The sequence below is a fragment of the Spermophilus citellus genome (genome assembly GCF_964194105.1).
Source record: "Spermophilus citellus genome assembly, chromosome: 6".
In the NCBI taxonomy this organism is placed as follows: Eukaryota; Metazoa; Chordata; class Mammalia; order Rodentia; family Sciuridae; genus Spermophilus; species Spermophilus citellus.
In genome coordinates this window covers 93,469,298-93,541,386 of record NC_138187.1, presented here as the reverse complement: position 1 = coordinate 93,541,386, position 72,089 = coordinate 93,469,298, and positions in this window count along the sequence as shown.

Sequence of the window (72,089 nt, the reverse complement as noted above, 5' to 3'; positions counted from 1 at the left end):
ATGAAAAGAAAAAGAAATCAAAGAAAAGGTAGGAGACAGAGTACTCCTAAGTTCCATCCTTACTACCACCAAGAAAGAAAGAAAGAAAGAACCCATACAATTTTTCCATCTATATGATCTCAGATAAAAGTAGCAGATAGAAGAATGCCTAATAATTTTACCTCTAACCAGAGTAAATGTTCACCTAATGGCACAGAAGTATTTTCAAAAAAATCATTTCTGTGACTCATCAAAATCACTTGTCTCTGAGCTGGGGTTGTGCGTCAGTGGTAGAGTGTTTGTATAGCATGTGTGAAGCACTGGGTTCAATCCTTGGCACAACATAATAAATAAATAAATAAACAAACAAACAAACAAACAAACAAACAAATAAATAAATAAATAAAATAAAGATATTGCATCTATCTACAGCTACAAAAATACTTTAAAAAATTATTAATTTCTTGAATCTATTGATCTCCCCTGGCCACCAACTCCAGAAGCCTGCTATTTAAGCCTCATTGTACTGACTATGCTCTGGGAGAGAACACATCTTCTGTGATAACTATCCCTGATAGTCCCTTTTCTATTTCTTCTCCTTCTTTCTCCTCCTCGTCTTTGTCTTCTTCCCCTTCCTCCTTCTCCTCCTACACCTTTTTGTTCCTCCTCCTCATTTTAGAGCCTTGATATTGAAATTTTATTTTCTCTTTTTAAAAATTTTCCTAAAAATTATTGTTGTTAAGAAAAATATTTTCCTTAAGGCATTTTTAGCTTCAACTCATGTGTTTGATTTCTTCCATATTCGTGTTTTTCTGGCTAGATATATTGTAATTTTTTCCACTGTGAATTTCCAAACATTTGTTTATTTTCCAGTTATCTGTCTATTATGCTTGATAGCTCAGTGTATAGTCAGTTTCCAGGTGTGCATAATGAGAATGTGTATTTCTCAGTTGTTCATGATTTCCATATGTACTCCAATACACTGACCTGTCTGTTTCATTAACAATTACATTTGTTAACACACCTGGTATGATTATGCATGTGCCTAGGTCTTGCAGTTTTGACATTGTTTGCTTTATATACTCAAAGCCTTATTATTAGCTATATCTAGGTTTAAGAGTATGATACCACCTGGTGTATCATCTCTTATCATTATGAAACATCTCTCTTTGAGTAGTACTTCCTTGCTTGAAGTATTCTCCATATGTTCTTCTTGTAGGTAACTGAGACTTGGAGGCCAAGTGAAGAAAAGCTGAGATAGAAGTACATCAACCCCAAGTCAAACATCAGCCAGCAGTTAGATGAGGCAAGGAATAATTCTCTTCCAGAGATAGAGAAAGTCTAGTAGCTTGATTTGGATTTCTGACCTCAAGATCTATAAGAGAATAAATATATATTATTCTAAACCAACAGGTTTCATTCTATTCATGTGGTATATTACAATTATTTGCTTGCCTATGTTGAACCTTCTTTGCATGCCAGAGAGAACTCTATTTATGGGTCCTTAACTCAGTTTGCATGTTGAATTACAGATATTGATTTGTGTATGTTGAACCCATCTTGCATCTCTGAGATGAAGCCCACTAGAACATGGTGCACTATCTTCTCAATGTGTGTTTGAATATGGTTTAGCAATATTTTATTAAGAATTTTTCCATCTATGTTCATCAAGGATATTGGTCTGAAGTGTTCTTTCCTTGAGGTATCTTTGTCTGGTTTTAGTATCAGGGTGACACTGGCTTCACAGAATGAATTTGGCAGTATTTCCTCCTTTGTTTTTCATTCAATAAGTTGGGGAGGATTGATATTAATTTTTTCTTTAATGGTATAGTAGAACTTGGCTGAGAATCTATCTGGTCCTCTCCTTTTCTTTGCTGGAAGGCTTATTAATAGCAGCTTCAATGTCATTACCTGATATCCATCTAAGTTTTTTATATGCTTATGGTTCAATTTGGATAGGTAGTATGTCTGTAGGAATTTTAATTTTTCCATCCTGCTCAACTGTTCCTCTCCTATTTCTTTGGTCAGGAACAGTCAACTTTCTTTGGCTTTTTTTTTCTGAAATTTTCTCTGTTTATATCTCTATGTACAGTAGGTTGAGGGAAATCCCAGAAACACTGTCATGTTATTCTCTGAGTTCAAATTCCCTTTCCCATGATTGTTTTATGTATAATATTGTGAGTTGTTTGCTACAGTGATTGGAAAGAATATGAAGACTGTGTATTCTCCATTTTTTTTCTGGAATGAAAAGCCTCCCTTTTATTACAGTTTATAATCAAGCACTTGTCGTTTATAGAAAATCTCCTAATTTTGTAGATTTTTCCAAGTCAATCATTTTATAGCACTCATATAGTTCATGTAGTTTTTCAGTTTGATAGATTTCTTAGCTAAAGAGTAATATAAATATAATTTTAATTTTAATATCACTTTACTAGTATTTATAAATACATTATTATTCATGATATTGATAGGAACTCAGAACAATTTTAAATATTTTCTTATCTGTATATGTCTTTTAGTCTTATATGACCTCCATTATTTCTGAAACAGTATCAAGATAAGAATATAAAGTATAAGCTTACATTTATAAGCATAAGTTTATGGTATGTTAAAAATAAAGTGCTTTCTATCCATTTTTTAAGTCCTACCCCCATTATCACTTTCAAAAAGTTTTGTGTGATTTTGATTTTACTGAAATTTGTCTTCCTCTGCCCATAATCAAGCTTTTGATAGCATGATTCTTATCATATGGATTGACATTTATTTATATTTACATTATTTTCTGATTTCATGGTTTAATTTTCTTCGACTGCTAAAAATTAGTTAGGCTTTTCCCCAAGCATATTTCTGGATAATAGGTAATAAGCTTAGCTGATCTCTTTGTGTCCTTTATAGCACTCACCAGTAACCTGAGTGCAGAGCAGTTGCTGGTTATGTGTATTTAGAATCTATAGATAGTTTCCACATCAGGTTCCTGCAGCTATTTAGCTCCTCGGCCATCTCACACAGTATCAGGGAAGGATTTTAGTTTACTTATTTATTCTTTTAGCATAGATTACTCCCAATATTATAACGTCCTTAATATTAGACTTGTTCTATAAGCATACATGATTCTTCTCTTAGGATTGAGGTTGGAATATGTTCAATTTTATATACATAAAGGTGAGAGATTGCCTTACTATGGTCAAAAAAATAGAAGCAAACTAACGATTGGGCAAGAACTCCAAGGGTAGCCTCCATGCAAAGCTTTCCTCCTATAAATCCATCAGTATGTGATGATTTTTTTCAATATTTTCCCCTTTCCCTTGATAGAGGTAGTCCCACTACCATTTTGTGTTTCAAGTTTCTGAAACTTTTGGAAAAAAGTATAAGAAAGAATTCAGTCAGAGAAGAAAATACTCTAAAGAACTCAAAGGGCAGATTAAGATTATATATTTAATGCATATATTTTTATTTTATTTATATTCTTGACCTGTCAATTTTAAGAAAACAGCAAGTACAGAAAAGCAGTCAAGAGTTAAATTATATGGAAATTCACTTAAGATGATTTCCTAGTTTTAAGCTCTTGCACCTCACTCTGGATGAGCATGAGAAAGAGGGTGTGGAAATTAGCTTTTGGATGCCATGGGATTGAAGAAGATCAGCTTAGTGAGCAAAGCTCTGAAAAGCAAACTTCTGTCTGCCGGAACATTCACATTGAGGGATACAGCCTTTCCTAATCCTTTATCCTGGGTGGGTAATAATGCAACACCCACCAGGAAATTAAAGCTTTAAAATGACAGTTATAAATTATATTGATGGATTGTAAAGAAGATGATGAAAAATTGCAATTCTGAAAATTATTTTGCGAAGTCTCTTGATCAGGTTCTATGAAAGATGATTTGTGCATGGCAGTTACTATTGGAAGAATGCAGTGGTTCCTTGCTTTGGGTCTGTTATTAGATACAAGCAAAGCATTTAGCAAATTAAAGATACCCACATAGGAGCTGCTGGAACTGAAAAAAAAAACTTCAAGGTTTGACATTTTAAGACCAAATGAATATATTCAAATTATTGGACGACATTATAAAAAAAACTCAGTGTGGATGGGGTAGTCAAAATTAAAATTGCATAAAGTTGCCATGTTTGGGGAGATAACAAAATAATTTAATCAGTCTCTAAAAATGCAATATAAATAAAATGAAAAGTAAGGCAGAGTATGAAAGACAGCATACGGTTCACATCTTCACACTTTCCTCAATTTGTTACAGCCTGAAGGGAAATTAATGTTAGGAAGCAAGAAATTTTAATGATTGGTCTTCAGACCGATTATTAAGTAGGACTTTGAATACTTTGAAAATTCATAAAGCCAGTAATATTAGAATCATTTTTAATAAGGTGAATACATTGTGACCTTCTCTAATTATATAAAAATTATAACTCTGATAGACATGTTGAAAAATCAACTATATTAAACATCACTACTCCTTGACTTTTAATAGACAATAAGCTATTAGCTCTTCTTAATCCAGCAGCTTGACATTATAGTTTAATAAAATCATACATGTAGTTTGTCATTTTTGAAATAAAGCTTTGGTTGTCAGAGTGCATTTTTCCTGTTTCCCCCATTTCCAATCCCACTGGATATATGAATTGAATGTATTCTCCATTCTAGCTACTGCCCTGCTGCCAAAATAAAATCTCTATGAATGGGTACCATAGTTTTCTGGCTGAAGTTATTAGAAATCACACAACCAAGGTGATTATTTATTTTGAAATAATAAGTTAATAAAATTGTTTTTGTAATATATTATATATATATATATATATATATATATATATATATACAAACACACACACACATATATATGTATATACACATTTTCATAAAATTTATATTCTTAAATACAATAAAATTTATACATATACTACATATAGAAAAAATCATCTATCTCATTCAATGGTATTAAGATTTCATAATTAACTACAATGTGGTCAGTTAGTGAATATTTTACTGTGCTTCTTTAATCCATAGCATCATAAGAATAAAATAAATTTATATTTATAGTTCTGAACTTCAAATTATAAATCATAGTAAGATCATATAACTGGCTGAATATCCCCTTGTGTCTCTTGGGTTTTAAATTCATTCTTCAATATCTCCATGCAAATAAGTATTTCCTCTTTAGAAGCTTTATGACAGCTAATAAAAAACGAAGCTAAATTTATTTGCCAGTGTTTTGCTTTGGCTGCTTAAGTTCCCACTGCTTTCTCTCATGACACACCCATGTGTTTTGGCTATTATTCATTCCATTGGATTAAAAGTCATTGGAGGATTGTGTCTGTATTCTGTCTCTTTTTGCTGTCAGTACTTGCCATAGTGTTTTGTGCTTCATGTGAATTCAGCAAAATAGCAGAATATAACATCAATATACAAAAATCAACAGCTTTCCCATACTTCAATAATGAATCTGCTGTGAAAAATCAGGAAAACAATTCCATTCACAATAGCATCAAAAAAAATTGGGAGAATAAATCTAACCAAGGAAGTGAAAGACCTACACAATTAAAATTATACCACAGAGGAAAGAAATTGATAAAGACCTTAGAATTTAGAAAGACCTCTCATGTTCTTGAATAGGCAGAATTATTATTGCTAAAATGATCATATTACCAAAAGTGATTCACAAATTTCAATACAATCCCCATCAAAATACCAAGACATTCTTCAAAGAACTATAAAAAACACTCCTAAACTTCATGGAAAGAAATAAAAGATATGAATGACCAAAAAATTATTGATAAAGAACAATGCTGGAGGTATCACAATAACTGATCTCAACTATATTACAGAGATATAATAACAAAACAGTATGGCAATAGCATCAAAACTGCCATGAAGACAAATGAAGTGTAATAGAAGACACAGAGACATATCTATATAGATATAGTCATCTGATCCCTGCAAAAGTGTCAAAATTATTTGTTGGAGAAAAGATAGCCTTTTAAACAAATAGCTAATGGAAAACTGGATATCCATACACAGAAGAATGAAATTAGTTCTCTTTCACCTTGCATAAAAATCAAATTAAATGGAATCAAAGACCTAAGAATTAGACCAGAAACTTTGCACCTGCTAGAAGAAAACATAGGGTCAATACTTCAACATATTCATGGAGGTGTTGAATTCCTTAACAAGACCCCTAAAGCTCAATAAATAAAACCAAAAAGCAGTAAGTAAGGTTCTATCAAATTAAAAAAAATTATCACAGCAAGGAAACAATTAAGAGCATGAAGAGAGAGCTTACAAGCCTACAAAATGTGGGAAAATCTTTGCCAGTTACTCTTCTGATAGGGGACTAATATCCATAATATATAAATAACTCAAACTTACCACCAAAAACAAAACAAAAAGAAAAAAATAACAAATAACCCCATCAATAAATGGGAACATTACCTAAAGAGATATTTCTCAAAAACTAAATGGAAATGGACAACAAACATGAAAAAATGTTCAAAACACCCATAAATGGACTTACAATGAAAGCAAAATCTCCGTGTTTTCAATTACCCTATCTAAGTGAAGACTTGATATATGCAGGCCTTTTATCCTTTTAATATAAATGTCTTTTTAAACCAGTCAGATGACAATGCACTTTTAAAATATTTTATTTTTTTTTGTATGAGTCAAGAACAGTCCAAAGTTTCTTGATAACCACATATCAGATTTTACAAATCACCAAGATTCTTGTTACCTTGGTATCATTTAAAACATAAGTTATGAATCAATTCTGCCACTTCCACAAGGAGTGGGCATCTTGAGCCAAGACAATCACCCTGTGATCTTACATGTAATCCATTTTTATTTCTCTCACCAGAAAGCCAAGATATTTTTATCTGTTGATGCATGATTGAATGTGTTTGAAGACCAAAGCTTTATAAGATCACCCAAGGTCATTTAAGTACCAACTGCCATACTTTTTGTGGTACTTAATCTAAACAATTCCAATTTTTAAAAAATGTGGCCTCATAACCCATTTCACTTTTGTTTATACATACACTGTATAAATCTTTATTTAGTTTTAAATACATGGTTTGGATTGTTGGTGTCATTGATGTTGACTTAGTGGTCTGGTGAAAATATTCTTCTAGTGAAAGGCACAGCTCTACATAGGCAAAGACAGCATGGGACTTCCCAATACTCAAAGCACTTTCAGCATGGCAGAATTTCCACCTCAGCAGATGTCTGAGGTACACAGGTTCCTGGAGGTTAACAGCAGAGGAGATCTGAGGATTCCATCTCTCAGTGCTTCATCATCAGGCAATCATCTGAGCTTGCAGGAGGGTTGTAGGGAAGCAACTACCACTATCCTTAGTATTGTAAAGCCATGTATTTTCAACAGGTAGAATCAAAGAAGAGATACAAAGGAGACAGTGATGTTTCTGAGTGTCATATAAATGCTACCAAATTTAATACTGAAGAAGTACTCAAGTTGTAAAGTCAAAGGAAAAGGAAGAGAGGATTTCAATTCAGGGGACACACACCTGACTATTTTAAAAAGTCAGGAATCAAAAGATAGCCTCCACATTTGATGAATGAAAGTAAAAGAAGTAGATTAATCACATAGCCTTAAAGTCCCCAAGGAAATCTACGTGTGTCAAACCACATCAAAAGGGTGAAAAGAATAGCCACATGGTGATGGGAAGTGTAAACAGGTAAACAGATAATGTTTTAAACTGTATTAATTTAACTAATTATTTTGACTCTTCCTTGAGAAATATGTAGGCAACTTGCACAATAAATTAAAATAGAGTTACAAATATCAAACATTTTAAAACAGTGTGTGTGTGTGTGTGTGTGTGTGTGTGCGCGCGCTATACTGTGGGTAGGAAGACTTTAGGTTAGCCAAAGTTTATTAATGAATAACCTTCAATGCAATTTGATTTGGAAATTATAAATTATTTCAAAACTAAGTTAATGAACCAATTAAACGAAATATTAGTGAAGGTCTGATTTTTACTTTTGCAGATAAGGATATTGAGACATACAACACATGGCTGGTTTTTCCTAAGATCTGGGCAATGATAGAGAAGCACTTTGTGCAGCAATTCTTGGTCTAGTAACTTTGTTACAAAACAGGAAAAGGAAACTATAATCTGGAGTCTCACGAAGGCCACTGACTGCTTTAAACATCAATGAGGATGTTCTGGGAAAACTTCAAGGAGTAGAAAAATAATGGCCAATCATCTGACATTGACCATACCAGAGATTAGGCTGGACAATTGCTAGTTCACATACTAGTCCACATGATTTCCTTGACAAGTGGAAGGAAAGGGGATTGTTCCCATTTAAAAAATTCTTTTGCCTTTATACTAAGAAATGAAAAAGTTATTGTTTATTTCCTGGTAGCATGGAGGAATAATGGGCCCTGGACAAGTGTCTACTATTCATTTTAAGTACTCAATGGAAGTCCTGTGTATACTTGAAGTGCCAGCCATAGGAGAGGAAATTAGAAACCTAGGAAATACTTGAACACTGGTTCAAATATTCAAACTACTATTGGAAATAAAATACTAACAACTTTTATTACTAGTGAGACTGAAGATATGGTTAGACTTCCTTTGTGAGCAAGCACTACATCTCCCAGAAACTGCTAATTTTATTTCAGAAAAAGAATCTTTACTTTATCACCCATAGTCTACATGACTACAGGACTCAGTTGTTGGAATAATGAAGTATTGTGACTTATTGAAATCAAGTCTGCATGCAATTTTCTCTGTAAAATAATTTTAAGTTTCCCTTGTATTGAAGGAAATGCTTTATGATAAAGAAAATGTTAAATTTCTATGTTAAATCCGGAAAAATTTGAATAAATTCTAAAATTCTCTTGATTGTTAACAATCTAATATTGAAAACTTTGTGAGAATTTGTTGAAGTGATGTGAAATTAATCACTACTTCCTAATCTATTAGCATAATACTTATAAAATTAGTACTAATGGGGGAGGCACTTCAGCAACATTGTGATTTATCTGTTGGTTACTTTTCTGCATATCTTTAAAAAAAACATACAACGATCAGAAAAGAGTAATGATCGTAAATGTGCACACCAGTAGACCTCGATCCACTTTTTCAAACTACTGGCTATGAAGCCTATAATCATAAATTTCAATATATAAAATTGAAGATGGATTCTAAGATGATGGAATATAAGTAAATTGCTTCATCTTTTTAAATTAAAGAGTATTAGAGATCCCTTTGTACAAAAGCAAACAAAAGCTAAATGCATTATTCAGAGTAAGAGGAAGCAGATCAAGCTATCTGTTCAGAATGTACCAGTGGATTAAAGATATTATTATCATCTTTATTATTTTTACTATTACAAAAGTTACACAGTTTTGATAAAACATAGTTCACTCTTCTCCTTACCATGAGTTAATCACTGAGATCAGTCTGCTTTATAATTTTCCAGGTATTTTTTCTTTATTACCATAGAATATATTATACATCTATTTCCAGTGTAAGTTTGTATCGTGAGATGAGCATTCTCACTTATGAATGTTGTGTACTGTAGGCATTTTTCCAAGTGCCCTCTCAATGCACATTGCCATCTGGAAATCTTAACTGCTTTCAGAATGAGCAACATCTTTCTCATACTTAAGGGGAGTTTTTAACAATAATGTATATACTACTATTATGTTGTATAAAATACAATACAGTCTATTTAAAGGTGGCTTCAGTCTTGGGTATCATGGGTAAAGTGGACATGGATAACATATTAAGGACAAGCTAACAAGTCCCATGACAAGATTGCCATATTCAAGTTCTATTCCTGCTACACTGTTAGTATCTCTATATTTAAAAACACAATCTAACTACTTTCTTTATTAAAATATCTCATATGTTAGCCACTATGGATCATGTATAAGTACCAGTATGCATTAATGGAATTTTAATGTATAATTGTGTATTTTTAGGATTATCTGGAACCCCATCCTTCTTATGCTGCCTAATGAGCTGAGGTGTTGGGGAAGGGTGAGCCTAAATTATAAATTATGACATTCCATCTGATATTTAATCATTACATGTTTCTCAGGGTCTACCCTTTAATCACACAGAAGTCAATAAGTACTTTAATAACAATGTATGGGAAGACTATTTGGATTGAGCATAATGTTAATAACCACGTTTCCCAGTTATCTTTCCCATAGCTATAATTGATGGATCATTCACTTTATTTGAATCAATATGTTTCTATTTAGTAAATAAAGGGTAGAAACTATTGACTGCTCATCATTCTCTTCTCCAGAGCAACCAGAATGGAATGACACATTATTTGTTGAATTAACTTAGAAATGAAAAGGAGTACAAGTTGAAGGTCCTGGTGATTGGATGCTTGGCAGTATTTCTACAATGGAAAATATACACTGGAATGGATGTGGTCTTGGAAAGATAAAGGTCAGGCAAAGGCATGTGGTGCATAGGTGTCGAAGGGGATAGCTATGAAGGAAGATTGAAGGTAGGAAAGTAGAGTGTGGGAAAAGAGTACATGGATAACATATTAAGGACAGGATAACATATTACAGAAAGGAAGAGGCGCCACTACAAATGACTCATCTTCTTAGCATTCAGCCCAAAAAGATGCTGAGCCAAAACTGTCCACATATTGAGCACCAATAGTTACTTCCTGTACTCATTCTCTCCATTAACAAACAACCATTGAATGTTTTCTATAAACCAGACCCCATTACCGGCTTTTTGGACATATTAACATATTATTGGACAACATCTGCACATCCCATGAATTAATTATGTTTAATGTCAGAACGTGACAATGCCATGAAATATAAGGGTGAGAGAAAGCAGGGGAAAGGCAATGATGGAGGCATCATGATAGTATATGGAGTCCTGTTTGGCGTTTTTGAATTTTTGTTACTGGAACAAAGTTGGAAGAAGATAAGTGTGTGAGCCAACATGAAGGGCGGCCTCCAGGTAGAGGAAGCTGGTAGAGGAGGAAGAGCATGCTGGGGTGTTTAAGGACAGTCCTGAGGCCAGGGCCCTGGAGCCGAGGGCAGTAGAGAGGAAGGTCAGGAAGAAGGAGCTTGGGGGCTTTCAAGTCATTGTATGAACTTGGGTTTTCCTGGCAAATCATTGACAAATGCTTTTGTACATAACAAGACATGGGTGTGACAGGGAAGGCCAGGCATGAATCTTATCCCGGGGAAAATTCATGTGGCATCACCTGAAAAAGGGGAAGAGAGAGAGAGAGAGAGAGAGTAATTCCTTTGTGAGAGGTTTATATATGTAGTTGTGTATTTGGATTTGAACTTCTAAAGATGTATCTTTATCTAGCCCACATCTATTCCAATTCATTTATGTTCAGCATATAAATGTTGTTTAGAGCCTTGAGATATGATGTGGCCATCAATACAGTGAGTATGGACAGGAAAGATAAAGATAAGAAGACCAAGTTCTGGTCTTCTGAGACATTCCAAGACCAGCAAAGAGAACAATGAGCAGGTAGAAGGAATCACCAGGGAGAGGTGGTCAGAAAACAAAACCACAGGAGAAAGTATGGAGTGTGAAGTTTACTATAGGGCTTGAAACCTAATAACTGTGGGCGCTGGTTAAATAGTTCATGTATGCTCTTGCCACCGTGTCTTCGCTGAACCTATCCTCGGAGTTAGAGGTGCTCAAGAACACCAGGCAGGAGGAGGAGAAACTGAAGACTTGGAGGAGCCCCATCTCACACAGTTAGCCAGCAGGTCAGGTTCAGCAGGGCCTATGTCCCACACCGACCTTCTATGTGAGCAAAGGGCATGACTCTGCTTTATCACTCCATCCAAATCTCATGAAGAATATCTCGTATGGCCCAAAGGGACAGTGTTGTGAAGGGTCACTTATTTCAGAAGACATGGCACCAACTTAGCTAAATTAACCCTATAATTCATCACCAAGAAAGCAAAGAATTGGCGGTGATCTGGAAGGGAAGTCAACAAAGTGATTTAAGGAAAAGAAAATGACCAACTATGCTATTCTCTGCTGATAAGTGAGAAGTTATCATGTGGTTTAGTAGAGGCCACTGGTAAATACAACAGGAAAAAGGTTCAATGGGATTAGGGAGGAGCAGGATATAGAGTAAAGTGGATTTAAGAGAGAATAGGAATGGAGAAAAATCTAGATACAAGTACAGACAACATTGTGCAGAAGTTGTGCTGAGAGACAGAACATAAGGAGAAGAACTAACAGTTAGCCAGGGAAATGGAAGAAGAAATAACAACAGATGAAAAGTTGGTGGAAATCATTAAAAATAAATATGTTAACTTTATTGAAAAAGTTGATGAGATGGGAGAAAGAGCAAGGGTGTTTCTGGGTCATGGCCTCTGGCAGACAAGAAGGGTTGTGATCTGGGGGTCAAGTGATGGGGTCTGCCTTATGCACAAACAGAGCTTGCTCCCCATCCGGATTGGGAAGGCAGAGTAGAGGGTGTGGTGAGGACTGCGGAATGGAAGCACTCTTGATTGAGCAACATTTCGGCTGATTGCTTCAAATTGTTTCAGATTAAAGCAGGGAAACATCAGTGAAGAACCAGGATGAGGTAGGAATTGGGGGTTGGGGGAGCGTGTATGGAGAGAAGACTACTAGTGAAGATATCTAGAAATGGGAGAGTGAGTGGAGCCAGGATTTCAACACCATTTCCCTACAACCTTACCCACTTGGGGTTCATGGCTACAGTCCATGAAATAAATAGCTGTTAATTATCCCCATGTCCTCCCCGTGTTTAATTATGGAGAAATGTAATAGTACTTTGTATCACATTTGCATTTTTTCCAAAAGTCCATCAGCAGCAAAATGTCATGCTAGGTAGTAGACAGAGACCATATCCCTTGGAAGTTATTTACATTGAGCTCTGTGTAGCAGTAGTTCAAATTTAATAATGTGCTCATAATAAAACTCATAAGCTAAATTTGAAATCCTTTCAAAAGCACTTAGTAAGGTGAAAGTAGAACTGTAGTTCTAATTATAAACTGTAGGGAGTGAGGTTGAGATTAACGTACCTCATCAAAAAAAAATTAAAGAGTAAGTGCAAAGCAGAATTTTAGGCCACTGACTGGCCTTGACCACTGTATTGCTGACCCTGGGCTTGCATGGCTGTGGGTGTCTGTATTCATTAAGTAGCCTGTGAAGAGCAGCATTTCAACATGCAGAGAGTACATTGAGATGACTCAGTTATTGGCACCAACCTCTGCAGCCATATGCAGCTGGTTTAGATTTTTTCATGTTCCTCCAGGCCACCTACTAAGATTTTATTCTTTTCGCAAGCTGTGTCCTGTGCTTGGTTTGGAAACATAGCACAATATTGCACTTCTGTGTTCACACTTAAAATACAGTAGAATAACATTGATTTGTGATATTTCTTCATTTGAGATTCTATGTTTAAGGACCAATGAGTTTAAAATGGGAACAGGAGGGAAAGAAAGACATAACAAATTACTCAAATGGGTTGGTTCAAGTCCACAATATTTGAAGAGATGGAGAATGCACACTTCTAAAAGACATCTTTTATTTTCCAGAGTTAAGCTTCTATTCCCATGTAAAGTCCCTGTATTCTTGGATGTAGAACACTTTTCTTTTCATCATCTCTGGTAGAGATCCAGACAGCAATTAGTGCTTTCAGTCTTGATATTTTTGACATTTGGACAGGTATGTGGTTTTTCTGTGACTGTGGATATGATTTGCATTTTCCTGAGGGCTGATGACTTTGAGTGCCCTTAAAAATGCCCATTTGCTACTTGGAAATAGGAGTATGTTTGAATAGGAGTATATGTGTGTGTGTTTGTGTGTGTGTGTGTGTGTGTGTGTGTGTGTTTGTATGAAGTACTGTTTAAGACTTCCCATACTCTTTACTGTGCTCTTTTTTCATTATTTTCAAAGATACTTTGTATATTTGGGATAGTTTTATTTATTTATTTATTTATTTATTTATTATTTATTTGTCTATCTATTTATTTATTTTTGTTGATTTTAGGTTTTGGAAAATTTTCCTCAGGTCTATGGTTTGCCTTTTTAGTCTCTTAAAATTTGTCCTCTTAAGAGTATTTACCTTCCAACAGGCAGAAATGCTTAACTTTAATGTATTCCAATTTATCAACATTTTATTTAACAATTTATTACATTTATGTTTATGTGCCCTGGGTTCTGCTTATAAATTTTATATCCTATGATGCCATAGATATATTTTCTTTTGGCGGCTTTATTAATGTTCACTTGTAGCTATGGAGATTATTATTTTTTTTGTTCTTGTTATCTTCTGGGTCCAAAGTAAAAATATTTTTATGTCTTATGAAAGCCTGATATTAGTTATTTATTGCTAAAATAATGATGAATAAAAAAGTACCACAAACTCAAAGCTTAGCTGAGGAAGAGTTCACTTAGCGCTTGAGGTTGAGTCAGCAAGGCAGGGGTAACAGCCTGAGCATTTCTTCCAGCAGCTGGTTGTGGGTCCACTGGCTCTAGCCCACACATCTTCTCTTCCTCTCTGTCTCTATGGAGCTCTTTTGATCTTGTATAGCCATTGTGTTGCCAAGGAAAATCTAACTTGGACTTAATGTGTTATCCTTCTTTTTTCACTTTTGAATTAGATTTGTGTGAGAATTAATTTTACGTGTCAATTTGGCTAGGCTGTGGTGTCCAGGTGTTTGGTTAAGTCTAACTATAGCTTTGAAGGTGTTTTTTAGATGTTATTAACACTTAAATCAGTAGACTCGGTGTCAAGCTGATCAGTCTCCATAATGCAAGTGAACATTATCTCAGCAGCTGGAGACCTTAAAAGACAAAACTGAGCTCTCCTGAAAAAGAAGGATTTTCTCTGTCTCCCTGTCTCCATGTGTGTGTGTTTGTGTGTACATGAGCGTGTACATGGCTTATGAGAATTATTTTTCACGTGGAATATACTATTCTTTTTAATTTTTAAAAAATTTCTGCTCATATCAAATATTTGTGTTGCAAATAAATAAGAGTTGGAAGTGACTACCCATGGATATACATTCATTATCAAAATATTAATGTATGTTTTTTAAAAGAAACTCTCCATGTTTCTCCTGTTTTTTGCATCTGAGCTCGTGGCCTTGTTCACTTTACAACACAGAATGTACAACATATGGCAGCGCCATAGCAGACCCTCACCTTTGTTAGTTCTTTTACCTCCACAGAGAGTGATTGAAGCACGTACCTTCAAAGTAATAATTTCCTCAAAACTATCCATGAGAGTGCTTGCTGACCACTGGATAAAAGCCATCATGGAGCGAGTAACACAGAATATGACATCTTTCCCTTCTGAAGTCCAACATCTTCATGGAGCTAGGGTGCAATAAAAGGACCCATCGCAAACATAAACAAGCCCCTCTCCATGGGCAGAGCTGAAAAACCAGAAGTACATGAAATGGTAAATTCTGAGACAAGCAGAGAATGAACTGAGACCCGATGAGAACAGCAAGTGCATGCAAAGGGAATTAAAGTTCTTATTATTACAACTTTAGACCTACAAAAAAAAAAAAAGGAAACACTTTTCTCCTGTCCAGTCATAATTTATTGGTGTGAAGGATTCGCCACTTTATTGTTTATATATATAAATAGAATTTAGTTCCTTTAATTGGCAGTCACATTTTCTCTATAGTTTTAATGATTATCAAGGGAAGGGCCATGATCCAGGGTCTCCCTAAGGAATGCGAACATTATCTGAGGGACATTATATAGCCACATCTAGGAAAGCAAGATGATTTTCATGACGAAAAGACACTGATGGTAGTTTGTTTTTCTTTTTTTTTTGGTACTGGGGATTGAACTCAGGAGAATTCAACCACTGAGCCACATGCCCAGGCCTATTTTGTATTTTATTTAGAGACGGGGTATCACTGAATTAGCACCTCACATTTTTTGCTGAGGCTGGTTTTGAACTCACAACTCTTCCTGCCTCAGCCTCCCGAACAACTGGGATTCCAGGCGTGCGCCACCATACCTGGATTAATGGTAGATTTTTGATATTGTAATTATCCACATAAAGTTACCATCCTCAATTCTGCCCCATGCAGGCCTAGGCACTGAGTGTTATATATGCCTTCATAATTGGCTAGGCATCAAAGAATATAAAAAGGGTCTCGTCAGCAGTACACAGAAGCATCCTGTGGTGTTTATGTTCAAGATCAACTTAAGTTTACCATGTACCTGTGCTTCTGGCAAAATAAGATCAAGGAAAATGTTAATTAATCAAAGGTGATAAAGGTGATAAGAAGCCAATATGGGTATGATTAATGATTCCAACATCATCCTCTCAGGCCTCTGGCCCAGTTCCCTAGGCTCTCATTGATTTTCTAAATTCTCCCTATGACATGAGGATCTTTGAGGCAGGAAGGTCTCATGGAAAAGGTTTAGTTTTAGCTGAGGCCTCAGACTTTTAACAGATGAGCTGACCCCAAGTTAAAAAGACTAATATTTAAAAATTGTGAGCTTATCATAAACTGAAGGAATGTGACTTATGAACATAGCTTTTGTAGAAGTCATTTACACTGATCTTTAGAATTCACAGTAATCTGTCATTTTGTAAATTAAAGGGGTCTCTCATTAAATATTTGTGTGGGCATAAATCTGAATGAGGTGCTAATAGTCTTCTGCCTATTGTCCAAATGCAGTTATACCCATGTAAATAATATGTTTTTTATGTCACCAAGAATAACAAATGATGAAATTTCTGCCTCAGGGGTAACCTAGTTTAATCAGCTTTACAAAGTTTAGTGTGTGAACTGATTGGTATTTTATATAGAAAAGAGAAAGATACATTGAAGAGAATGGACAAGCCCTAGGTCCTAGAAAAGTTCTAAAATTTATCCTAGCTCTTTCAAAGGACTTGTTTTGATAGCTTCAAACTGACATCAAAGAGAAGCCAACAAATATTTGGGGTGTAGACAGAGTATCTCATGCCTCACCCACGAATGAATACTAATATGTGGTTGCTTTATGTTCTCAATTATGTTACTATTTGAAATTTCACTCTTCCTGAGTTGCTTCTCACCTGATGCAGGTGCAGTCATTTGCTAGTATTTTATTCAGAATGAATTCCCGTGAGCATCTTTTGCATGCATGTGACCAGTTGCCTCTTGTTTAGAAAAACACAAAGTTCACCAATTCTTATTCAAGAGTTCTGATGCTGGACCCTAGAGAAAGTTCCTGTCACATCCTTGCCACCAGCAATTCCAAGATTTACTTTTATCTCTCTCTCTCTTCATTGTGGCAATATGAAGTCACTTTTTAGGTAGGAAGGGTTCATCTTCCTATGTGTTCACTTGGAAGGAAACCCAGAGCTTAGCTCTAAAGTGTTAACAAACAAAAATAAAGCAAGTGTGTATGTGCATGTATTCACACTTACTTTTCACATACTTTGCTAGGCCAAGGTGTCCTTGCTGTCCTTTATGTATCATATAGACAATGGCCCATTCTTCTGTGACCTCTGGGGCCCTGTGTGGCAGTAAAGCCAGTCTATTCTTAGATTAATTTATGGGAATTTCCTGCATCTTGTTCTACACTTGGGAGTCTCTGACTATGGGTTATGCATCTATTGTTCTGGAAATCAGTGGCACTTAAAATTTCATTTTTTTAATGTTCCAGTGGGAAATCCTAAGCTCTTTATCAAGTAACTATATGTAATCATATATGTATGAAGAAGTTGGCGGTTGTTTTGGGTCCTCATCATGTGTCATCACCCTGTTGGAATGTATGGGACTGCTGTATTTCCTTGAGTTTTTCTTTTCTTATTATTACTGAGGAACAACATCTACTTTTTGAAGTTTATAAATTAAAAAGACATTTCATTACCTGTAACTATTGTGTAGGACTTTGATTCGGTGTAATAACAAAGTGAATTAGTAAAGGTAGTGATATCTTAGTTATCATGGGAAGAGGAGCAAAGAACAGAGGGGGAATTAATATGAAAATGATGCTTTTGAGTCTAGGAGAAAACCGAAGTGTATCGTTACATCCTCCATGAATAAAGGTTTGAAAGTAGTTTCAGTAGAGTTAAGCTGTGTGAGAACTGATCTTCAGTCGCATCTTACTCACGTGGAACTCTGAAGAGCCAATAGTCAGAGAGCTGGGTTCTTGTTGCAGTGAATAATCTTTAATGAGCTCGCCCAGCAGAAAGTATTCAAGAAATATTTTGTTGTCAATGTGCTTTTGACATTAAGTTGGGCAGTAATATCAAATGATGACTTTTTATTATATCACTTGAATTACATCAAACAATTAGAGGACATTAAATAAAACTAAATAAGGTAGGTCAAGTTGGGTGCCAATTAGGACCATTGTGTTTCCTTCTGTTTATAAGCAATCACAGCATTTGTCTGAGAGAGTCTGACCTGGTGCAAAGTTTTGTCTCACACATCCTATTGCTGATTCAAATGAAAACTTCAATGGCTGCATAGCCACTTTGCTGACATCATATCTCAAGGGCACAGACAGAGGGAGAATTATTTTTATGTCCCAGTTAACCGATATATAAAGCAAAGATAATTAAAACAGCCCTCAAGAGGGACCGAAGGATATTGGCTCATGAATCGTTTCTTAGGGTATACTTTTCAAGCCACAGGTGAAAACCAGTGTCCCTGGCTAGTGTATCTTCCATGCAATTCTAAAACAATAGAAAATACATTTTGAGAGTCCTTCTTCTGTAATTTTTTAAGGATTGGATTGTATGACAATACATTATTTCTTTGAGGCATATTTCACAAGTCATATACTATTGTGATGTTATTTTGTAAATTCATTGTTTCAATGAAAAATTTCTATGGAAAATATTTCTCTTGAATTTAGGTCACAGAAATCTCAACCATATGAAAACATTTTTGGATAAAATTTCAAGTATGCATTTTTCTAGCTTAATTACCTTCATCTTTACAAAATTAAGTATTAACCATATGTAATAATTGCTTATTGTTATATGTTCATGCATGTATAGTATTATGTAATACCAATTAGTCGTGTGTGTGTGTGTGTGTGTGTGTGTGTGTGTGTGTGTATGTGTGTGTGTTTGAGCCCAATGATGCTCTTCTACTGAGCTACCTTCCTAGATATTTTTATTTCAAGACAGGGTATTGCTAAGTTGCCCAAGCTGACCTTGAACTTGCAATCCTCCTGCCTCAGCCTCCCAAGTGCCTAGAATTACCAGCATGTACAACCATGCTCCACTTCACTGAATCATTTTTAATAAGCACTCATAACTCTTTTTTTCTCTTCCCACTCCTAGATAATTTTAGCAATTTATTCATTTTTGCTAGAAACAAACGAACACCAACAATACTATTTTTCATGCTCGCAGCAATTCCATGTCTCCTTGTAGCTCTATTTGTAAAGTTTAATTAATTCTTTAATCCTGCTGCTGCTTTTGTTTCACTAGCTAATACCTTGAACAGTTTTTAAATGGGTATGGATGTACTCTGCTTTGTTGACATGCTTAAGTGCCTCTTCTAAGCTGTTTTTCATGCTACTGACAAATTGAAGACATTATTAGACTAGAAAAAGTAAATAATAATACTTTTTCTGAGAAATCCAAGTGCATTTTAACAGAGCATTGAAATGTCCAGACATTTTGGTCTAAGTGAGTATAGGGAAAATAATGTTTGTAATTTATGCATGAGATATTTATGCTGTAAATGATAAGGTATTTTAAAAAATTCATTCAATAGGAGATTTATTTTCTTAGCCCAGGTTTTTCTTTTATCTTAGGTAAGCCTCATGCCACCTATTCACCTTCCTTTGTCAATAGTCATGATAACTCTCTAGTGATGAGATGGGGCGTGTGACACCTTGGTCAGAACCTGGGCAAGTGGGATTTCCAGATGTGTGACTAGGTTAGTTCAAAACCCAAGCAGAGTCATGAGTGTCGGTACCCTCTCTGAAATGCTCACCACAGTGATCATCCTCCCAGATGTGGCTCAATTTCAATTTTGTGCTTTTCAAACAGTCTATAATTTTTTCTTTCTTTTGCCCCTAGCAGCCCCTCCATCTGCTCTGACCCAGGAACCCCTCCACCACATTTCTGTGGACCTATGTGTTAATCCTAGTCCACTGCAACACACATAATCCACCTCTCCCCCCAGCATCTTCTGCTCCATGAGTTCTCGCTGATTGAGTGTCTCTTCCCTTGTCCCTCTTTCTTGGCAATACATCACCCACTACGTATCATTCTTGTTCTGAGAATTTAGAATTTTTCTGTCATTCCTTTTTTCCAGTTTTCTGAATGTGTATGACATTGCTCACACATTTATTACTGTTTAAAGTTTGTGAAACTTATTACATTTAACCTCTCCTCTTTGCTTTTATAAGTTGTGTACATATTGGTTGAGAAATTTATTTATTTTTTATTAGCCAATAAATACTATCTGATCCTCTTTTCTATGTCAGCCACTGTAGTGATAGAAATTCAATATCCCATACCTGTCCCAGGAGGAGAACATGCTAGAAAGACTACACTGTATTTTCTGAGTGTAGACTTTTTTTTTTTTTTCAATAAAATCTACTCTCTAGGAATTTTTAAGTGAGATATGTTCCCTTTTGACTTATAAGTTCTAAACTTCAGGCTGACATTTCTGAAACACTAGTCTGTTTTTGGTTAATCTGGAAGATCTGATCACTGGAGGAGGGTACTCTAAAGGGTAGTGCTGAGTCCACAAGGGATTTTGTGGACAGCCTCCTTTGCTGTAAGCATGAAACTAAGTTGTACAACGACTGTATCTATCTATCCATACAGTTTGAGCCACAGAAAACTTTCACAGGTATGTTCTAAGGCCCAACATCATGAGTGTGCTCAGGTGATGGTCAGTTATAAAAACTGAGAGACATTGGTAGATGAAAAGTTGAGAACAAACTCAATGGTTGCAAAGTAAAGAAGACTTTTCTGAAAATCTTTGATACTTAGTTTAGGTGTAAAAATAATAAACATCAAGTAGGATAGCAATGTAAATTCTAAAACATCATTCCCAAGTGGCTTTTCGAGTGTGTCAACTTTCAGGATCGCCAATCTAGCAGAATTAATTCATAAAAGAGGGTGGCAGGCAGATATGGGAGAGCCTAAAATAGGAAACTGAAGTTGGTATGTAATTTATAAAATTTAAAATGATTCTGAGAAATAATTTTCAAACTATTCTTTTCCATCCTTTCTTAACACCCAGAATTGTGTCTTTACCCATTTGCACACATTTCATGACTGTATACTGCTAGGAGCCACAAGCAGATAAATGATGCATGGCACCTTTGGTTGTAAAGTGACGCCAGCTAGCCACTGAGATGATATGTGACGCAATTTTTCCAAAGGAGCCATCAATTGGCTTGGTGTCGTGGCATTTCTGTATCCTCCTCCCTTCTACTAGTGATGGTCTAAAATTTGGGGGCCAACAGAGGTGAGGCAAAGAACCTCACCCCCCCACTGGCACCAAGGCTAAATTTGGGGGCCAACAGAGGTGAGGCAAGAACCTCACCCCCCCCCACTGGTGCATAGGCCTATCCACAAGCATGGCTGAATGCTGGACCGGTAGTCAGTGACAGGTTGATCTGATTGCAGTGGATTCAACCTAAGACAGGAAGCTGACGCCTAAAGGTCAGTTCTCCCATGACGGGTAAGAACCATATGTTGAATTGGACAACCTACCAGGCACGGTCCCTAGCCACATTGCTTGTTGCTTAATTAAACAGAAGGGGGCAGATGCTAGGAGCCACAAGCAGATAAATGATGCATGGCACCTTTGGTTGTAAAGTGACGCCAGCTAGCCACTGAGATGATATGATTATGTTAAGATTTACATTCATATGGAAATTGGGCTCCTGCTGTTCACCTTGGCCTGCTACCAGACTCATGTTACAGGACTCCTGGAGAGTTCCCATTGGTTGGGGAAGGATAGTATGAGGAAATTCCGGGGGAAGCGCGCGTGGGAGGACCGGGTTTGGCTTGCCAGCGCCTACGGAGTATTGGCGGCTTTTTCAAAAATAAAGTTTTGTTCCTGCTTGAGTGGCTCGTGATTCTGTGCCCAGCCAAGACTGCGGCAGTATACATTACCTTTTAAACTAGTGATGTTTTTATGCATTGGCTTATTTCTAAACTAGGATTTGAACTCTTAGGTTCATGAAAGGATCCCAGTCAACAAATGGTCTAGGGAGTGATGCTCTTGGGGAAGACACTCAGGGTGCTTACACATCCCCAGGCCTCTTGGCTAGGTTATGATGTGGGTGATGATACACTGACAATTGAGTGCCCTGGGGCTGACACTTTTCACTAGCACAAGACTCTGGAGCCCTGGAGAATCAACAACCTGTGACCAAAGATAGCTGGTACAGAACCACCCAGCTTCAAGACACCCCTGAGTGGGTAACTGAGCCAAGTGGTCAAGACAGACTTCCAGCATTCTGAATTCTGTACTGAATTCTACCCACTCATGGTAGTTATGGGCTTGGGAATGTATCCACATTGGATGCCTCTTCTTCCTTGCACCACTTTTCCAACTTTTTACTAAGTGTCCCGGGATCACATTCTAACAAAAAGTATGCCCGCAAGTTTCTATTAGTCAACATGGACTGAACCTCTCAAACTGTTAGCTAAAATAAACTAACTTTTCCACTTCTAAGTTGTTCTTGTTAGGTATATTGGTCACAGCAAGACAGGTTAACTAACATCGGCTTTAAAATGAAGGTTTCTATGGGTATATATTTAGGTCTATCATTCCCTCAAAAATAAATATTATAGGAACTTCAGTGTTTGTTTTTCCCCCAAGTTTCTTTTGTTATTTCATTGTCTAAGACTGACTACCATTAGGAAATATGTTGCTGATTAAACAGGAAGTAATCCTCTAATATTACAACAGAAGAAACTCAGTGAAGTTCATCTCTTAAAAGAGTTGGGTTCCATTAAAATGGTTGAAATGTTGAGTAAGGTCAGATAAGAGAGGACAGGGAAGAGAAATGGAAGGAGCCAATAAGCTCTAAAGAATTAAGAAAGGAGTTGAGAAACTTCTTTATCCATGAAAAACAAAGAACAAACAAACAGATACTTTTGCGGAAGGTATCTCCCTAAATAAGATGTTCTGTTGATACCCCAACAGCAGATAACATTGTGTTCAATATCCTTATCCCAGGCATGATAAATGAAGGAGTTAGGCATAGGTATTACCAATAAAAATGAATTTTGGGGGATAAGTATAACCAGTAAAAAACACAGAGCTCATTTTTGTCTTGCCTTCTCTCTTGAATGAAGTGAAAAATCACATAATTAGCTTTAGGGAATTATAAAGACATGGTCTTATTTTTTTTTAAATAGAAACCATAGAGAAGCCAAGATAAAACATGATGTCATCAGGATTGAACAATTAATTAACCACAGGAAAACCTCATTATTTTAAACACTTACATATAATCCAAATTAACTTCTCTCCCTCTTTTTTCTGGGTGATGTGTTAGTTTTCTAGGACTGCTCTATCAAAGTATCACTGGCTGTCTTAGAACAAAGGAGATTTATTGTCTCATGGTCTGGAAGCTGGAGGTCTGACATCAAGAGGTCAGCAGAAATATGTTTCCTTCATACCTACAGGGGAACTCTTCCTTGTCTGTATCAAGCTTCTGGGACTCTTCTGGTAATCTCTGAAGTTCCGCGTCTTGGAACAGTATAACTCTAACCTCTGTTTTCAAGGTCACTTGGCATTTATGTTTGATGTTCCTATCTTCCTATGCTGTTTTCTTATGGGATACCAATCATGTTGGGTCAGAGGCCCACCCTACTCCTGTGTGACCTCAGCTTAACTATTACATCTGCCATGGTACTATTTCCAAAGAATTTCACATCTCAGGTATTGGGGCTAGAATTTCAACATGTTAGTTTTGAGGGACACAATTCATGTCATGAAAGATGATATATAGAAGAAATAGGATAGTTTCTTTGTAAAAAAAAAAAAAAAAAAAAAAACTCCATTGAGAGATTATAGTGGCAGATTGCAAGTTTAAGGCCAGTCTGGGCAACTGACTTTGTCTCAAAATAAAAATTTTAAGAGAGTGGTGATGTATCTCAGTGATAGAATGCCCCAGTGTCCAATCCCAGTGCCACAAAATCAAAAAAAGAAACTAGAAGACCACTCTGAAATATGTTTTTGACTAATGTTTTCTTATTTCTTGAGCAGTATATATCCTTTTTGTATATTATTAAAATATCATTCTATTGTGAGAGTTGTATTTAAATAATACTAATTTCAAATTATATTTCTTTTTGGAGGGGTACCAGGGTTTGCTCAGGGACACTCAACCACCAGCCTATTTTGTGTTTTATTTAGAGACAGGGTCTCACCTAGTTGTTTAGCACCTAACTATTGCTGAGGCTGGCTTTGAACTCACCATCCTCCTGTCTCAGCCTCTGGAGCTGCTGGGATTACAGGCATGCGCCACCACGCCCGACTACAATTCAAATTCTATACAACAATTTTGACTACATAGATCTGTTAAAATAGATGTAAATTTTAGTTTATTAAGTAGTTTGGAATATTGGACTAATTTGTATGATTAATAAAGAATGCTGTTTTGTTATCTCCTATCAGTTAACTTTCTATTAAATTGTGTTTTTCCTGAAGTCAAGTTGAAAAGTAATTTCAACTACCCCTTCTTATTTGTTTTTCTTCTTTCTCTTGTTTTCTCCCTTCATTTTTCTATTCCTTTTTTTTTCTTTAGGGTTCTGGTTAGTGAAGGTATTTTTATCCTAATTGTCATTGTATATTTTTTAGCCTGCAGTTTAGAATTCTTATATTGAAATATTCCACGTTAAATAATAGAAATTATGCTTTAAATAGAAACTTCAGGTTTTTTTTCTAGAAAAATAATAGAGGATATAGAATAAATCCTCTGGGGACTAGTGAGTAAAAGAACTTTCATTAAATTGTTCTCTATACACACATGTCCACAGAGCCTATATCATTTTTCTGGTACTCTTTGTGTATTTACAGAGAAAATATGATGTGCTTATTTATAAAAAAGTAAAAGCTGTTTAAATAGTCTCTGGCAAACATGTATCTTAGTAAACTGAATTTTGATTTTTAATCAATATTAAAAACGATACCTTTATAATTAGAGAGTTTTGCTTTCTAATGTTTGGAAATCCAAACAATTTATTTATTGTTTGCTTCTATTTTATTTAGATTATCTAATAAATACTGGTCATTAAATATCTGTCTTGATCTTCCTCCCATACTGTTGAACTGAACTATTTGTTTGATTTTTGCAGTATGAAAGAAGAAACGTTTTTTTTGTTCAAGTAGACTGTAGTGATTATCTCCTGACATTTGTAGATGACCCAATTAAGAAAGTTTGGCAGAGAGCATTAGTTGTTGCTTAAGACCAAGTAAAATGCTGTTACATATATTCATGGGCCGGATCATACGAAGCAAGCTACCAATCTGCAAGCTTCTGTCCATGTAGGTGACAAAGAGAATCTAGCTTCTGAGCCAGCTTCTCTGTCTGTGGGTCTGAGCATGTACCATTGATTATCCAGCAGATGACCCAGCAGTTGTTCTGAAAAAGGGCCAGCTAAATACACAATTTCACATTTAAGGAAAATAGAGGCAGAAAAAAAAGAACAAAAGTGTTCCACTTTATTTTTTTTTTTATTTACATGTTGTCCTAACATAAGATTATTATGGAACAATTGAAGTTTTTTTTGTTTGTTTGTTTACAGAAATATTCATAGTTGTCTTGAAAAGTATTTATTCAATGAATAGTCCTCTAAAAACACTTAACAACAATAGCAAGTATCTCAAGGTTAAGCCCTATCCTGTGTTTCCCCTCTATGTCATTTGTAACAACGATGGTCTCTGACATTTAGTTAATTAAATCTCCCCACAGTGTCTGACTTGGTTGTTCATGTTCTCTAAGAATGTAATTTTTAAAGGTGGCAAGAAGAATGGCTAACCTTGATGAGTCAGTTAACCACAGTAGCATGCTATTCAAGAAGATAGGAACAAAAATTAGAATGCTTGTGCAGTATATAAATAAAAAACCCCTCGACACAGCATGGATGTAGCAGGCCTACGATCTATATAATACTTCAGAAACAGGATAGCAAAAGAAATCAAATGATTGTGCAATTGCAAAACCTGCACCATGCCAATCAGGAATCTCCACACATATAAATTTAATGTATTACATTTTCTAGGGAATTTTTATATGAAATTTTTGTTATGGTTCTTTGAATAGTTTCCTTTGACTCATGTTTTAAAATGTTCAGTTTGAACTGACTATTTTTATTGTGATTTTGCAGAATTCTGGCAATGTATTTTATCATTGTTTCCAACATTCTGATAAAACTGCTATTTGCTATGAGAAAACTATTTCTTAGAGGGAAAACAGTCTGCCTTTGGAGCATTGGTCAGGATTTTCAGTGTTATAAAAGGCAGACTTAGGGGCCCCCTCTTGCTCCATCTTTCCCTTAGAACATGGGGTTAGAGCTCTCATTTGATCATGGACTTTTGTTGACATTCAGAATTTATGGATGGTTTCTAACTTTCTGATTTTAGCAGAGATTAAGGAACATTTTAAAATTGAATTTACATTATGTATTCACTGCTAATTTGGAACCAATATTGATACCATTTAACAGACAATGCTATTTACAGGAATTCTATGAAGTATCTTAAAATAATGTATTTCTTGAGAGGTAAAATGCATGGAGACCAAAAAGAAAAAGAAATTAGAAAGCACATCCCTCAAGAAAAAGAATCTGTAAGAACGTCTAATATAAGGAATTTTATTTTAAGAGCTATTCCTGTACTCAAATATCATCTCAATCATCTGGATGGCCGTCTTTGAAAATTACAGATCTCAAGTGGTGGTTCTTTTGGTTCTATTAAGATCAGAATATAAATGATGCACTAAAATGTTTCTTTAAAATAGGTTTGCTCTACAAGGGCAAAAATTGCACTGAAATTATTTTCTAGTATTCAGAACAATTAACAGAGTATTGGGTATAAAATAGAGTCTTAATACATATTTATTGGGTTTTTATCATTTATTCTTCTGAAAAAATACATCACCTGGCAATCATAATTTTGGCCACTGAACTTTGTACTCTGGTGAGTTATTAAAAACAAATTTTAGATGAACAATTTTGAGTTATGCCTTGTGAAGGAGCATGAGTTGCCAGAACTTGAGACCAGCTAAAGAAAGAGGTGACAAAAAATAAGTGTCAGTGATGAAGGGTAAAAGCCACCTGCAGGCCAGCTACAAGACTCATGGGAGATGATGTCGGTACTCTGCATCCCCAGCTCCAGTCAGATATAGCAACAGTGTTGACCAAAGGATTCGAATTCTAAACTTTCTGGAGACTATCAACAAGAGGACATTTATTATCTTTTGCAGAACATTGAAGTGGGAATTTATACAAGAAATGAAAATTTAACCGAAGTTGATTTCCTGCTCTATTGGTTTTAAAACAATCAGGCAAGATTTCCATTTTGAGCAATAGGGCAGAGTAAATATTCTGAGAACAATACCTGCTGCAATCAGTCACATCTGTGGACAACACAACTGCACAACTGTCAGCCAAAATCAGAGCATTAAGTAAAATCAGAGGCTGGTATTGCCAGAAGGGCTGAGGTCCACAACAAGCAGAAACTGGAAGATTTATGAGATGAGAAAGAGTGGGAAAGTCAGGAAGAGGGTGCTCAGCTCAGCATGGAAAGGGATGACTTGGGAGACTCAGAGTCATCTGTAGACTGAACTTCTAAGGCTGTGCAGGAGGGTGTGTTAAGGGAACATGATGAGGATATGAAGCTTGACGCAATTCTCTGGGGTCAGTTTCAAGATGGATCTCACAGCTGCTAAGTCAGGGGAGTGTATAGGATGAAGAACTCCCTCTCACTGCTCTTGTTGATCTTTGGGTGTTAGGGTCTGTAAACAAGTCAAGATGGCATCTGGCATTTTGCCAGAGAGAGTGGTTTGTGAAGTAACGCCAGCGAGCCATTAAGTGTGGAGATTCCTTATTGGTTGACTGCTGTATCTAGTTTATGTTAATTAAGATAAGCTTGTGGAATGTATATATACCCCTCCTGTCCTACAATAAACAGCTCCCACTCCTGCTGTATCAATGTACACAAGTTGCTAGTCACCCCCCGGTGGTTATTTTGCTGCAGCCGGACTTCGGCATTTGGGTTTGTTGCTAATCTGGGATGGGTGGAGAAGTGACTCTAGGATGCGGATATTTGGGATGACATTTAACTTCTCTGATGTGTGATGGGAGTCTATTTGGTGCCTACCGGTTAACAGGTCCTCAGCTAGTGGCTGGAAGTCCCACTAGTAATCACACTGTACTTAGAGTCAGGGTTTGTAATTCAGGGTGTTCTGATGAATGTAAGAATGCTGTGAGAGTAAAGAAAATTCTAGTTCACCCTCAATGAGTTTAAGTAGCCTTACTTAAGTAACCAAGGACAGAGTAGAGACGAAGAGCTGGAGAAGAAGATTAACATTAAACAGGGATGATAGGCGGGAGGGAAAGGGAGAGAGAAGGGAAATTGCATGGAATTGGAAGGTGAGCCTCAGGGTTATACACAATTACATATAAGAGGAAAGGAGGGGTAGGAGAAAAATTAGACAAGTGGAAGAAATGATTTATAGTAGAGGGGGTGGAGAGAGAGAAGGGGAGGGGAGGGGAGGGGAGGGGGGATAGTGGAGAATGGGATAGTCAGCAGAATACATCAGTCACTAGGAAGGCAATATGTAAATTAATGGAAATGTAAGTGATGTGATACAGCAATCTGTATACGGGGTAAAAATGGGAGTTCATAACCCACTTGAATCAAACTGTGAAATATGGTATATTAAGAACTATGTGGATTTGCGAAGATGGCGGCGATGGGAAAACAGCACCCCAGTGCGCCGCGTCACTGTGCCGGAGAAAGACGAGGTAAAACGGCTGAAGGCTACCTTGGTGGGAATTTCCAGTGAAATTGAGGTGCTCCAGAATCTAGAGGACAGATTTCCAGCGCGCGGGATTCGGCTGCAGGGGCTTGGTCGCGGGCGATTTCTCCGTACGGAGGGTAGCAGTACCTGGTCGGCGGACCGCCCCGCGGATGGAGTCTGGGGCACGGCGCTAGTTAGCGGCGAGGTACCAGAGCGGGATTACAGCGAAACGGATTCTGGAGGCTCCTGCCAGCGGCGCACTGGCCGCGCTGAGTGCTGAGTTCTGGCCTTGAGACAGAGGAGAGAACCAGTCCAGTTCGATTCCCGACACCGGTTGGAACACGGAGGAGGTCAGCAGCCGCCATCTTGGAGAGCTGATGCAATCATCCCTGTTTTCCACTGATCTCAGCTCATTCAACTACGGAACAGGTGATTCCAGGCTGGTATTTGCCTGCGTCTCGCAGACAGATCGCTCAGGCTCGGGACTGGAGATCCTGAGGAGAATACTCCTCGGGGCTCACCCCTGGCAAGGCGGGCGCTGGACTTTGAGCAGCCAGATTCTAGCTCCCCGGGTTGCTTTGGCCCAGGGCGGGGATCCTTCGGGGACTCCGGGCTGAGGCCAGTTACAAGTGGATTGTGCGCTGAGGGGTGGCGTGGCTCGGACTCCCGGAACAGTTTTGGCCCGGGGCTAGGGAGCCCGCGGGGACTGCGTCTTTGACCCTGCCCCTGGCGGAGCGTACACTGAGCTGGGAGAGGTTGGAGCGGCCAGGCTCGGGCTCCCGGGGCTGCTGGGGCCTGAGGCTGGGGTACCTCTGTGGAGCCTGCTCCTAGCAGAGTGTGGCAGGGATCGGAGAGGCTGGGTTCTGGATCCCGTAGCTGCTTGAGCCCAGGGCCGGGGAACCTGCGGGGACCGCGAGCTGAGGCCAGCTACAAGTGAAACTTGCGACGAGGGGCAGCGGGACTCTGACTCCCGGAACAGTTTTGGCCTGGGGCTGGGGAGCCCGCGGGAACTGCGTCTTTGACTCTACTCCCAGCGGAGCGTGCACCGAGCAGGGAGAGTCTCGTGCAGCCAGGCTTGGGCTCCCGGGGCTGCTTTGGCCTGGGGTTGGAGAACCCGCGGCGGTTGCTCTGTGGAGCCTGCTCCTAGCAGAACATGGCGGGGACCAGAGAGGCCCACTCCTGACTCCCGAAGCTGCTCTGGCTCAGGGTTGGGGATCCTACAGGGACTGCTTCTTGGTCCGGGTCCTGCTGGGTGCTGCGGGGGCCTGGGGGGCAGAGTGGAGCTGCCACCTGCGCCCAGAGCAGGCTAAGGGACCCGCCGGTGTGGTATCACGACACCCCAACTGCAGCTGGGGCCGAGGAGAGTAGCCGCCCACACCTGGAACAGGACCAGCGACCCGACGGCAGGGTAGCCAAGTCACCCCACTTGGAGTGGAGGCCGTGAAGAGCCACCATCTGATCCTGCAAGGTAGGCAGACCTGCGTCCCACTGGCAGGACAGGCTCGGCAGCCTGCCAGTGTGGTGGACAAGTAGCATCGAGGCAGTCACGTCACACTGGTTGGAGTGGGGGTTGAACAGAGCCGCCGCCAGTGTCCGGAAAAGGCCCAGCGACCCGTTGGAGAGGCAGTTAGGTACCCCCACTGGGAGTGGAGGCTGAGCAGAACTGCCGCCCAAGCCTGCAAGGTAGGCAGATCTGAGACCCACCGGCGGAACAGGCTTAGAGGCCGACCAGCGTGGTAGACACGTCACACCAATTGGAGTAGGGGTGGAGCAGAGCTGCCGCCCACATCCGGATCAGGACCAACGATCCGAGGACGTGGTAGGAACGTCACCACAATTGGAGTGGGGGCAGAGTAGAGCAGCCACCCATGCCCGCAGGGTGGGCAGACCTACGACCAACCAGCGTGGTAGATAGATCACTCTAATTAGAGGAGGAGCACAGCCACTACCCGCCCTACAAGAGAGATATCCCAACTATACAAGAGCAACATAAATAAATAGGGGGAAAATTTCAAAAACACAACAGTTTCACCAAGCAGAAAGAAACACAAGCAATATGAAAAGACAAGGAGAGAAAGGTCCACAAGCAATGCAGGTCAACTCAACTCTAGAAGAGGTAATAGCTGCAACAGATGGAATGTCAGATAAAGAGTTCAGGATATACATGCTTCAGATGATCTGGAGTCTCAAAGAAGACATGAGACAGCAAAATCAGACAATGAAAGATCACATTGACAAGGAACTACAGAAACAAATCCAGGAAGTAAAAGATCAATTTCACAGGGAGTTAGAAGTAATAAAAAACAAACAAATAGAAATCCTAGAAATGCAGGAAGCAATAAACCAACTTAAAACCTCAATTGACAATACTACCAGCAGAATAGATCAGTTAGAAGATAGAACATCAGACAATGAAGACAAAGTATTTCAACTTGAAAAGAACATAGACAGCTCAGCAAGACTGCTAAGAAACCATGAACAGAACATTCAAGAAATATGGGATAACATTAAAAGACCAAACTTAAGAGTCATTGGGATACAGGAAGGCACAGAGCTCCAAACCAAAGGAATAAACAATCTATTCAATGAAATAATACGAGAAAACATCCCAGACTTGAAGACTGAAACAGAATCCCATATCCTAGAAGCCTACAGGACGCCGAAAGTGCAAAATCATAAGAGATCCACACCTAGACACATTATAATGAAGATGCCCAACATACAGAATAAGGAGAGAATTTTAAAAGCTACAAGAGAAAGAAAGCAGATTACATTTAGGGGCAAACCAATCAGGATAACAGCTGATCTCTCAACACAGACTCTGAAAGCTAGAAGATCTTGGAATAACATTTTTCAAACACTGAAAGAAAATGGGTTCCAACCAAGAATCGTGTATCCGGCGAAATTAAGCTTCAGGATGGAAGATGAAATTAAAACCTTTCATGATAAACAAAAGTTAAAAGAATTCACAGCCAGAAAACCATCTCTTCAAAAAATCCTTGGCAAAACATTACAGGAAGAGGAAACTGAAAATAAGATTGAAAACCATCAGTGGGAGGTAGGACAGTAAAGGGGGGAAAGTAATCAAAGAGGAAAACTAATCAGGTTTAGTAACATAAACAAACAAATATGACTGGAGGAACAAACCAAATCTCAATAATAACCCTAAATGTTAATGGCTTAAACTCACCAATTAAGAGACACAGGCTAGTCGAATGGATTACAAAACAAGATCCAACAATATGTTGCCTACAGGAGACGCATTTGATAGGAAAAGATATACATAGACTGAAGGTGAAAGGCTGGGAAAAATCATTCCACTCATATGGACTGCGGAAACAAGCAGGACTGTCCATACTCATATCAAACAAAATAGATTTCAAGCCAAAGTTAATCAAAAGGATAAAGATGGACACTGCATACTGCTCAAGGGAACCATACACCAACAAGACATAACAATCATAAATATATATGCCCCAAACAATGGTGCAGCTACGTTCATCAAGCAAACTCTTCTCAAGTACAAGAGTCTAATAGACCACCATACAATAATCATGGGAGACTTCAACACACCTCTCTCACCACTGGACAGATCTTCCAAACAAAAGTTAAATAAGGAAACTATAGAACTCAACAACACAATTAACAACCTAGACTTAATCGACATATATAGAATATACCACCCAACATCAAGTAGTTACACTTTTTTCTCAGCAGCACATGGATCCTTCACAAAAATAGATCATATATTATGTCACAGGGCAACTCTTAGACAATATAAAGGAGTAGAAATAATACCATGCATCTTATCTGAACATAATGGAATGAAACTGAAAATCAACGATAAAAGAAGGAAGGAAAAATCATGCATCACTTGGAGAATGAACAATAGGTTACTGAATGATCAATGGGTTATAGAAGACATTAAGGAGGAAATTAAAAACTTCTTAGAGTTAAATGAAATCACAGACACAACATATCGGAATCTATGGGACACATTGAAAGCAGTTTTAAGAGGAAAATTCATTGCTTGGAGCGCATTCCTTAAAAAAAGAAAAAACCAACAAATAAACGATCTCATATATCATCTCAAAATCCTAGAAAAAGAAGAGCAAAACAACAGCAAAAGAAGTAGAAGGCAAGAAATAATTAAAATCAGAGCTGAAATTAATGAAATCGAAACAAAAGAAACAATTGAAAAAATTGACAAAACCAAAAGTTGGTTCTTTGAAAAAATAAATAAAATAGACAGACCCTTAGCCATGCTAACGAAGAGAAGAAGAGAGAGAACCTAAATTACTAGCATACGGGATGAAAAAGGCAATATCACAACAGACACTTCAGAAATACAGAAGATAATCAGAAATTACTTTGAATCCTTATACTCCAATAAAATAGAAGATAGTGAAGGCATCGATAAATTTCTTAAGTCATACGATCTGCCCAGATTGAGTCAGGAAGATATAGACAGCCTAAACAGACCAATAACAATAGAGGAAATAGAAGAAACCATCAAAAGACTACCAACTAAGAAAAGCCCAGGACCGGACGGGTATACAGCAGAGTTTTACAAAACCTTTAAAGAGGAACTAACACCAATACTTTTCAAGCTATTTCAGGAAATAGAAAAAGAGGGAGAACTTCCAAAGACATTCTACGAGGCCAATATCACCCTGATACCTAAACCAGACAGAGACACTTCAAAGAAAGAAAACTACAGACCAATATCTCTAATGAACCTAGATGCAAAAATCCTCAATAAAATTCTGGCGAATCGGATTCAAAATAATATCAAAAAAATTATACACCATGATCAAGTAGGATTCATTCCTGGGATGCAAGGCTGGTTCAATATATGGAAATCAATAAATGTTATTCACCACATCAATAGACTTAAAAATAAGAACCATATGATCATCTCGATAGATGCAGAAAAAGCATTCGACAAAGTACAGCATCCCTTTATGTTCAAAACTCTAGAAAAATTAGGGATAACAGGATCATAGCTCAACATTGTAAAAGCAATCTATGATAAGCCACAGGCCAGCATCATTCTGAATGGAGAAAAATTGAAGGCATTCCCTCTAAGATCTGGTACAAGACAGGGATGCCCTCTCTCACCACTTCTGTTCAACATAGTCCTCGAAACACTGGCCAGAGCAATTAGACAGACGAAAGAAATTAAAGGCATAAAAATAGGAAAGGAAGAACTTAAATTATCACTATTTGCAGACGATATGATTCTATACCTAACAGACCCAAAAGGGTCTACAAAGAAACTATTAGAGTTAATAAATGAATTCAGCAAAGTGGCAGGATATAAAATCAACACGCATAAATCAAATGCATTCCTGTATATCAGCAACAAATCCTCTGAAAAGGAAATGAGGACAACTACTCCATTCACAATATCCCCCCCCCCCAAAATAAAATACTTGGGAATCAACCTAACAAAAGAGGTGAAAGATCTATACAATGAAAACTACAGAACCCTAAAGAGAGATATAGAAGAAGACCTCAGACGATGGAAAAATATACCCTGTTCATGGATAGGCAGAACTAACATCATCAAAATGGTGATATTACCAAAAGTTCTCTATAAGTTCAATGCTATCCCAATCAAAATCCCAACAGCATTTCTTGTAGAAATAGATAAAACAATCAGGAAATTCATATGGAATAATAAAAGACCCAGAATAGCAAAAACAATGCTAAGCAGGAAGTGTGAATCAGGCGGTATAGCGATACCAGACTTCAAACTATACTACAGAGCAATAGTAACAAAAACAGCATGGTACTGGTACCAAAACAAGCGAGTGGACCAATGGTACAGTATAGAAGACACAGTAACCAATCCACAAAACTACAACTATCTTATATTTGATAAAGGGGCTAAAAGCATGCAATGGAGGAAGGATAGCATCTTCAACAAATGGTGCTGGGAAAACTGGAAATCCATTTGCATCAAAATGAAACTGAATCCCTTTCTCTCGCCATGCACAAAAGTTAACTCAAAATGGATCAAGGAGCTCGATATTAAATCAGAGACACGGCGTCTGATAGAAGAAAAAGTCGGCTATGATCTACATTCTGTGGGGTCGGGCTCCAAATTCCTCAATAGGACACCCATAGCGCAAGAGTTAACAACTAGAATCAACAAATGGGAATTACTCAAACTAAATAGTTTTCTCTCAACAAAAGAAACAATAAGAGAGATAAACAGGGAGCCTACATCCTGGGAACAAATCTTTACTCCACACACTTCAGATAGAGCCCTAATATCCAGAGTATACAAAGAACTCAAAAAATTAGATAATAAGATAACAAATAACCCAATCAACAAATGGGCCAAGGACCTGAACAGACACTTCTCAGAGGAGGACATACAATCAATCAACAAGTACATGAAAAAATGCTCAACATCGCTAGCAGTCAGAGAAATGCAAATCAAAACCACCTTAAGATACCATCTCACTCCAGTAAGATTGGCAGCCATTAAGAAGTCCAAAGACAACAAGTGCTGGCAAGGATGCGGGGAAATGGGTACACTTGTTCATTGTTGGTGGGACTGCAAAATGGTGCAGCCAATTTGGAAAGCAGTATGGAGATTTCTTGGAAAGCTGGGAATGGAACCACCATTTGACCCAGCTATTCCCCTTCTCGGTCTATTCCCTAAAGACCTAACAAGAGCATGCTACAGGGACACTGCTACATCGATGTTCATAGCAGCACAATTCACGATAGCAAGATTGTGGAACCAACCTAGAAGCCCTTCAATAGATGAATGGATTAAAAAATGTGGCATTTATACACAATGGAGTATTACTCTGCAATAAGAAATGATCAAATCATAAAATTTGGAGGGAAATGGATGGCATTAGAGCAGATTATGCTAAGCGAAGCTAGCCAATCCTTAAAAAACAAATGCCAAATGTCTCCTTTGATATAAGGGGAGTAACCAAGGACAGGGTAGAGAGGAAGAGCTTGAGAAGAAGATTAACATTAAACAGGGATGAGAGGTGGGAGGGAAAGGGAGTGAGAAGGGAGATTGCATGGAACTGGAAGGTGAGCCTCAGGGTTATACACAATTACATATAAGAGGAAAGGAGGGGTAGGAGAAAAATTATATAAGTGGAAGAAACGATTTATAGTAGAGGGGGTGGAGAGAGAGAAGGGGAGGGGAGGGGAGGGGAGGGGAGGGGGGATAGTGGAGAATGGGATAGACAGCAGAATACATCAGTCACTAGAAAGGCAATTTGTAAATCAATGGTAATGTAACTGATGTGACACAGCAATCTGTATATGGGGTAAAAATGGGAGTTCATAACCCACTTGAATCAATCTGTGAAATATGGTATATTAAGAACTATGTAATGTTTTGAACAACCAACAATAAAATAAAAAAAGAACTATGTAATGTTTTGAACAACCAACAATAAAAAAAAAATAAAAAATAAAAAAAAGAATGAATGAGGGCTTAAAGTGAAATACAGACCCCAAATTCCATTGACTTTCTCTGTATTTTATTTAGAAAATATTTTAATAGAAGTTTTCTATTCTTTTCCATCCTGTTATATTATCATGAAAATCAGATAACTGCAAGTTTGGGATGCAAGTTAACTAGTTTTAATAGAGAAAAGGAGGATTTAAGAGCTGCTTTTCTTCTCTTCCTAGACATATTATTACAGAGTGTGGTTGGTTCATCATTATAAATGCTAACATATTGTTATTGTAGCATGATTATTAACAAATGCAACAGAAAAGGATAATAAAAGAAATTCAAAGTTTTGAAGAACCACTAAACTTTCCATCCCCACTAAAGTTAAACTTTCCATCCCCACTAATGTTAAGCTTTCCATCTCCACTTAAGTCTGCACCATCTACTGCACAGGAATGAAGACATATGGAAATGCACTTATCAGTAATGAGCTGTTTGTATTAGAGATCACAGTCTCAATGGCAGCTATTATGAAAGGCAAAAGAAACAGAAACAAAAATCAAAACCCTGAATATTTTGAAAAAATTAAAAAATATGCAAACACAAAAAGAACAATAGAAATGAATGCTCATGTTAGGGATTACACAAGAGAAAAGTTCACACAGGGAAGATACGTTTGGAGGAAGTAAAATCTCTTCTGCAAAAGACAGAATTCAGGGTATGTGCCCATATAACATCTCTGTTTACATTTTAGTATCAGAGATGTTTTTTTTCTTTTACATAAAAATGTATTTTTGTTTGTCTTTGATCTGGGAGGACTAGAGATTGCAAGTTAGAAAGAGGAGCTGACCACATGGTAATTCCCTTCACATATAGCAATGCCTATGGTTTTCAGAATTAAGATTCCATAGTAAGTCATACATAAATCACCCTTAATTGATTGGCATCCTACATGACCTCATTTTTCTATTTTGAAAATTTTCTTATTATCCAAAGTACTTTTCTGGCACTAGTCTGTTACTTTTCCTTTAGGATTAAATGTATCCTAAGGAGATCAGTCAGAAGTCAGTCTTTTAACTCTGTAAGCTTATTTTATCTGAAAGCTCATTGTGCCCTGATCTCTAAATCATTGTTCTCAGCTTCATCTTTGGGATGTGTACGGCATACTTTTTACATGGCTAATGCACACAATCCTCCTGAAACGGAGCAGGGCAGTAAATCCTCGAAAATGGGTTCTAAAATACCTTGCAGGAACTTCACCTGCTTTCAGCACTTAGCCATTTAGCTGCACTCTACCATGTTAATTTTCGTGAGTTTATAATTAAGTACTTTCCAAAGGAACTCCAAGGGAAGACATTCACATTCAAGACAGCAGAGGAGAAGGGTACTCTTGTGGAAGGTGGAAGATACAATTTTACCAAGCACAGCTGTGTTAAGGATAGGATTTCCATGAGTGGTTCTGTAGGGAATTAATTTTACAAATTTTGGAGTTATTTAAAAACACCAAAATTTGCTTCCATGCTATAAACTAGAGAAATGAGGACCCTCAAAAGTCCTTTAAATTGCTTAATAAATATACGAAGTATTGAACAACACAGTTTCAGTCTTACTTAGACAAAAAACTGCAAAGAATCATACAGTATAAACAATAAAAAATTATTTTTTGCATGAAATATTCAGCTTGTGGAAAAATTTCCAAGAAGCCACTCTAGACTAATAATATAATATAGTCAAAAGATAGACCAGGCATATATGACCAGGCAAGACTAAATAAATATGCCCCAAACCCAATAATCTGTTCTGGTTTTTAGGGATGTTCCAAAGAAGAGAATGATAGACTCTCTAATGAGCATGAAAAGACTGAAACTCACACATCCTCTGTACTCATTCAGGTATTTTCAGAACATTTGCTATGTAACATTGAGTGTTCAATATTATACAAAGTCAGAACTTCATTGGAGAGGCCCTTCAGCATTTTTTTATACACAAATAGTCATGTCAGTAACAATTAATAGCAATGTTAATAGCATTTTCTGTTTTACATCCCATTTCCCTGGAGTTAACGTTTCTAGTTCATTTAATTCTTTAAGAAACCCTCTGGTGTAGATATTATTATTTCTAATAATATTTTAAATTATATCAAAGTTACTGTCTCTGCCCTAGTCCTATTTGCAGTGTTTCTAAAGCTGAACTAATTAAATCCCTACCCTAGATTCTAAAAAAAAAAATTACTAAGTAGTTGAACATTTCTCAACTGAATTCCTTGTGTTTACTTACATATTTATTAGATCTGATGTCCATAATTTCCCTGCTTCTATTTATTTTTTGACACTATTTTCCCATGTGACACTGATGTATTCCCAAGGATACCAGCACATAGTGGAAGAATGTCCATCTCAGCCTCTCACTTGCTTTTTCTTATTTTATCATTTTTTTTGCTGGTTTTATAGAGAGAGCCTTGGCCATTTTTTTTCTTGTCCTGTGGGTCAAATTATTATTTTGAAAAGGTTTTCAAAGTATCTTTTAAGAAGAGAGAGCATTTTATAAGTCCCATATCTATTCAAAAAATCCACTTCCACTTTAATCACTCCCTATAAAAATTTTAATGACCATACATCAGCAGAGCTATAGGAGAGTTATTAAAACAGTACTGTGAATAATCCCCAAAGTCCTTTCTACTTCCTGAAAGAAGGTGATAGTAACAGATAATAATAATTTAACACATCTCCCAGTATTAGCTGGCTCAGTAAGAAGCCACCCCCTTTGGCATGCAATCAGTTCTTTAATCACACTTGGGAGAAAACTACACAGAGCTGGCTCTGTGTCAAACCATCTCATTATGCTACGTAAACTACAGTGGGTCAAATTTGTAAGAGAGACAGTGGGTGAGCAATTCTCATTGTGTTATGAATCCAACTGAATAAATACCCATTTGAATTTGAGGTGGGGATTAAGTAAAATAAAACCACATATGTGCCATTCTACTGATGTCAAAGGATCTTGATATCACTGAAATAATAGACCTATAGATGGCACATGATTTCTTTAGACTTTGCTTGGAAAGCACAGCTTGAAGAGCAGGAAAAACTGTGGATTTTCTTCATGTTAATTTCTGTTCCACAAGAGCTTCTGAAATTCAGAAGGATTATAGAGAACATACAATCTTCGTTAATATTTCTGCCTTTTGTTTGTAATCTTTTAACATTTGTGTCTTTAGAATTCAGATTATTTGAAGACTGATATAGGATGGCATAGTAGATATAATGTAATTGCAATGAACAAAAAAGAGAGAAAAAGTCAAGGAAAGAAATGAAAACATGAACACTAGGATGCTCACATGGTCTCAGAATCTGTGTGACATGCTGGTTGGGGTCCCTCACCTGGTGTATTCTATTAGAATGTTTGACACTGTTATTTTGTCCTTAGTGTGTGCTCATGCTCCCTCAGTGATGAATTTTTCAACCCTGGGTTGAAAGCCATGGAGCTGGCTTCCTCTCACACTCTACTGCTGAATGACATTGGATCATTGGCAAGGAAAGTGCAGTGTACCCTGTGGGCACTCAGCCAAGTTCCTCTTGGACCCGGCCTCAGTGGCTTTGGCTTTTCATAGACTTGTCTGTTCTCCTTGGATCTCCCTTGTCTCAGAACACATGGTGATGACCACAAGCTCTGGGCAGCCCGCAGTCAAGGACTTATGCAGGAATTATTAAAAAGCAGACCTTTTGTCTTCTATGAGACACGCTTTGAGGCATAATTTATATCCATAGTGTTAGGCAGCATCAGGCCAAAACCATCCTCTGGGGCCTTTGTCTCTGATTGTACTTTGCTCCAGGGTCCCCCTCTTCCTGCTCCATTTACTCATTCCCATCCTGGTTTCTCCTGGGAAAAGCCTCTTCATCAGTCTGTGTTTTTAGAAATAACCTGATTTTCAGAACTAAATACATTTTTGAATTTTAATAAGTTTCTAAATGTCTTCTCGACAGAAGCAAGAGTGCCATTTCTCAATGTTTTCCTGTTCCTGTTCCTGTGCTAGTGATTCCATAGTAGTTCTCCTCCACAGCACAAGAGTTTTGAGGACATGATCATCCTAAGTGCTCATTGCTTCCTACACGTCCACCTCTGTTGGTCAGTCTTATTTTAGAAATGCCTATTATTGTAAAGCCATAGATCAATGCCTAAATGGCCATTTCTTTCATTGCAGTTTATAGAATAAATGCCGGATCCCGAATGATTTTCCCACTTAGTGCTCACTCTACATGCAGCCTCTAGCGCTGTGCAGAGATTCCATTACTGCAGAAACAATATACTTTCCTTGTCACACTTAAGCCATGTCTCATTTATTGCTAGCTGATTGATGAAATAACCGTAATGATGTTCCATCACTTTTATATTTCTGCCAATTTCCTGAAATTCAGTTGCAATTGGTGCAAGCCCTACTCCTGGAAGTGGTAGCTGTTTATTGGATAGAGACAGTGCCTATGGAAAATCACATAAATTGTCCTATTGGTGCATATCGTTTATTCTTTCTGTTAAAGGCATCATAATGGTGCAAGGAAATAAAGAGTGAAGGAAAATACTGGAATCAGAATTTTAATTCTTAAATCTTTAAATCACATATCAATCTCTGTGATTGTGTAATCTACATTGGGACCAAACTTACCTAGTTATTTAGAGGCAGAAAAGGAAATGACTTCCAGGAGGGGATCTTACATATATCAAATACTTCCTCAAAGAGTCTGCAACCTGTTGGGGAAGTTATTTTGATAACTACTACTTGGGACGAAATGTGAACTCAGTTTATAATATACTTCCTTCAATGCGTTGCAGATGTGATATGCAAAAGAAGTTCCTAAACATAAGTATTCTCTAGCTCTTCATTTGCATATGATATTCTTGTAACTTGCATACAAACTGTATTTTTATTTGCTTTCCTATAAAGAGCAAAGAATTTTTTAATCATAATATTGAAACTAAGTAAGCAAAATAGTTGAGGTATCAGGAAGAAAGTAATCTTGCTGAAAGCAAGGCTGTATTCTTGTGGCCCTATTGGAATAATTACTGGCAGCAAGGGAAATGTCTCCCTTCATTCATGAGTCATCCACTGTGCCACTCTGTAGTGTTTCTGAAGTTTTTCTGTCATGGTAAGCCTTAAAATAAACTCACACCCACTGGGTTTGGGAATATAACCCAGATGTGTTAGTTGGCTTTTCTTCTCTGTGACCAAAATACCTGACAAGAACAACTTAGAGGAGGAAAGTTTTATTTTGTCTCACAGTTTCAGAGGATTCAGCATAGGAGTGATGGCAGAAGAGACTGATGTGGGGAAGTGCTCAGCTCCATGACAGCTAGGGAGTAGAAAGAGAGGAGATCTGTCCAGGGCAGGGCCCATGCCTTGCTCCATGTAGATCCCACCTCCCACAGTCCATCTAACTATCAGTGGATTAATCCACCAGTGGATGGGGACAGAGTCTTCATGATGCCATCACTACCTAAAACCCACCTCCAAACCTTGCTATATTGTTGACCAAACTTAAAACACATGAGCTTTTAGAGACACTCCTGATCCAAACATAATACCAGAGCAGTTCTCCATTTAAAAGGAAAACAAACCCCCTTTGAAATCTTGTGTTTAACTTACTTTATAAGTAATACACCTGTTTTTGTCATTGTATATAAATAATCTTCTCACATTTACCTCCAGTCCCTTAGGCTCTCTCTGGGAATATCAATTTTTACTTTGTTATTCATTTACATCTGTACATGGGGATGTTCTGCTTAGTTACTAATGCTTAACAAGCCATCCACTTCTCCAATTTTATCTTTGGGTGCTTAGAAGAATCTGGTTGAGACTTTGGACCTTCTGCCTGAATTTATCCTTAATCAGATTAAAATTTTTATTTGATCCCCTTTTTCTCTGATGTATTATTGCAGGGTGCTCCTTTGCTGATTGTTCTGCCCAAGTAAGTCTGGACCTTTATTCTCCAGCCTCTTCCAGTAAATTCATCTCTGTCCAGCAGCCTGTAAGGCGCTTCCCTCTCTTGCCACCTGCTGATCTCAAAGCAAGTGCCATGTGTCCTGGGTTTTTGTTTTCACAGTACTTCATTCAAAGCACCAAATTATTTCCAGTTATCTATTGTATATAATAAGTCACCCAAAACTTGGTAGCTGGAAATGGAAGTCTGTGTTATCACACACTTTTCTTTGAGTTGACTGGGCTCTGTTAAGTGGATCCTATTTGGGGCTCTGGTATTTGCAGACAAGCTGGAGGCAAGTGAAATCTGAAGACAATTGGTTCTACATCCAACACATCTTCTCTACTCATTTCTGATAAAGGATGCCAGCTGTCACTTTGAGCTCAGTCTCTCATATAGCTGTTCTGCATGTACCATGGCCTCTGACCTCCAAAAGGGATCATCCCATGACCAAGATAAGAAGCAGCAAGTAGAAGCCTCCAGGTAAGATAAGGGTGCAGAGTTATGTCTATCATGTTCTAGTCATTTAACCAGCTTAGGACTCAAAAGGACTAAAGGAGATTAGTAGATAAACTCTACCTCTTGATGGGACATGGACAATCAATCATACATGTGCATGTGGATGATACATTTGTTTCATGCTATTTAAAAAATACAGTCTGCCCTTGGGGAGAATGATGGTAGGTTGCCAACCGCTGTAAAGTTGAAGCCAGTATCTGGTTTAGTAATGACTCAATAATTATTTGCTATTATTGTCATCCTGGCCTAATTTTACCTAATCTTGCAACTGAGGTTGAGAATAAGTACATCATAATATGTATAGTGTTTTTATTGCTTGGAGGCCCTAGGCAAAGTTATGCATCTGCTGTGTGCTCAGTTTGTCCACCTTCCACACTCCATTTCCAGATCTATGTCCCTTACCTCGAAACCCTATACACCTAGGCTCTTGATGAATCAAAATGGTATTTATTGAGTAATAAATAAGGAAACCAATAAGCCTACATTGCAATTAGGGAAACAAGCAGCCTCAAGCACTGATGATTTCTAATAATGAAAACTGCTGTGAAGAAAATCCAAAAGCGTGCTGGACATCAAGAGATCTGGTGATCATGATAGGCTTTTATAGAGATGTAAACTTTGAGGTCAGATCAAGGTGACCTGATGAGAGGGAAAAGCAGCCAGGTGGTGTAAGATATGGAAAACAATGTTAGATGTGCATTCTTGGGAAAATATTTTAGGTGTGAGAAAAAGCAATGAGAGGAACTTACAATGGAGTGGGTTTTGCTATTTTGAGAACAGAAACAAATATGTTGATTACAGTGTGGAAAATAACAACAACACATCTTTCCATAGGGGATGAAAATAAAGAAAAACAGAAATGTGCTAACACATGAAAACTTACAAGAATATAATAGTAATAATGCACTTGGTATGAAGGAGTTAAATAAATAGGAAAACACATGTACACACTCATACAATGCCTACAATGGAATATTCTTTCATTCATTTCCTATATTTTTCTTCAACATTACAAGTAAAATCAATGGGTCAGTGAATTGTCCCTTCTCAAGAAAACATTTTCTCATTCTCCCTGCCCAGTGCTCAATGACTAAAAAAGCAAATGCCATCCAGTTTAGAAATCATGTGCAGGAACAGGTGGACTCTTTAGCCAATGGTCTGATTCCATATTAGCAATGATTTCATTTACCTTGGAGATTAATTTAAACCATGTATGCACATCTTAGTGAAGTTATTTCCAGTTAGATATGCTATGGATAGATTTCCTATTTCCTTCCACTAATAAGCCCATCTCTGGGTAAAGCAAAGAAAAAAAGTAGCACTGGAGAGATGCAATTTAAAATGTAGAAAGCATGGCAAATCAGAGCGAATACCTCCTGTACCAAAATATATTTTATAATTACATGGTTAAACTAAATTTAGAACTGATGATGAGCAGAAATGCTTAACTGAGAAACACAAAGATATGTCCAAAATAAGTCAGAAAAAATTGAACTCTCATTCATATCATTGTGAAAACTTTCTCTGTCTTTCCATGGATTTTGCTTTCTTAGAGCCTTTAAAAACAGCACAGATTATTCATGTTTTATAAATACATATTTTTTCCATGGAAAAGCATCTTGGTGAAGATTATAATTTCTTTTTTCTATTGCATGTTATTTCTTTTTTATTCACTTTGAGGTGAATTTTACATGTCCACTATGAAGTCTTCCCTGCAGCCTAGAGAAGTTACCTGGGCATTGCAATAACAAGGGATGCTAGGTGTCTATAGGAGAAAATGATAACTAATAGGAGAAATAATGCTTGGTATATTTAGCAGCTGAGTATTACAAAAGGACTTTGCATATCTTTGGAAACACAGAAACATTCAAACAGGCACTCTGCATAATCATCATACCAAAGCCCAGCTATAAGTACCACCAGTGCTATTATAACTTACTTCAACTATTATAATCCATCAGATCATTAAGCTTTCTAATTGCCTTTCTAATTGGTGGTGTGTAAGGAGAATTTCTGAACATGGAAAATAGTCTTCCACAGCAATTTTATGAATAGAGAAATTTTCCCTTTTCTGTCTGTATAGTAATTCGCTCAGGTATCCTCATTTGGGAGTTAAACATGGCTGCTCTAAATAACATTCGAGTTTGGGTAATCTTGTTGTATAACTGATGTTCTTGCATTAATGGTGTAATTTTATGTGACTCACTCACTTTGAGCCTGCTTTAGTCCACACATTCTGGGAGGAAATCCAACACAGAATTTTAAAAATGGAAGCATTAATTTTAACCTTTTTAGACTCAGAGTTAAATTATGATTTTTTTAAATGATTTTTTTTAGTTCTAGATGAACACAATAGCTTTATTTTATTTATTTATTTTATGTGGTGCTGAGGATCGAACTCAGTGCCTCACACATGTGAGGTGAGCGTTCTACCACTGAGCCACAGCCCCAGCCCCAGCCCCAAATTATGAAATTTTAGGGAAAGATAAATAGTATAAAAGGTAATTGACCCACAAGGCCCTCAAATCCTGATAGTTAATTTTCAAAATCATATTTTTGGTCATAAACAAAAATCATTGCCCCATGCTGGACAGGTTGAAGCACTGTTTTATTCCACCCTGCAGTTAATTAATTAGGGGTTGGTTAAAAGGAAATGAGTTTTAGAGGGAAAAGAAGTATGCTTTCGGAAAAATGAAGCAGGAAGATAACCCCAAACTGAGCAAACCACAACTTGGTTTTGATATTCCTGAAGTGATTCAGGTTACAATCTGCAAGATTAGAGAAATACAAGTTGATATAGGTATTGTGTTCACCATTAAAAGTGTGCTTTGCCCACTTGAGATTGTAGCCAGTAAGGATCATACAGAGTTGAACACAGTCTCACATGTCTACAAATATAATGTTAAGATAAATATTTAGAATTAGAACTTAGTGGTAAAAGTAATGTTTAAAGGTGAACCAGACAGTCACACACATGCACACAAAATGTTGAGTGCACTTTGAAGATTCCAACAGTCTTTGTAAAGGAGTTCATATTCTTAGTGTTGATTTATGTTTCTTTGTCCATATTTTACTAGAAATAGGATAAAAATCTCTTGCTGACTTTTAAGTCTATCTCCAAACTAGTCATTTTAAAATGATAGGCCTTGAGTATTATGAATAAATTAATCAATTAATATCATAAAAATATTTTTTTCATGCTTCTCACTGTGATTGTGTAGGCAAAGCAAATAGTGATTATACAAAAATAAAATACTATTTATTTTACAAATCAGATAGATTGTGGTGGTTGTGTGTGTATGTGTATGTGTTTGTATGATTTCTCAAAACTTTTATCAATACTGTGTACTCTTATTTATCCTATATTTTCAGGGTGGAAAGTGATAGTACTCCCCTTTGTATATATTTTAATGAAAATAATATTGCTTGCTCTATGTACTGATATACATACTAATGGCATTTTATGGCTCTGAGAACCTATCCTGCTAGATGATCTTTTCTATTAGTGGGTTAAATGGCAGAAGAAAATGGTCAAATGGTTTGATAATTAGTAGGTTCTATGCCATTATTCCAAGTATTTCTGAATCTTTTATGTTGAAATCAAGCCAGGTCCGATGTGCTCACTTCTTCAAGCTCCTTCTTACATATGGAAACTGAATTCAATAATCAGTTTATCAGTGTATTAAACCATGATATGGGGAAGGTATCCGTGCAGCTTTTCAGTAATGCTCCAATACTCCCTAGCGCTCTGACTCTTCTTGTAAATATAAATGCAGACTAACAGAGAAATAAGCTGGAAGTGAAATTTGCTCTCTAGAAAGCAATTCAATATCCATCCACTTACTCAAGAATGAGAAAAACATCTGAAATATACAGAATGCATTTTGAAATGCCCTATCCTCTTTTCTACCCAACTGAGTGACTTCCCTTTTAAACATTTCCATCTTTATACAATATGCCATGTGATTTTTTTTTTTTTGAAAGAGTGTGGTTAAAGATATTAGCAGGATTTTTCCAGCAGATGTGTACCAGGTAGAACAGTTCTTACAATGAAATAAACTGGACAGAGACTATTGGGCCATTTTATTTTAAACTGAGTCTGATGGATAAGATTTTAAAAAGCAGATTTGTTGATCACAAACAGAGAACAATTGCTTTCATCCTTCTTTTAACTGGATTTGGCATTGTGCACTTAGGGACCAGAAAGGCATGTTAATCCACAAATGCTGTCCTCTGTACAGTTCTATTTTAGACCTAGAGGGTCTATGATTGTGATTATTTTTTTCTCATTTCAAATAACAATGTCATTAATAAAAACAAGCTATGAACTTTCTGTCCTGGGGAATGATTGACATATGCAATCCCTGGTGAGTCTGGCTAACCCTTTTCCATCTTCCTGGTAAATTTATATACTCCTTTCTCAGGTCAAATATTTTTGTGCTCAGTTTATCTGATACATACGTAGTTAAGTGCTTGTAGCACTGAAGTTTTTAATGTTTAAACAAGCTCAACTAATTTTTTGTATGGATGCCTCCATGTATGTATTTTAGAAAGTCATCTGGATTCCAGTATTATAGCATCTCACGTCCATAGAGCTGTCTGTTTTCTGAGGTTATGATTTTGTTTTTTGGAGTTAGAGAGTACAGGCAGTGCTACTGAAGCAAGTGCATTTATGTTACTCCTGTGCAGGTAGTGTATTTTACTGTGTTTTTTGGTAAAGAAGGTAATATAAGTTGTGCCTCAGTTTAACTGAAATGATCTTCCATGACTAGAAAGTAAAGACACAGTGAGGCTCTCTGAGTGACCACTTGTAAAACTAGCTGCAAGGGGAAAACAAGACAACAGAAAAGCAGAGCCATTATATGTGCAGAATCAAATGTCTGTCATGTCCACGGTAAAGGTTGACAAAGCCCTCAAGCTCTAAAATAGTCATTTCTGACCTATTGTTTTTATTTTTATTTTATTTTATTTTATTATTATTTTTATTATTTTAAGCTCACATTTATACGATGTTAGAGTTACTGTTTTCACATAAAAGTCTGATATCCAGCTAGAGTTTTTTGAGCTGGAAGGAGTCATCTATAAAACTACTTAAAAAAATCAACACTAAAATGAATATAAGACAGGCTCTTGACTAATTTGGGGATTAACTATGAGTTCACAGGCTTCACTTATTTTACTTAAGCATGTCATCCATAACATGAGAAGCTTGCTCCCTGTGTGGGATGGACTCTCAGGTGGCCACAGTGATGCCTGTCCCTGGTACTCTTGCCTTGTGCAACCTCTTCCCCTTGAGTGACACCTTCGGCATTCTTGTCACAAATCAAATATGACAAAAGTGATGGGTAAGACTGCACTTTCCAAGCTGCTGGAGCATGTTCTCTTCTGCCTCCTCATCTTGCACATCCACTGGACATGGCCTCTAGCCAACTACAAGCTGGGACTGAGGCCCTCAGTCTAAGAGCCTGCACAGAATGGAACCCTGCTCACCACCAGGGTGCTCCTCAGATCCAGCCCCAGTCAAGTCTTCTGATGAGCTCAAGCCCTGCTAGACATCTTATTGCACCTGGGAGGAACCCTGGAGCAGAGGACCTAGCTCAGGAGTGACTGAATTTCTGACTCCTAGAAAAAGTCTGATGTAATAAATGTGTGTTGGTGTAAGCCGTGAGTTTGTGGCAATTTGTTATATTTCAATAGGCAAATAATATAGATATTCTACATTCACAGGGGATTTAAACCCTCATTCTTAAAGTTTTTCATTTGTAAGGCAGAAAATCAAGAAAGAAAGGGTCCAGAATTATACTATTTGGGTTGGGATTTAACCTTCCCCAGGTACCACTAGCAAATTTAGAGTTTGTCACTTAATCTGTCTTTGGTCTTAATTTCCTCACTGTTGTGGTTGCTTCTTTAGTATACCCTGAAAAGCTCTTGCTTTGAAAGCATGGTTATCAATATAAAATGCTCAGAGAGGCTTTCAGACAATGATCTGATCATGGGGTATTGTAGTAGCTTTTGGTTGCTGTGACCAAAATACCTGACCACAACAACTTAGAGGAGGAAGATTACTTTGGGCTCAGAGTTTCAGAGATTTCAGTCCATGGTAGATTGACTCCATTGCTCTGAGCCCAAGGAGAGGAAGAAAAAAATGATGGAAGGGCGTGGTGGTGAAAAACTGCTCAGTTCATGACAGACGGGAAGTATATATATAGAGAGAGATACCTGTGACAAAATATAAACCCTGAAGGCACATCCTCAGTGACTTACAGTTATAACATTTCTGGAAATTTATCAATTCATCATGTGAGTTAATCCACTGATTAGGTCACAGTTTTATAACCTAATCAAGAGCTTCTTGAGAGACCTCATATCCAAACCATAATAAGGATGTAAACTCATCAGTGTATTGATCCACTTGATGGGCTAAAAATTTGAATGGACTATTTGGTAACTGTCGGTGGGTGGGCATGGCCATAGAATGCAGGTCACTGGGGGCATGTTGTTGAACTGTATCTGCCCCTGCCTCCTTCCTCTCTCTCTGTCTTCCATCATGCCTCACCTCAGGTCCTCACCCCAGGGCCAGAGCAATGGAGCCAACTGGCCATGGATGCAGCCTCTTAAACCAGGAGCCCCAAACAAACTTTTCCTCCTCTAAGTTGATCTTGTCACATATTTTGTTCACAGAGACAAAAAGCTGAGGAACACACGCATCTTTCTGATGATATGCTGGACTTAGAGTATCATTGTGAAGGTAAATGAGTTAACACATGTAAAGCTCTTAGAACAGTGCCTGCCATGGTCACATATTAATGTAAATGACTTGTGGAAATGAGTATACATCAAGATGTGGGAAAATCCTTTCTAAGGACATTAAATGCAAACACACAAGAAAGATACCCTGTGGAGGACAGGCTGGGTACATGGCACAGACAGGTGCAGTGTTCTTTACTCATCTGCAAAGGAGAGTTGCTTTGGAGATACGAATACCTCTTTCCATTGAGTATTACATGCAGAGACAGTTCGGGGTGCTCTGAGGAAATGCACACTTCTAATCCCGCAGATTTGGTCCTCAGTAAGAGCTCAGATTCACAGCTCCTGGGTTTTATCTGGTGAAGAAATATCGAAATGCCAAGCAGGATTAGTGCTGTCATCATTTCAGAGGATTTCTGAGGATTCTATAAACGTCGTTAGTGCTCTTGGTAGATTCTATACCTGCGGCATTCAAACATTTAAGACACATCTATTAAATAAACGAGCGAATGAATGAAAACAGAAACCTCACACTTATCTTTGATTTTTAAAACTCTTTATGGGACACTAAGGAGTACTCAAACATCATGACCAGTTTCCTAGTCTCCTTTTAGATCCGTAGCCAATCTGAGCAGACATGCAAGGACAGAGTAACAATACTTTAAAATTTTTACAGCACTTAAAAATACATGATCTCATGTTATATTCACAGTATCTTTCTGAGGTACGTGGGGCAGTTTTATATTACTTTAAATTTGCAGATATAATAATGGGTTCTAAGAGAAGAACTACCTGCTATGTAACCACTATTGCACAGAGAATTGGAGATTCAAAGAGAATCATTCTTCACAAAATTAACAAACACAAAGCCTTTATTTTTCAAGCACACAGTTATTGTTGTTTACCATTATATAGATATTAGAGACTTGGAGGTTTAAAATCTTTACTATAAGTCCCATTTTCATAACTAGAGCTGGATGACCCAAAGCAAATGATCTAAAAATCAGCATCCTATTTTATCATGATGTACTGATGATTAAAATACCTGCTTTATTAAATTTTCATGAGATAATATACAAATAATATGTTCTGCAAGGTTTATAAATTGTACTCCATTTTCCATACATATATTTTAAATATATCTGAAAAATACTAAATGTTATAGCTATTAAGAGTAGTTTTTGAAGTGAAATACAACTACAAATGCAGGCTGTCTCATGCCCCATCTCTGCTTTCCTATACTATAATCTTTAGTCCAAGTCTTCTGAAAACTTTGCTTGTGCTTGTGGAACTTGCTTCCAGATTTCTTGGGGCCTTTCCTGATTTGTCATATTCTGACCTACTCATTTTAGAACCTAGACACAGAATTGATACAGTGGGGGAAGAAGTTAAGTCTTCCTCAGCCCTCTTCCCACTTGAACACACCAATGCTTATCTCCCCACATTCCCAAATTCATTATGAACAAGTCTTGGTTAATCATTTGTGGTATTGACATTCATATGACGATGTACTATTAGTCATACTTGATACTTTTGATGCACTGATTTCTTCCTGGGATATTTAATTGCTTACTTTTTGGTCTTTTGTCTCATATTTTATGTACCTATTGATTCTTAAATTTTAGGCGAATCTATAAACTTCAATACAAATAAAATGAAGCTCTATGATTCACGTGGTTCTAACTACATGGGTTTTCTGCAAATGCTTCTCATCTCTCTTGTGAGGATCCAACACTCTCAGAACCCAACATCTCCCTCCTTATCTAGTCTCTTCCCTATTTTGTGATCTGCATGTGCCTCCAGAGGAAGAACAAATAAAAGGTAATTTTTATACCTTGCATTTATAAAAACCTCTTTTACATTAACTGTATTTATTTATCAAATGCTAAAATCATTCCTCTTCATGCCAGGTACTGTTCTAATTACAAATATTAGCTTCATAATATATTGCTAATTTGCTTTAAGAGAATTCTAGCTTGAGAATAATTTGCCTTGAAAGTTTCCAAAGCATTTCTATGTTTTTCTTCTAGCTTGTAATATTGTGAAGAAGTTGGATGCCATTATCCAGGCCTACACACTCATTTTTTTATTAATTTTTTAAAAAATAAACAAGACACATACTTCCACTGGATAAGCTGGGTCTCTCTAGCATGTTCAGATGGCACAGGAACACTAGTGCATACAGGAAGAATAGTGTGCTCCTATTCATAAATAATTAAATCCCAACATGTGCTGAGTTCTATATATGTGATCACACATTGTGCTGGATACATTCAGGTCACTTAAGAATTTAATTTCCAAAAAAGCCTTTTATGGCATTCTAATTTTGCAGATAACAAGATATGCTATGGAAGAAAAATAATTCAAACAGTAGTGACACATCCAGGTAAGTAGAAGGAAAGAGATTTGAATATAGATCTTTAAATCAATCACTAAATTTCTCTACCCCTCTACACATATCCAGAATAATTATGTATTCTACATATCTGCCAAATACTTCTAGAAACTCACAGTCATCACTAGGAGCATTAATAATCATCAGCATGATTAATGTTTTTAATTAATCAGTTATCAGTAAGTTCTATAAAATAGAACTTATTTTATAAAGAAGGGAAATGTATAAATTATATCTCATGAAAGTGTTTTCTTTTTATGAGACATTTTTCTAACATGCAATTTATCTATTCTGTTTAGAATAAATATTTATTTCCAATATTTTTTATCCTAAAATCATAATTAATTTGGGTAATTATGATTAATTAAGTAAAGAATTATAAAAAGATGTCAGGAAATTTTAGGTTGTAAAATATTAAGCCAGTTGATTCTTTTGTGTTCTATTTTAGATTGCTTATTGAAAAAAACTCAGTTTTTATCATCAATCATTTCAATAAGCTATTCTTGAATGAGATAGCTGTATTTGGAGAAGTAGTGATCAAAATCAAATTTATAACTGCTGTCCATCAATGAACTTTGTGTGCACTTTTTCAAAGTTTGATAATATTTCTAAAGAGGATTTACTGTGATATAAGCCAAAAGAATATTAACAATGTTCAAAATTTAATAATGATAACACACTTAAAATATTTCTTCTCAGTGAGAAATCTATGCAATGTCTTCATTGGATATGGTATTATAATTACAGCAGAAGCATGTGTAAATGAACATAGAATTCTATTCACTACAACTGGGCTAAAGTCTATGTCTTGTCATTTTTCAGATATGTAGGCTAGAGAAATAGATCAAAATTTTGTGTCTCAGTTTCCTCAAATATAAAATGAAGAAATTACCTCATAAAATTGTTGTAGAAATGAAACAAGAAATACTTACATGATAAGAATTGAACCAATAAAATAGGTTCTACATGTACTAATATTAGAGTAGCAAATGCAGACAAGAAAATCTTCACAGAGCTTCAACTTTATTCATACTAGAGATATTCCTTTACAAGAAATATGGAAATACTGTTACAGAGCAGCTGTTATTTAGCAAATTTAGGCTAAGAAAAGTTATATGAATAATTAGCCTTATTTTCTCATGCCCTTGACAACATAATCTGTTTCACACAAGCTCTGCTGTACCTTTCTTAAATTCCCTCTTAAGATATGGATAGCTGGCATTTCAAGTTTCCCTTTCGTATTTTACAGTTAGGAGGAGCTGAGATTGAGCATGTTCCCTACAAATGTGAATTAAATGTAATGCAAATGTAGTGCACAGCCCCATAAGCCAGACAGCAATGAGGAAAGAAAAAAGTGACATGATATTCCTTTTACCTCCTCTGTTTTTAAGACTGTTTCTGAGGGACTGGGGATATAGCTCAGTTGGTGGAGTGCTTGCCTTGCATGCAAAAGGCCCTGGGTTCATTCCCCAGCACCACAAAAACAAACAGAAAAAAAGACTTACTGAAAAAATTGCATGGTTTAGCAAGCTCAAAGGAATGAAGAAAAGCTGATCGGATTCTGAGAGCCATCTTGATGCGGAAAAAAATAAGTCACTTGTTTGAAGAATATTCACAATCTCTATGAGAGACTAAAGAAGTTACTTACACTTTAAGGAAGGCAACTTGGAACAAAATAAAGTGCCTAGTGTAGCATGTTCAAATGCTGTTCATATAGTTCCTGTGTGTATTAGTAAAAACAGAGAATAAGCAATACTGAAGATGAAACCCCAGAGCTGCTTTTTTTCCCTCCTGATAAAAAAGTTCATTCTAGATGATATCTGTCATCTCTAAATATTATGGTTTGGATGGGGGTGTCCCCCAAAAGTTTATGCATGAGACAATGCAATTTCTTTCAGAGAAGAAATGATTGGGTTGTGAGAGCCTTAACTCAATCAGTGAATTAATCACCTGATGGGATTAACTGAGTGGGAAGTGAAGGCAAGTGGGGTGGGACTGAAGGAGGTGGGGTATTGGGAGCACGGCTTTGGGGTACATGTTTGTATCTGGCCAGTGGAAATCTCTCTGCTTCCTGTTCACCATGTGATCTACTCCTTCTGCCTCACCTTGAGCCCTGAGAAATGGAGCCTACAATCCAAGAACTTAGATCTCTTGAAATTGTGAGCTCTCAAAATTTCCTCCTCTCGAATTGTTCTTTGTCAGGTCTTTCAGTAGCAGCAGTGAAAAAGCTGAATAAAACACTAAAGAATTATCAAGCCTTGAAGGAAAAACAAAAGTTAAGTAGATATGTATAATTTTTTCCTTTGCTGTTTACAGATACTTATAATAATATTTGTAATAATGAATTGCTAATGAGGATGTGAAATGGTGTAGCTGCTGCAGAAAACAGTCTGGATGATCCTGAAAAATTAAACATAAATTATCATGTGATCCTACAATTCCTACATACCCAAAATAACTAAGAACACATGTATCAAATAGAAACATGTGTGTCAATGTTCACTGCAACATTATTCACAATAAAAGAGAAATAACCCCATGCCTATAAACAGATGAATGAAAAGCAAATTGTGGTATTCCCATGTAATTAAATATTATTTATCCAAAGAAAGAGATGAACTTGTGGCATATTATGACATGAATGAACTTTGAAGACATATGAAGTAAAACAAAGTCAGACACAAAAGGAAAAAAAAGAGTATGTAAATACATTTATGCAAAATATTGAAATAGAAAACTTCCCAGAGAAGGAAAGCAGATTAGAAGTTTGTTATTGTTTAGAAATGAGGTGTTCCCTGAAAGCTCATGTTTGAGACATTGTGAGAAGGTTTTGAGGTGAAGCATTGGATTGTGAGAACCTTGACCTAATCAGTGCATTAATCCTCTCGTAGGGATTAACAGGGTGGTGACTGTGGGCAGGTAGGGTATGGCCAGAGGAAGTGGGTAGATGGGGGCGTGCCCTTGGAGTTTATATTTTGTCCTTAGTGAGCATAAGATGTGCTCCCCTGCCTCCTTCCTAGTGCTGTGTCCCCAGATGATTTCCTCTGCCCCACACTTGTACCATGATGTTCTGCTTTACTCAGGCCCAGAGGAATGGAGTTAGGCCAATGATGGCCTGAGACTTCTGGCACATTTGCCCCCAAATAAATTTTTGCTCCCTAAGATTGTTCTTGTCAGTTCTTTTGGTCACAGAAGCAAAACATCTGACTAAAACACTGTTAGTGGTGTCTAGGAGTAGAATGGAGAACTTCATGGCTTAGCAGGTGTACTTTCTGTTTGCAGCAATGAGAAAGTCTTGGGTGGTGATGTTAACTGCACAATGTTGTCAATGTGACTAACACAACTAAATTGTGTGCCTAAAAGTGATTAAAATGATAAATTTTGTTATGTATGTTTTGCTATAAGAAAAATATTTTAAAGAACTTTTGGGTAATGTGTTCAAATGAATTTACCTATATTGCTTGTCTGAATATGTTAAAACCTGGCAGAGAATGAGGAATACTAAAGGTGGAAATCCAAATTTAGTGTTTCCTAATATATGGCTCTTTCCAAAATTGCTGTTTCTAAAGGAGGAAGATTATTACATCATGGGGGAAATGATCAAATAAAAGTCACTACTAGTTGATTTTACACAGACTACACATCATGATTTAGACTAAAATAAATTTAAAAAATCACTAAAGCATTTATCAAAATAGAAAACTCTATTCTGTAATAAAATATGAATGAATTAATCATTGTGCTCTTATGTAACAGTTGTTTTAGTTTGTATATTTAAAATTGTTCATTTAAAGTTCTCTATAAATACTATAAAAAAAGAGAGAGGGTATGTTTATAAAAGAAAGAAGAAGTAAAGGTTTAAAATGTCCAATTTAACTTCTGTTTCTTTCTCAAACCCTCCAAAAATGAAGAGTACCAGGTTTAAAATATGAAAAAGCCTAGAGTGAACTGCAGAGGAGATAAGAATTTGAAGTTATAAGCCACTTGGAGGAACAGTGGCTGAGTCACCAGGTGAGAGGCAGCTGGAACTTAACGCATGTCTTGTGTTGCATAACTCTGCCAGGCTCAAGAATTGCAGGCCCCAGGTACTTCCTAAAAAGAGTGTGGAAGCAGCAGAAATGGTGGAAAGTTTACAGGAGTATTTAGAGCTGCAGGTTCTCTCTCATCCATTTGTTAGTGAGCAACACCATGCCTCAGCAAGTGGCTAGAGATGAACTCTCTGGTGAGGTTCAACTCCAAGGAGAGGGCACATCAGGCACAACGGAGATGAGTTTGAAGGGAGTCCATATTCTGAACCACAGGTTGTCTAGTGTCATGGAAACCTGGGGAGGACCTCAGGGATGACTGTACTCCACTTCAGCAAACCCTTCTTTATAGTAGCACATTTCACAACAGCAGGTTATGCAACTAGCCTAGTTGTCCATCAACAGATGAATGGATAAAGAAAATGTGATATATGTGTATATACACACAAACACACACACACACACATATGGAAATATATATACACATATATATAACCTATAAAACTACTATGTTAGTTTTAATTCTGCTATCAAAAAGAAAATTATGTCATCTGGATGGAAATGGATGGAACTCGAGAGCATTATATAAAACAAAATAAGCCAAACTTAGAAATCAAGGTCACATGTTTTCTATTATATTTGGACACTAGAAAGGAAAAAGGCGGGGGGACCCTAAGAGGCAGGGATGTGCAATGATGAAATAGAAAAGAACCAGGAGAATAGGGAAAGAGGCCGAAGGGGAGGGAGGAGGGAGGGAAAGAAGAAGAACTGGGGAATCAAATTGACCAAATCATGTTATGTGCATATATAAATACGTCACCATATAGCCTGCTATTATGTATGATTATAATAATATAATTAAATAATATAATTAAAATTAATTTTTAAAGAAGTAAAGGCTAGTCTGGAGTGATTGGTGCTGGGGCTTTTGTATAATGGAGGTGACTGTAGATTGATGTAAGGAGGTCCTCATGACCCTAAAGGAATGAAATAAGCTTGCACTGAAAGTGAGAGAGTTGGCAAAATAAACAAACAAACCACAGACTGACAGCAGGCCCTGGGCCTCAAGTCCAGGCAGCTGCTGAGAGGGCATTCATTTGCAAAGTGGAACCTCTCTCATAAAGGAAAGATGGCTTAGAAAATGCAATGAAGAGCCAGAGGGTGGAATCAAGAGTACAGAGAACAAGTCCCAAGGAGAAGCGCCAACTACTAACAAGGAGCTGGCAATGCGCCCCAGTGGATTCAAAGCTAGTGTGACTCAGTGGTGGCCTCCTACTTGTGCCTCCATTTCCCCTATTTTGAAAGGAAGATCTCTGGCAGTTGCAATACTGCTGTCCTACCATGGTGTCTGTAGTGTGTTCTTGGGAGATAAGTTCTCTCTGTAGTCCACAGGTCTTTACTATAGTGTGACTCAAACTTCAAGATCTTCATCAGCCCTTTTATGTCATCTCAATGCTGAAATTCTAGACTTGGAGGTGCTACTGATGGAATAATACAGTGAGATATTGTGAGTCCTAGGAGCAGGGAGGTGGGTTTTGCAAATAAGAAGAGGAGGGGCAGTCTGTGCCCCACAATGGAGGTAATGATTGAAAAGTTCTGAAAAAAAAATTTAAAACCTCTTTCATGAAGAGATGGTCTGCAGGATTAACCCCTAGAATCTGGGTTGGCTTTGGTGATTTTTATTAATAATTAATAAAAGTTTGGAATAATACCATTTGACCTGTAAGCCTGGGTTACAAAGGTGGTCCAGCTGTTCCTTTGTTTGCTGGAATATATATATATATATATATATAATTTTTTTTTAAATTTGTAAGTTGTTATGCAACTACTTGGGGCTACTTCACCAAGGTACCAGCTCATACCCTGTGGAGGAAATGTGTAGCTATCCTGTCGGCAGTTTCTAACCATTGAGTAGGCATAGGTGTAATGACATGACCCTAGCCACAGAGAACATGTCCCTACCATGCCCCTAGCCATTCAGGTCTTCCCAACTGAGGCCTGAAAATCATAAAGCAGAGAAGACGTAGCCCTTTTATGTGTCTTCCCCAATTCCTCATCTTATCACGTTCTCTAAGCATGAGAAAGTGCTGCTATTTTGATATGTTTTAGCTGATATCACTGTTTTAGCACATTTGGGTTATGTCTTAGTCATCTTTTTTTATTGTTGTGAACAAAGGATCTGACAAGAACAATTAGAGGAGGAAAAGTTCATTTGGGGGCTCATGGTTTCCTAATTCTCAGTCCACAGAAGGTCAGCTCTATTCCTGAGAACTTGAAGTGAGGCAGAACATCAGAGCATGGCAGAAGAAAGGCTCAGGACATCACATCAAGAAACAGAGAGAGACATACTCCACTGGCCAGGGATAAAATATATAACCCAAAGGCAAGTCGCCAGCTATCCAGCTCCTACCTGGTACACCCTACCTGCCTACAGTCACCACCCAGTTAATCAGTGGATTAACATACTGACTGAGTTAAGGATCTCATAACCCAATCACTTTACCTCTAAATCTTCTTGCACTGTCTTACACCTAGCTTTCTGGGAACACCTCACTTCTAAACCATAACAGGATAATATGTTATACAGTGATAATAACTTGGGCACATCAAAAGAGAATGGATCAGAATGTAATCAGACTTCTGTATAGCAACACTGGAAACCCTAATCCCTCCTCTTTCTGAAGGAGAACAATCTTCAACAAACATTCTATGTCTAGCCAAACAAATATAGCAGAAAAAGATGAAGACATCTTCAAATTCTAGGTCTAAAAGTATTATTTTCATATGTCATTTCTTAGAATTTTTCACCAAGCCAGGGAATAAATAAAGTTAGAGAAATGAGGACATTGAGGAAGCAGTAAATCCAATCTAGATGGGGTCAATAAAGTAGGTTCTCCTGATGGAATAAGGGGGTCTCAGAAGGAGAGCTTTCCAACTGCTGTTGATAGGAACTTTGTAGACTTCGCCTGAAGGAAAGTTTTCAAGCAAAATAATGAAATTTCTGGTACCTTTTAGTAAAGAAACATATAGCAAACTGACTTATATCTTTTCTTATAAAAATCCTGATCAATTAATCAATCAATGATGGACACATTACAAAAAAGTACATACCTCCTCTAAAGCAATTATTTTTTAGTTCCAGGGAGAATATATGTCATTAAAACCAGAAAATACAATTCATAATTTTATATAATATGATAATACTATTACACTTTGTTTACCAGATTAATGTTCTGACTTGTATTAATAGAAACACAGAAAACAAAAGCTGGGACAGAAAGACAATAATTTTAAAGGCAAATGTTATCTTCAGTGCCTTTAGGGCCAGAGAATTATGAATTTTCTTTTGCATTAGAGAAAGTAACAACTCTAAATAATGAAGCTGCGAGACCACACTTACCTGGCATGCCAAAAAAAATTATTTTGCAAAATATGCTCAACTTAAACAGCCAATGAAAGAACACTAATGCCAGTTGAACTTGGTGCTCCTCGCAATCTGTTCAATTTTGTGCCTGTGGGTATGTGTGAATAGGAAAAAGCTGTTACTGCCAATATCTCTGTGAAAACATTCAAATACTGAGTAACTTGCTCTTTTCAGTCTGAGGGATGAGTAATTTGGGAATAACATGTTGTTTCAATTACTGATCTTCCAAAGACTAATAGCACTCTTTGTTACTGAGTCTTCATTTTTTTTCCTGTTTAGTCACTTCTTTATATGACTTCTTCTATGTCTATCTGTGCCTTTTTAAAAATATTGTTAATAATATTCTCAGCTTTCAAAACCACCACTGGTGAGCATTTTTGTTCAAATCGGCATCTATTCTCTGGATTTTCTTGGTAGTCCCCTTAACACATGTACTGACATCTCCTGCCCTCATTTACTTCAATGACAGCAGAATAACCTTTAACATCTAAGTCATGATATGGGACTCTTTTAATCAAATCTCAACAGCGAATCCCCATCTCACTTACAGTAAAAGCCAAAATCTTCACTGTACCTGCATACCAGTCCCAAAGATCCTGCTGTCTCTGAGACCTCATTCCCTATCTGTGTCTCACATTCCTGCAAGTCCAGCAGTTCCTTGCTGTTCATCTAGCACGTCAGACTTGGCCCTCATTAGGGCATTTGCTCTCGATATTAGTCTCCCCTTGATTCATATTTTCCTGCAAAATAGTTTCATTTTTCACTGATGAATTTCATGTCCTTACAATAATGTTGGATACATACACATCCCCCAATAAATGTTTCTTGTAAACATAAAGGGCATAGTTGTTACCATGTTAGCCAAGGTATGGGGTCAGGAGGAAGATAATCCATGGCATTTTTCCTTACTTTAAAAATTTTCCTGTAATTTCTACTTCTCCATCCTGCCTTGCTCATTTTTATTTTTCTCACATTTTGTTATTTATCTTCTTTCCAAGATTCTGTATTTTATATCCAGATGGAAAGTGAATTGTTTTATGCATGTCTGAAATAAAACCCAATTTTCAAATATGGGGAGGTGAGAAAGAAAAACATTTCCTAAACTTTTATGCTCTCAGAACTCAGAAAATCACCACCATACCATTAGACCATAATTTCCTAATTCCAACATCCCAGAGAGAGTGATGGCACAGAATGGACCAGGGGATGTTTGGGTTTCCTCATGAGAGTTTAGAGCAGAGGTCTCTAAGTAGAGGTCTGAATGGGGTAGCATGCCTACTGTAACAAATGGGATCAATTACAGAACTCACATTTCACAGGCCCATGAGAACCATGGAGATAAGAACCAAATAAAATAGAATCCCAGAGAAAGAGTAATTATGTTTAAGCAAATGGTAATTTTTGACCAGGTTCTCCTATAGGGAATCTAGGCTGACTCTTGGTATGCGTTAGTGATGAGGCTCAATCTAAGCAGAGATGGTCCACTGAGAGGAGGAGGCAAAAAAAAAATTGAAGTAACTACAAAAAGGACAAATTAAAAACACACTCATATGAAGTAACAGAATGAGAAAAGTGCCTAAAACCCCAAAGAAAGAGAAAATCTTAAAAAGACCTGAAGAAAAATATAACCCCCCTATACACTGTTCAATTGAACAGTGAGAATAAATTTGAATACTTACTTTTTGAATCTCTGGGTTGATGTCTTCCATCTACATTGAAATGGTGTTGACAACTATCTTTTACAGTGCTCTTTTTGTATCATTTTTTCTGTTTCTGGGACTGTATGCTTATATTTTTTATTATAGTCTACACTTCTGTTATAGCCCCTGCCCTATATATTTCTTTAACCCTCTGAGCTTCAATTTTTGTATTGCTGTTTTTCCTCTTCAAGAATCTCTTGCCTTTTATATGTTTAATGTACTTTTAAACCTATAAATCTCATTCAGTATTAATTTCAGCAAATATTTTCAATTCCACAATTTCAATAAATACAATTAGTTTAAAATTGTTATTGATTATAATTCTAAGTTGAAATTCTCTGATTTGTAAATATGATCTTCCATCTTTTTTCTGTATTTTTGAATATATTAATTATAATTATTTTAAGACTCTTCCAGAAAAATCACATATCTGGATAACTTGTGCTTATTTTTATTTTCTGCATTTGTCTTTATGTTTTCAGTCCTATAATTCTCATCCTTATAATATCTAGTAATTTTTTGATTGGATATACCATGTTTGATACAAAAAAACTTCTCAAGGTTAAATTTCGTGTTAGATGAGAGGTGAATAAGATGATCACGTGAGCCAAGTGATTTACTGTAGCAATATTGGTGAGGTTTAATGTGTCTCTGGTCCAACACTGTTCCTAGGCGACAGCCACACATATTTTTAACATGACACTTTGATAGGTCACTGATGCCTTCAAATTGATGACTTTTGGTTTCCTTAGCCCAACAAATACAAATAGTTTCAATTAGATTTTTGGTAGTTTTAAGATTAATTTTTTTCAAAACTTATAACTTCAGAATTCAGCTAGTTTACTCAAGGGAAAATTAGACCTATGTTTACAGGAAAGATTTAAAAGTGGATTGTTCCATCATCACGTGACAATCAAAAGTTCTGCTGTTTCTCTACACTCAGAGGGGGCTTTTTATTGGTGGCATCCCTAGGTTCTCAGTTGTTAAGCTATGAAAAGGATCACCAGTTGAACCAGAGAAAAAGCTGCTACTGATCTCTAACTATATTTTTCATGGCTCTTTTATTTATATTCCTTTCAAAACATTTAGCGATGGGAGACCTGATCTTCCACGGAATAGTCTCTCCTATCTAGCAATAAGAGGATGCCGATCCATAAAGGGGAGAGGGGTATGAAAGAATGGAGAAAAATTGGATTAGGCAAATGGGAGGGTGGAGGAGAGGAGGAATGGGTGTAGGTTAGATGGTTAAATGAGGTGGACACCATTACCCTAAGTACATGTATGATTGCACAAATAATGCAACTCTGCATCGTGTACAACCAGAGAAATGAAAAATTGTGCTCCACTTGTGTACAAAGAAACAAAATGCATTCTGCTGTCATGTATAACTAATTAGAAAAGAAAAATAATAAATAAAAATAAAAAAGATTGATTGAACTTTCACATATTAAATTTATTTTTCTGAAATTAAAAACCTTTGAAAGAATTAATTTCTAGGGATTCTCAAAGTAAAAAAAATTCAGGAAAATTAAAGAGGGCATCACTCTAAATCAATCTTGATACCAAAATCATAAAAAGGAAATCAACAAATTTAAAACCTACAAAAATTTATGGCAACAAACCCCCCCCCAAAAAAGAAGATAAAATTAACTAATTCTCAGAAAAAAAAATAAATTGGAAAAATGGCACAAATAAAATAGGATGTCTGAGGAATCAAATATGCTAAAGAAACTGAATGATTTCAAAGAATTCTAACAAAAAGTGTTAAATAAACAATGCCAATTCTACACCAATTTTCCAGATTAATAAAAGGGGTGGGGGACTATCCCAACACATTTTATGAGTTCAGCACAATGCGAAACAAATTCTACTGAAGACATTATAAGACATAAAAAAGTAAATCCTAACCCTTCTCGAACAATGAAATATTTCTAAGAAAAATATTAACATATTCAATCTTCTGTAGATAAGGACCAAATTGTATAAATACATGGGTTATATTCCATGAATTTAAGCTCTAACATTTAATAACGAATCAATTGAAATGGCCATATTATAAGAATTAAGAATCATTGATGATAATTTTAATGGAAACAGAAAGCCTTTTGTTGAAATTTTATACTCTTTTTTTGTATTACTAGAAAAATAGCAATGGAAATTTTCATAATCTCATAAATAATACTTAACAAAATTTACAGCTAACACTACAATTTATAGTAAAATGTTAACGTTTTCAGTAAGACTGGAAATCAGATAAATATGCCTATTATTTCTATTTTACTTCAGCATTGTGCTAATGAGCCTGTCTAGTGCAATATGTCAAGAGAAAGAAATAAACACAAAGACTGGAAAGAAAATGAGAAAACAAATTTATCCAAGAAAACATGAACTCATGTATAGGAACCCAACAGAATCTACAAATAAAAGATAGCAGATTAATTAGGGTTGGTTGACACATGAAAAATACTCTTGTTTTCTAAATAGCATCCACAAGTAATTGTAAAAGGAAGCCAACAACACACACTATTTCTAATAGAATAAAACATTAAATATCTCAAAATAAATCTAAAGAATGAACTACTTTACAAATATGTGCAATACAATGTATATACATTTTAAAAATACCCAAATAAAGGTTGGAATACATTGTGTACATGGCTTAGATGACTAAGTTTTGCAAAGTCATCACTTATTCACCAATTGATCAAATATTATAATTAAATCCCAAAGAAAATTTCAGGAGGAATTTTATTGTTGACAAACTTGATTAGAGTATTGAGTCTAAATTTACATGAAAACAGACAGGCATAGGAATGGCTCTGATGATCTTGATTAAGAATTCCATATCAGGAAAATATTCCTACCCGTGGTCAAGACATTGTAAAGTTTTAGTAACTGAAGCGCTGGGTTAGAGTAACAGATCCACAGTTTCTGAGAAGTAGCACTTGGCATCTTGGGAGGAGCCAAAAGACAAATGGAAACTCCATTACAGAAATGAATGATAATAACTAATCCACACCATATATAAAAATCAACTATGGCTAGAATGTAAATAGAACTGAAAGGTTTAACCATACATTTTGTAGATTAGGTTCATTAGCTGGATTTAAGAAATATTTCTTAAAAGTCATACAAAATTGTAGCTACCAAATTGGACGACCTTAAACATAACAGCTAAAGATTCCATTAGGAGAATAAAAAGGCAAGCTGAAGGGGTGGGAAGTTTTGTATTTTACAATGCATAAGCTCAACAATTACAAAAGTTCAACTGTGATTACACCACACACTGTTCTTTCTTTAGTCCAATAGTATTGCTTTCAAGGCCTCATGAATTGAATCTAGAATCTATTTTTATTTCTAGATTTATTTTATTTCACACTGTCCCTTTCCATTCTTAAAACTTAATAATTCATGCTTCCCTAAACACAAAATGCACCATCATATTTTTATGTTTGTAGTAAATTCTTCTTTTTCCTATTGCTCAGAAGGACATGTTTCTTTTATGTAAATGCAGTAACCTGCTAACCATGTTTTAAAGTACAACCCAAGCACCATCTCCACCGAAAGAGACTGTGAGGTGTGAAGGTCTTAGTTGTCTATTCAATGGCTTTCTCTCACCTGGGGACAAACCATTCCCTCCACTTGCAGTCAATGAAGAATCTCTGTTTTTCATGAGTTCATCATTTTATTATCTCTCAGAAATTAGTAAATATTGTATTTCTTTCTTACATTGTATATTTTTTTCTTTTCTGCTTCTCTTTCATTCTCCCTCTCTCCCTCCCTCTCACTCGGTTGTAATTTTCCAAGAGTTTTACCCTCTACCATATTGGGTAAAAGTTCCTCTTCACTAACTTATGTGCTTCCATACTTACCTTCCTTGATACAGAGCATTCATACTCACCAACATACTTACCTTAGGGGCATTATAACATTTTTTTTTTAGTTCCTGAAATGTTCTGAAGAGAAGCATATGATGTCTTTCTCACTTGCAAAAACCATGCACTATTTTAAAGTGTTTTTTTGTAGACATTGACACTCCCCACCTCTTCTTCAAATTCTCTAGTATTTGGCCAACATGACTCCTTGGTCTCCTGACTCGGGTTCTTACTAGCCATGTAACAGAGATCCTGGATTCTTGTGAATGAGGGTCTTCCTAGATAAGTTATTCAAGATAAACCTACAGAGTGAACAGGTCATTGTAGAGAGAAAGGAGAGTCCCGTGTGTTAAATTTTGGAAAGTCTAAATGTATTGAATATAGACTTATGTCTATATTATAGCACAAGGAACAAATAAGTTGTGTCCATAGGTTATCAAAATGGGTTTGTTTTACTTTGGTTGTCCTTTAAAGAAAAACTGTTAAGTTCCTGCCTTACTAATTGAGAGCATATCATAAAAAAAAATGCTGCTCTCAAATAATAACAACTTTCCTATTGGGTTTCAGGTGATTGTTATCATGCTTTTAGATTATTTTGAATATCATTTGTGCAATAATGATGATTATATTAATAACTTTAGAGCAGAGACTTGATTCCGAACCTGTTTATGGGCTCCACATGTATGTTACATCAGACGTCCACATTGCCATGAGGCAGGACCCATTGTTCCTGTTTTACAGATAAGAAAACCAAGAAGCAGAGAAAGGAATAAAGTAGTTCGCAAACTAAGATTTGGACCCCCTCCACCTGGCTTGGTAGCCTTCAGTTGACCACATCATATATTGGCTCTCATGCAGTAGTGACAACAGCACTTGGATATCATTCATGACTTCCCCTTGTTAACTTCTCAGGGATCAGATATTTAGAAAAATATCTTGATTATGCCTGGTGAAGCCACATCATTGAAATAAACACATTCTTTTATTTCATATTCCAAAATATTTGTGGGGCTCAATGTTTATGAATTTGTTATTAAAGGTATTAGAGATGTATTCCATTTGCACCTTGGTTTCCATTTAGAAATATTGCTTAAATACTCCTTAATAAATCCATTATTCACAGGGTTACAGTACAGATAATATGGATGTGTAAACAGTGACAATTTTAATCCCTGCTGAAATGAATTACCTTGTTATTTAGTAGCATCGTTTATTTTTAAAATTTTATTTTATTTTATTTTCATTCCCTTTTTCTAATAACAAAAGGAATTCCTGAAGGTCACACATAGAGGTTGTCCATTACATTGAAGAAAAGAGTATAAATCAATATCCTTCAGGGAAGAGCAGAGCGCTGTGAGGCTAGTTTGGTATTTGTAAAGAACTATATATGAAAGTCAGGCCAGAGGCTGAATCAAAACTTCCTTGATAGATGGATACATAGATAGATGCAGATTTATACTGAATATTTAAAACTACCACTGGAAACTTTTATGTTAACTTCATTATCTTTCCCATTAACCAAACTGAAGTTGTAAAGGCTCTACTGCTTCAATTATAAAGCAATAGATTCTGTTCTTTGAAAAGTATAGATCTTTTCTTGATTTATTCTTGCTATTACTTCCATTATCAGAGGTAGAACATATATAGGAATTATGAAGTACTTTTGTAAGTTGAATTTCCATGATCACAACAAAGTAGAAAACTGAAGATATATATTTTCTAGGTAACTGACTCAAATTTTTCATTTTAGAGGAAGTCATTTATGCTGGATAATATTTTCATTCTATTACTTAAGAGGAGGAGAGAAAATACAGAGGAGAAATACATAGAATACATATATTTATACATATATTCTGTATATATATGCATATAATTTCATACACACATATACCTAAAAGAAATTTGAGTCTAGAGGCTTTATAACAAGGTATTGTTTCTTTTTTATATTTATTTTTTAGTTGTAGTTGAACACAATACCTTTATTTTATTTATTTTTATGTGGTGCTGAGGATCGAACCCAGGGCCTCACACATGCTAGACAAGCTCTCTACCACTGAACCCAAACCCCAACCCCAAGGTATTGATTCTTAATAAAAGGATCTATCTTCTTGCAACTTGCTTAAAGATTGCAGATACTGCAAGTGATAATTTTCAAAACTAGTCTTTGTATTAATGCTATTTCCAAATATGCTCAATTTTTAGTGGTTGAGTTTTTAATATGAAATCAATGACATGAAACAAAAGATAGCACTCAGTTCATATACATTGGCGGTTACTTGTAAACGAATGTATGATAAATTAATCGTACCATTTTGAGTGCCATAATAAGGCAGAACTGTGATATGGATTATCACAATTCATCAGGAAGAGTTTTCAGGGCTGGGAAGGGGGAATAGAATTTATAACATGAAAAATGACTTGTCAGTGTTGGAACACGATGAGCCATAGCTTTGCAAAAAGTGGAAAAACAGTTCAACTCTTTAGAAACAAATGAAACACGTCATCATTCCATTTCAGAATTGCTTGTTTAGCATTCATTATCTCTAATGGTTCTCATGAACAGCTGAACAAAATCCTAAAGGGGTATATTTGAGATATCTTAAATGATCACTTCCTCATCTGTCTCTTGTGCAAGATGCATGGCTTTCAAGACTAAGTAGAAGTTTTTATCCTTATTAAGCTATAGGCAGCGACAAATAAGTAATAGAGCTGTAATCATTCTTGTGTCTGGCACAATGGAATGAAGCATTTTTGTCTATTCACAAATTTTACAGAGAATGTCATAAGAACTGTCAAAGGTAAGGAAAAATAATACTTAGATTTTAATTTTTTTCTAAAGATGTACCTTATATTTTCCATTCCTTTTCTTCATTCCATTTCCTTTCTTTTCTCCTCTTTTTCATGATGAAGTGGTAGCCACGGTAACAAGGACCTTTGCCTTCTTGGAAATCAGAAAATGGACATTATGCATGCCTATGTACACTTTCACACAGATGTGCGTGCTCACACATAAACACACACCCACACATTTCCAATTAGGGTTGAGTTGAGGTTCGTGTTCCAGGTAGACTGTGTTCAAACACATGTAGGGAAAAAGATGAATTCTTTCCAGAATCTGAATGGGTCCTCCAGGATGCAGAGGAGAGAGAAAGAAACATAATAGAGATGGAGAGATATTAGAGGCTGGGATCTCTAAGAATCCTCAGGAAATGTTAGATGTTTGTATTTTATCTTGGGGCCATTTGAAAATTTTTAGCCCTTTACACATTACAGAGTCTCCTTGTGTTCATTGCTCTGGTCAAAGACGTCACTAATAGATCCTCTAGTTATTCTAAATTCGTGCACTGTTGCTCTGTAACCTTGTTTTGGATGTGACATACTGTGCCACTTAGCAGTTTGTTAATCTCATGTGCCTAAGTGTCCTTTTGTCTTCTGGTGGCTTTCCTAGAGACTAAAGCAGAAAGGTAATTTTTTTTTTTTTTTTTTTTTTTTGCACAGGTGATTTCTTAAGGGCATGCTCTTAGAGAACCCCTGTGTGGCAGTGATAGCAAAAAGAGAGAGAGAAAGATAGGCTCAGCAGGAGCAGAGGATGCAACGGAGGCCCAAGGAAACCCAGATTGTTCTCACTTGGAGCAAGGGACCTGGTCACACATCCACACATTCAGCCCTTGGCAGCCGGCAACCCCAGGAGGACAGCATAACCTCCTAGATGTTTCCAGAAAGAATGCACCTGTAGGCCACAGCAGCTTTCAGAAGGGTGAAGCTGTGATCTGCTAACACCGATGGTGACACTCGGAACTCTTCTTAGTTACCAGCCTGTTAGGTGTGTTGGAGACCTGATGTTCCCTATGCCACTCCCTCGTCAGAATCCTCTTGCATGGCTACTGAATTTATGATTTTGAAATTTCTCATCTAATATGCAAAGCCAAGTGACTAGTTTGCAATTATGCAGCAAATGAACACAAACGTTGGCATTCGAAGAACATTTAATGCAAAGGAAGAATTATAGTAGATTTGTTGGATAACATATTAGGCTTACTATAATTTTATTATACTAATACATTATGTATAACTTTGCAAAAAGTTTTTGTATTATCCATATGGCATATTGTATTTAGCATACCATTATAATTATATAATATATATTATATTTATTATGCATATTTGTTATGTTATATTGTACTTAATATAAAAATGTTTTCAGAATTAGTTAACATATACTATATTATGTTATATAGACTTGTTATTATCATGTATTTTTATATGAGTATCTGCTAAAATTACTTTTTTCAATTTTTTAGGAATCTTCAATTGTATCCATAAAATTTTGTATTATCTTAGAAAACCCAGTTTAAATTTCTGAAGCCTCTGCTAATGCCCAGTGGGAATGGGCCTCCTCTCTGTATTTGGACATTTAATTCTGTGTCTTTGCTTTGATTCTATTTCACATTTTCCTCATTTATCTTCTGGATTGTTGTGGGTTCAAATCCCACCTCTGAAGTCCACTTACGAGCTGGATGGTCTTGAGCGATTCATTTCACTATGGCTCAGTTCCGGTCTTTCAAATGGGATAATGATGGTATCTACTTCCAATGGTTTTGTGGGAACTAAATGAGGTAGCAATCATTTAGAAGCATATCTTGTTCTGAGTTTTCAGCTTGCACATGACATATTATAATTGCCCTTGGGGGCTGAACGAGCATGTTTCCCAGAATATTTTCTTTTCAGTTTGTTGAAAGACTGAATTTCTCTCACTTGTCTCTTCATTCCTGGGCCAAGACTATCTATCTTTGACAGTGTCCATTTGAACCCTATTTTTAAAGACATAGCTCAATTGCTTTTATACACTGTCTTTCCTAACTATTTCGGCTTTCACTAATTTGTCTCCTTCCAACTTTGACAGGACGTAGTTGATGTTCCACACAATTTAGCACTCAATTACATGCTGTCTTTATTCACATTTGTGTCATGTATTATAATCATCTTCCTAAATACATTGTTAACTCCTTCAGGGTATCACATAAAAAGCTGTTAAATTGTCAAAAGCTTAGCTTTGAGTTCAGACTAGGCATTGAGAAGTTTTGACTATTCCTCTATTCACCAAATATTAATTGACCATGCACTCAATGTGAGCTACCTATCAAATAGTAACTTAGTAGACTGGATTTAAGTGTTTACATGCAAATTTCATTAAAGAAAATGTTTACTGCAATAACTACACAGGATGCATTCTTTTAAAACATGCCAGGAGATACAGGGCTAGAGATACACAGGGAACCGTCTCTAATTTCCTTGGTTCTTTACAGAAACTGTACTTGAGTAGACTCCAATGGTATTGTATCAGTAAAAGTTTCCTTTAAATATAACTCCAAAAATTAAAGGGGTCTGGCTAGGTTTCAGAAGCCCAAGGCTCTTACACTCCAAGCAGTGTGGAGGCCTTCCAGGGTCATCACTTGGGTTGTCTGAATCCACTCTCAGGGTGATGAGTACCCTTCCTTCTTAAGGCCACTTTAGGGGCCTGTGTTGGTGGTGTCTATGATAGCAACATGGGTGATTCCTGTGCATTGCTCTCTGCCGCAGTCTGGCTGCAGCAAAATAACCGGGGGGTGACGAGCAACTTGTGTACATTGATACAGCAGGAGTGGGGGCCATTTATTGTAGGACCAGAGGGGTATATATATTCCACACAGCTTATCTTAATTAACATAAACTCGATACAGCAGTCAACCAATAAGGAATCTCCACACTTAATGGCTCGCTGGCATTACTTCACAAACCAGTCCCTTTGGCAAAATGCCAGGCGCCATCCTGACTTGTTTACAGACCCTAACAGCTCTCCCTGATGGACAACAGAGTGCACAGCCTAAAGATGCAGCAATCAGAGGTCAGAAGGCAGTGAGCTGGGCAGTCCAGCCCAGGCTGACCCAACTCTGCTGATCCTAGGGAGGGAGGAAAATTTTAGAGACAGCATGCGTTTGCAGTGACACAGAACAAAACTGGACCCTCCAAGTGATCAGGGTACATCTTAATGATGTTTCTCATTAGGAAGTAGAAATATTAGAACTAGGATATATGATGATTCTAAATCTCAAATAATGATAAGCATGCCAAAGTTATACATATGTCTTTCTCTGTATATATATATATATATATATATATATATATATATATATATAAAACAAAATTGTATAAAATGAAAGTGTGTATATATTTATAACATATATACAGCTTAGTTTTATATATATATGTATACACTTTCTTGATGCATTTTCTAAACAATTTTAAATATGGAAATTAATTCTTATTCTGACTGTCTAATGGACACACTGGGTATTAACCACTCTAAAAAAATAGTCATATGCAGTATTTCTTTATGAGAAACTTCTACCAAAATTATGTCTCAAATTTCTCTCAAAACACCTTAATTACCATTTAAACTGTTTGTGATAGCAATACAGTTTGATAGTAGAAGTATACTTAGAAAGTCACATCTTACTTTTAGTGCTGATTACAAAACATTTCATTGTGATAAATTAAAATTCATTCATTAAATCACATGAAAAATTTTAAGTACTGAAAGAAGTGTTAACTTGTTGATCAATAAAATTCAATACTGTATTTGATAATTAATGAAATAATGCAAGAGAGAGTTAAACTGAATTTTAAAAAACTCACACTGAGCTGAATTTCATTAGTGTATCTGGATTACATCCTACCAGATATAGATGTTTTTCTTTAACAGAAACATTTGAATACCTATTTCTAAAAAAAAAAAAAATAGAAATGTTTATCTTAAAAATTTATTTTTTGCCCCAATGGTATTGTATCAGTAAAAGTTTCCTTTAAATATAACTCCAAAAATTGAAGAATATTATTTCTTTTTTTAGAAATCTAAACTGAAAAAGTTGAAAATTGCTTTATAATTTGATTTTAAGAGTATGGACATTATTTGAAATAAATTGTTTATGTGAACTTTTACCACAAATATTACATCATGCTATTTAGAAGGATTATTTATCCTTATTAACTACAACTTAGAAACAATTCACAATTATTTTTGAAGTTTTGATA